Genomic DNA, 72,089 nt, shown 5'->3' with positions numbered 1-72,089 from the left:
GAAGGGTAGCGCGTCCACTATTTTATTCATAGAGCATCTGGATCTTAAGATTAGTAAATTGAAAAACAAATTTACTTTAAGAGGGGCGGGTGGAAACCAACGAATAAAATGTCATTCAGATTTATCAACTGCAGGGGGAGTTCAAGGTTTAAGATTTGACGCAGGTTTGAAATGTTTTAAATATGCATTTTTAGCTGCTGCTCAAAGACCTATTCCAGTGGAAGCTACCATGAAAAAACTGGACGAATTTGCACGTAATGGTGGAGAAAATTTCCCAAAAGTAAATTTTTATTGTTTGAAGGGCAAGTATCCGGTGTCCTTAAAAGAAATAACTATGTTTGAAAAAGCAAATAAAAATCTTGGGTCGGGAGCAGTGGTTCTTCAATATGATACAGAATTTGTGGATGAGGGGAAGAAACCAAATAAAAAAGGAGTTTTGTATTCAGTCAGGACACCGGCAGTAGATAATATAAAAAATATGGTCTGGATCATATATAAGCCTGCCAAAGATATAAATTCATATGGTCATTTTTTCCCCATTACTGCAATTAGTAAATTGTTGTCTCAGAGTGTTCAGAAAGGGGAACGTCACTACTGTCCCATGTGTCTTTCCCCATTTCAAACTGAGAGAACATTCAATGATCATATGAAATATTGCAAAATTCACGGGAATCAAAGAGTAGAAATGCCGGCAGGAGACAAAGCCATTTTACAATTTAAAAACTTTCAAAATTCCCTATTACAGAGTGATAAGGTGGCTTTGGATTGTGAAGAAAGACTGCTGGATGTATCTGACTCATGAAAGCCAAATACAGTCAAAGAACATAAACTTATAGCCGTGTCGTATGCACATGCTCAGCGAGACCCCAACAACAACAAAATGAAACTGGTAGAGTTTTTTGAGACTATGGGAGAGGAGGGTAACATGGAAAAAGCACTTTTAGCACTAATCAAAACCGCGAATAAGTCTATATCAAGATTGCGTCATACCAACTATCCCATGTCACTAACAGATGAGGAAGAATGTGCTCTAGAAATAGGATCAATTTTTTGGGTTTGTAGGGGTGCTCTTGCCGAGAACGATAAAGTACGAGATCACAATCATCTTATTGATGCTAATTCCACAGGGAGAAGTAACTTTCGGGGGTGGGCTCATAATAATTGTAATTTAAAAATTAAACAACAACTCTTTCTTCCGGTTTCTATACACAATTCCAACTATGATCTGAAGTTTGTGCTACCAGCTGTACAACTTCAAAGAAATGGAGTTATAGATGATGCATGGGTGGAAGACAGCTTTTCCTACAAAATCATACCTAAGTCATCGGAAAAATTGCTTGTTTTGGAATTTATGTTGAAATATGTTGAAGACGGCGTTGAGTACACGAATAAAATTCGCTTTTTAGATTCCTTCAGCTTTTTTCCAAAATCTTTGAGTGAATTGATTCAAGTACAGAAAAACGATGACGGCTGCAACGCTTTCCCCCTTCTCAAACAAAAATTTCCAAATGCTTTATCTGATTTGTTAACGGTCAAAGGAGTTTACGCTTATGATCATTTTAACTCCATGTCGAGATTTGCTGAGGAGAAAATTCCCGCAATTGAATCGTTTTACGACAGTCTGCACGATCGTAGGTGCACCCCTGATGAATACAACTTTGCCAAAAAGGTGTGGGCAGAGGGAGGGTGTAAAATGGATTTGACTACTGCAAATTGTATTTGTCAAGTGATGTGCTAACTCTGTTGGATATTGTCTGTAAAAATACGGATCAAATTTATAAGGAATTTAATCTTGATCTAGGGTATTATCTTTCCAGTCCACATATGGTAATGGACCTCATCCTGAAAATTAGTCGGTGAAAAATTGGACTCATCACCGACATTGATCAACGCTAGTTTATCGAGAGATCAATGAGGGGTGGCTACGTTTTTCATGGGGATAGTATCTTGGAAACTGATCCCACTAGAGAGAAGACGGGGGGAAAGTCTGATGCAGTTTTTCTTGATATGAATTCGCTATACCCCTCGGCTATGTCTCATTATGCTCTACCTTGCGGTGACTATAAGTGGCTCAATGACCCTTTTGCCTCCAATTTTCCCAACATTGCCAGTGTTGAGGAGAATGGGCCGGTGGGATGGTTTTTTTAAATTGATGGGGAGATACCAGTGGAGCTTCATGATACAGTAAAAGATTTTGTTTTTCCATGCATTAATAGATCTGTGTCTAGGGACTCTTTGAGTCCTCACAACAGATCTTGGGTGGAGGAGGAGAGACTGCATTAGTTACCTTCAAAACAAAAACTTATTGCCGATCTCCTGCCGAAAAAAAATATTGTAGTACACCAAATAGCATTGAAATGGATGTGTAACAATGGTTTCAAAGTCACAAAGATCCATAGAGCCCTCCAATTCAGTCAAAAACCTTATTTGAAAACGTATGTTGACACTTTTGTCAAGAAACGTTCCGAAGCAAAAAAAAAGGTCGAAAAAGAAATCTATAAACTCATTTTAAATTCGGCCTTTGGTAAAATGTGCAAAACTGTTCGCAATAGGGGTCGTTGTGACGTTGTAACCGATCCCGACCAATGTGCTTATATTATTGCGGATCCCAATTACACTTCCTTTACAATCATTGCTCCAGACATGGTACTACTGAATAGGAAAAAAAAGAAACATAGTATTGAATAAAAATATTGCAGCAGGCAGTGCCATCTTGCGAATTTCAAAAAAACTCATGTTGGAATTCTACTACAATGTAGCTAGGGTACAATGGCCGGGGAAGGAACAAGTAGAGGTCTGCTACGGGGATACAGATTCTCTATTGTTAAAAGTCAAAACAGAAAACCTACTTGACGATTTGGCTAACGGTTAAATCATCAGTTCTCGGATGGACTATACAAACTGGATTGGGGAAATCTATCAGGAACTAGTCAAACATCAAGCTCCATACCAACTTTTATTTTTAAAGTCAGAAACAGAAAGTGACTTGATTTCTCGGGGTATTTTTGTAAGTCCGAAGGTGTACTTTATGCTAACAAACACCGAGGAAATAAAAAAACGTTGCAAAGGAGTTCCCAGTTAGTATGTGGAAAAGAATTTTGACATGGACGTCTGTAGGAATTGCATTGTTGAAAATACAATTCCACGAGCAAAACTGTTGGCAATTCACTCGTTAAAATGCAAAAATTTTACTGTAAATGTTGAAAAGATTGCCATGAGTACCATTTCTGACAAGATTTGTTTGTGGAGATGATGAAAGTACCCTTCCCCTTGGGCACTACTTAAAATCCGACCATGCAGAGTATGTTCGTCATAGAGAAAGTCTCAATGTAAGTAAAGTTATTTAAAAATTCCTAAAATCTTGGCGGGGGGGGCCTCGCGGCCCAAGTGCCGGGGGGGCCTTCGGTCACCCGGCCGGCCGCCAGCGGGGGGGGGACTTCGACCGGCCACCGGGGGGGGGGCGCTATCGGTAGCATCTTTTAATAATTTAGAGCAGAATTTTTTTTTGTCCCCAGTTTTGTATTATTAAAAAAGTTTTTATTTCTTTATATATATATGTACAAACATTTACTAGTTTTCATTGCACAATGTAAAAAAAAATTGTTGTATTTCTAATGTTTTTTTATGTATTGACTATTTAATATAGTAAACACTTTGATTTTACTTCAGTTGTTGTTGTTCATTGAATAGAGTTAGATACAAATAGCAGAAAAAAAAAGAAACATAGATTATGTATCAGTTTATAACACCTTTCAGAGCTTTTCTCTGTGGGCAATCAATGAATGGGAAAACCGCACTTTTGATGAATATAATTTAGAATCGAGGTGAAATGTTGGAAGCAGAGGATCATCAAACTATCGTAAAAAAATATATACTATTCTTATAATGTTTAACCACAACCATATGCTAGAATAAGGATTATTGAACCTGAAATTAAATTTATCAAGGGATCGGATGTTGTGTTCAATTAAATTGAACCAAATTCTTGGCTTATTATTGACGATTTAGCCGAATCAATAGAGCAATGGTCTGAGGAAATGATCCAATTGTTCAAAGTACGTTCTCATCACGAAAAAATTTCCATCACTCTTGTCTTACATAGTTTTTTTCATCAAAGTAAATGTGAGCGAATCCGTGCTTTGAACTGCGCTCATTACATTGCGTAAAAATTTTGTATCGACTTGACTTCTCTATACGACAAAAACAACTGAATCTATCCAGTCCTGCCGATACTCGTGAAGTCTGCTTCCAATTGGGCTACATGCTAACTAAATAGATACAATTTGACTGACATTAATCAAAACAAACCTGAGGAACTACGTGTATCAAGTAATATGTTTGATTGTGAGATAATAGGATATTTTCCGGTGAGTCATAGGAAAAGATATTAGTTGAAACTATGACATTGAAGAAGTTACATCACAATAGACACTTGTTCTCTGTTTTGAATAGTTCAAAATCTCGGCTTAGGAAAGTCATATTGAACAATATACATCGAGAGTTTATTAAACTCATTTCTGAGCTGTGTTTAAATTTAACTGCAGGCAATGTTCAACTACCAGATGCTATTAAGAAGCAGACTAGACAACATCAATCCATTTTTCGTGCACTGTCCAAGAGAAAGACCAGTCAAAAACAGAAAATAAATCATTTAGTTCAGGCAGGGGAAGGTTTTTTAACATTTTTATTGCCAATTATTATTGTTATTGGTAGCAATCTTCTTATTTCTCCGTCCAAATCTTATCTCTGTTGAAAAAAAAAAATATGGTAAAATTTTATGAATTCACGGCAATTGATGAAGCTCTGTTTCCACTGTGAACGTTCGAGGGTAATATCATAGATTTTCTTCATGGTAATAGCGCACCTAACGATCAGAAACCTTAAATTTTTCAAACGGAATTTTGTCGTGTTGACAAGCAGAAACCATATCAAATTAAACCCATTAGTGTTGTGAATGTTGCAGATAAGATAAAAGAGGCAAATATTACACAATCATATGCATCAATACCACTACTGCCACTCGAAGACCACTTATCAAGAATATTAGATCTATTACCATTTTCCTATCGGGAACAGGGCAAAAGACTGTTAAACTATTTGAATGGAAGCAGTGATATTAAAATTGATGCTACAAATCATCAAATCACCCTAGGTAGCAACACTTACAATCTCATTGATCTAATAACTTATTTTGTCTCAAATCGAAAGAAAACTCTATCCATTGACACAAATCTTTTGAAATATTTACACACATCAAACTTTCCCAAAGCACTTGTGATCAACAGAAAAATTTTAAAAGATTTGACATCATTCAATAATGAAAAGGATGAGGAGGATGATGATTCTGAAAAAGATGATTTCAAGACTCTAATGCTAACAAGTATAACTAAATCCAATTACAAAAGCAGCAGCAGCAGCAATGATTCAAATTTAGCCAATAGAAAAAAGCATCTTTCCCCGAAACTGCCAACACCTCTGTTAGAATACAAAAGAGTAGCGGTGGACGAGGTGGTGATACACATTTACATACAAAATGAATGAGACTCTAAAACGTATTTATGCAAATGTTGGTGATATGGGGAGTCTTAGTGCTCCCAGTACACTTGCTCAAGTCTCCAATGTTCAACAGAGTGTAGCAAAAGAATATCTTCAAAATGAACCTAGCTACACACTTCATCGAAATCTTCGCACTAATGACTTCGCACAAATCAATATCAGAAAACTAAGGCATTCTACCCTCTACAAATTATGCAAGCTGATCTTATGACTTTGGATGAATGGCAACGACAAAACAATAAACCATACAAGTACATTCTATTTGCAATCAGTATTTTAGTCGCTACTCCTATGCCATTCCACTGAAATCTAAGCGTGGAGAGGAGATTGCAATTGCTCTAGAAACAATACTTGATCGAGATTTCTATAAAAAATACAAACAGATCGAGGAAGTTAATTTGTCAATCCATATGTGAAGAAAATTCTACTAAAATATAATACACAGTTATATCATAGTCACAGTCCAATCAAGGCTGCATTGGCTGAACGATTGATTAGAACCATTCGTCTTCTCATTTCTAGATGTTGTACACTCAAAAACACTGCTGTCTTTATTCATGATTTTGATAAAATTATGCAAGTTTACAATCAACGTCCTCATCGTTCCCTGTCCAATCTTAGTCCTTTTGAAGCTCATCACAATGATAACAATACACTTGACATTTTTGTCAAACAATATGCTTCTAACAATAAAAATGGAGTAAAAAGCAAATTGATTGTGGTTGATAGGGTTCGAATCAATAGGTCATGTAATATTTTGGAAAAACGGAATTAACTACTGTCTACTGAAATTATTTTAGCGTCGAAAGTTATAGAGACCAGCTCTGTGACCTATTCACCACTAGATAACAAAGATGGTGAGATATAGGGGGTATTTTTTGACTATGAATTGTAAAAAGTTAAACATAATGGTATTTATCAAATTGAAAAAGTATTAAAAACTCGAACGTGGGGTGGTGAGAAACAGTTGTTGGTTCGCTGGCTTGGGTACAACTCTGAATTTGATTCTTGGATAGGTGTTGAAGACTTACAGAATGTCCCATGATTTCTATGTGACATTCATGTCCAATGTTTCCTATCCTCTCTATGATGAGTTGAATAGAACAAGTGATTTTTGGACTAAATTGTCGCCTACCATTAAATTTAAAGGTAGATATGAAGTTGCTCTCGTCGATTGTATGATCAAGAATACATTTGATGTTCTAAGTAAGGATATCTCATATGATATTAAAATATGACCTTTTGAATTCGATGTTGAAGGTACAATGGCAACTTTTGACTCTAATGATTACCCTATTGCTACCATACCCTACAGGGAATACAATAATATGTATGAACTGTGTCGAGTTATCAACAAATAAATTGCAAGTCGAAAAAAAGGTGGTTTCACTTTCAATTACTCGACAGAACATAAGAGAATTTATATTACTAATCGATTTCATAATGAAAGAACTTTCCTCAAAGAAAATTAAAGTGAGTTTCTTGGTTTTAAAAACTATATTATTAAGACATAGAATTTCAGTGATAGGGACAATACTATATATGCAGACTAAGCACCTAGTTTCTCCTCGAACAGTTGTATAGTCATCTACAATTCGTTTGTGGAATCCTCCAGAGTTGGTAATTCCAATTACGTGTCCAAATTACGCGTTCCAATTCCAAATTCCTTTTACGTGTTCTAGAAAGAAAAGGTACAGAAAACAATGTACACCACTATAATATAAGACACCTCCAGTATATTGCCGTAAACAATTCGTATTTGGAACTCTGTAAGTTAGCACCAAGAAGTAAACTGAGAGATGTTTTAGCTGTAAAAAGGTTCTTGTGCATAATTATATTTCATTTTTGACATGGTACTGAAAATAAAAAGTAGAAAAATTACTTTTGTCTGTCCAGCGGTGAATTGTTTTGCTGCTGCTCTGAGCCCTCATCAAATAGGTCATGGATTGGACTACTACAAGGGGCGTACTACAATGTCTGGCTATGGTCTTGGTAGTTGGTTTGCTAGGCTATTTCGTTCTACACTACCCCTTGCCAAGAAATATATTGTACCAGCTGCAAAAAATTTTGCTGGCTCAACACTACAGGACTGGAGTTCGGTTAAAAATTTCAAGGACTGTCTTAAGGAAAATCTTAGATCTTCAACAAGAGCTGTTGGCGAACAATTAAAATCTCGACAAAATGGGAAGGGTTAAAAAGTAATATGTGATAGTCAGTCACTCATCAGTCTCCCTACAGGTGAGAAGTATAACCCATCAACAACAACAATTTCGAAAACAGCAAGCACCGATAAAAAGAAGAAGAAAAAGATTGTTAGATCCAACCAACACTTTTTCTCAAAAAATGCCTTATCGCCCTCATAAGGAATCATATACATCATTTACTTCATCATTAAATCTATTCATTGTTGAAAATGTTCATGTAAGTATCAAACACGATTACTATGAACAATAACACCCCCAGAAACTCTTGTCCGAAAATACACACTTTAAAATATTTTCCAATGAAGGTTATTTCATTGATTTGTCATCCACATTTATTGATGTGGATGACAAATCCACATCAATAAATGTTGTGGTGTTGTGGTGAAGAAAAAGTCTGACAATCAAACTTCTAGTACTGTTTCTGGTCTCTCCTCTAAAAACTGTATTCTAAAAAACTTGTTCAGACAAAATAAAACATATATTAATGGAACATTTGTTAGCACTAGCAATAATTTTTCAAACTATGAAAGCTGTAGACAATTTATGTTGATGACACCAAAATAATACAAGGAATTGAGAGGTCAAGCAATGGGCTATGAATATAGATTAAATGTCGACACTGATGGTGAGCTGACTACAGCAGTGACCAAGGAGTATCATTTGGTAGGTAAATTAAATCATGAAATATTTAATATTTCCCAATGGTTACCACCCAAAGTTAAGATTGAGATAAAGTTACAACTTGCTCCAGGTAATTTCATTTTGAGAAAAACAATTGCTGGAGCACCTGATGCAACGGTCAATCTCACTTCAGCAGTACTTCATGTGCGAAAACAACAGGTCATGAGCTCTGTTGCATTGGCAGTGGAAAAACTGAGAGCCAACGGTAACAACATCAAACTGCTCGTTCCTCATACAGTTACCAACCAACGTCACATTGCTACAGGTTCTCGTAGCTATACCGATTCATCATTTATCAGTGGAGAAATCCATCGAAACTCGCATTGACCTCTTTGAAGAGTGCTAGCACTGTTGGGTCCTGGACCACATCCCCTCATGAATTTAATTTTTTTGGTTTGTCCAGTCTTGTGTGCAAAGTGAATGGAGTTCCTCTGTACAATTTATCATTTGATAACAAATCCTACAGAACTCTCTATGAATTGACAATGCAATCACTGGATCATGATTCACAACTATTTGAAAATGGAATAACTGATTCAATGTTTTCAAAAACTCATGGTGTAATTGTTTTAGACTTGTCTGGCACTCAGGATTTGACTTTTGTTAGAACAGGGAATGTACGTTTAGAGTGCACATTCGCCGATGCCTTGACTAAAAGCATTGCGTTAATATCACTATGTCAATTTGAAACCTATTGGGAGATCACTCCCGATGGTAGTGTTCTACTAGACTTGGCACCATGAACACGAATCAAATAATTGATGTATTTAACTTGGATCCATTCATGTCCAAATACAAATCCTATTGTCTACCCTCAGATTTCCTTGACAAAATTCAAGGCGGTACTCATACCATTATCATTGTTAATAGCAGTCCATCGAATATAAGAAATACTGGACACTGGTTGTTCATCTTTCAAACAACGAAAACTACTGAATTGTTCTTTCCTCTCGGATTCCCATATACATTCTATGGCTACCATATTAAAACCTATATCGTAATCAGTGGGAAACCCATTATTCCAAACAGGAAGAGATTGCAGGATCTATCGACTCAAACCTGTGGTTTTAATGCGCTACTATATTCCGTTTTCAGATGTCGTGGCTATACTTACAAGCAGTTTCTACACATTTACGTTGACAATCCACGTCTGAAAGACTTTGTGGTGGAAAATATGCTCTCAGAACCGTATAATATTGATTTTAGTGCCCTACGAGTAAAGTGTTTTAAAAATGTATGTAAATTTGTTTATTAATAAAACATGTATATACATAACAAAAATGTTTTTCTGTTAAGATTTCTTCTTCTTCTACATTTAGATGATCATCATTGTCGACGACAACTAGTGGTGGTACATCATTTATATTCACTTTGTATTGATCAAGTAGGGAAAAGTCAGGATCGCATTTAGTAAAATACGAGGTAGTTTCACTCTCATCGTATCTCTTTGTGCAGTCAATGATTCTTTTTTAATTTATATTGCAAAATTCACGTATTTCCATTTGTGTTTTTGAAGCAATGTCACAAACAGAATTCTCAAATGAAGAATCACTCTCCGTAACTGCCAAATAAAAATCCGTAGGTTTATAATCATAACATCCAGTATCTTCACAACGATGCCGTAGAAACCATACTCTTTTGTTATTTTGACACTTGAAGCGTGGTCCAAATTCTTCTTCCCAATATAATTCAAATCCACGACGATACCTGTCTTTCAAGAATAGACTAAATGATTGTTTCGAATTTTTCTAATCATACCAGGATAGATATTTTCCCACTGATTACATTTATCATAGTGACAGTTTGAGCATAGGAATCCTCTGACATGAGAATCACAAACTTCTTCAAGGCATGAATTACAATCTTTAATTTTAATGGCATATCCTCGTTGAAGTTTGCATGGATTGCACAATCTACACTTTTCATCATATTCACTGACAGTAGTGCAGTTCTCACAGGATGACCAACTGCCCAATGTATATAAACATAGAGGACATGTGTAGTACATTTTTTTTTCTTCACTATTGACACTCAGACTGCAGATTGCAAACTGACTACTCTCCTAGAAAGAGTGTTCTTCTTCTTTCTTTTACTTCGAGTACTCGCTTCAGATTTCCTAAAGACAGAATAGGAGGGGGAGTAAACAGGTGACGTCACACTTTAAACATGTTTTAGCGGGATTTATTTCCCGTTCTATTCGCTTCATTGAAATGTGAGGTTTTAGATTTTCCATAGAAACTGTTCCTACTGTTTTTTTTTGGAAAATCTATGTAATGTTCAAAAGCAAATCTACAATACTATTTTGTTTTGTTTCAATTAGTATGTAAATAAATTGAGTGAATGCATTGGGACCACGATGTAAAAGCCTTATACAATAATCCAAGGCTGGAGAGTCCCATTTCATGATGTCATCAACCATTCTTTGACTGAAGATTCTCCTCTGCACCGACAATTTTTTAAACTGATCATTTAGATTTAAACATTTTTCCAAAGTGACAAGGTTCTACATGATTGTTTCTTTCTCAAATACCTTCATTTTTTTTACTCTTGATGTTTACACTGCTGAATACATACTAAATAACAAATATTGAAGAAAGAAAATAGTCTGTTTCAAATACTCTCTCATCACCTATTGGTTCTTCTGGAAAGAGTAAACAACTCTCAAAAATGTTTAACTACAAAAAAAAAATGATCATCAATATATTTATTCAACAAATTTATATATAAACATATAAAGCAATATTATGGCTTTTTCAGTAAATGACTCAGTCCATTTTTCTCTATATGCTCAACAATTGCATTCAAACCTGCTTATAAGGTAGATATATTCATTATATTCACTTTGGCCGCAAAACATAACTGTTCATCCATCTTGAATCGACTCAGAGATATTACATATCTACTGAACATCTCATCCGACTCGAAAGTTAATCTGCTCCCTGGTGCTATCTCTACTTCAACATTTGCAGCTCTTATCTTCACTTCATCACTATTCTCTTCCTCCTGTCTCTTAATGTTCAATACCGTGAAATTACTCATTTTTGTAATATTCCAAAGAAAACAAAATAATATTCACAATAAAACTATCGAGCAAAATCCAATTCAAAACTGTGACACTAACTAACTCTTTCCCACTTTATATAGAGTATTTTCCAAGGCTATGGGGTTTTTCACCAAATCCTGTTGACAAATCAGTTAAGCAACTAGGTTTTCCCTTGTTGAGAAACTAATTAGGTTTTCCCAAAATTGTTATGTAACTAGGGTTTTTCCCAAGGTCTCTGTTGACAAAAACATTTCTGGGTTTTCTCCCGTGACCTTGAAATTGGGACTCAGGGACTAAGTAATCCCTATCAAAGGGGTATAGCGGCACGGAAAGTATTAAGTCATATAGTACTGATAAGACCTTAACCATTCTAGTGGGACTCCATGTACTTCAAATAAAGATAGTTTAGACAAAAGAACAGAGCGGTCAACCATATCAAAAGCCTATGAAAAGTCAAGAAATAGACTCAAAACACACAAGCCCTTGTCCAGATTAACCTGCACAAACTCTGTTGCATCTAAAAGTGCATACGAGGTAGAGAAAGTGGGACGAAAACCATACTGATGGTTAGTTATGAGAGAATTTCCTGCAGTCATATTAGTACTAAATACAAATGAAGACAGTCTACGATACACTACCCTTTCAACAGCCTTAGAGATGACAGGAAGAAGAGAAATGGGTCTATAATTTGAAATTAGAGATGAATCACCTTTTTTATGCAAAGGTAAAACATAAGCAACTTTAAATAAATGAGGGAAAACACCAGAAGAAAGAGAGAGGTTAGTTATGTGTGAGATGGGGTTAGAAACAAACTGACCAATTTTTTTAAGAACATTATTACTCAAACGAAAACGATCAACTGAACGGCTACTTGGAATCTGGGAAATAATACTATAAATCTCAATATCACTGCATGGGGAAAGAAAAATTACTTTTCTGCTATGGGAAAACTACTTACTCTACTCTTGGGCTGAATAGGAACCGAAGGAAGAGTGGTGAAATACGAATTGAAGGCGTTCGCTGAAGAATTTTTATCCACAATAGATCCATCAGCATTCCTGTAATGACATGGGGAGGACTGTTTAAGTTTCTTGCAAGAAATAGCGTCATTAGCTACAGTCCAAACCTTTCACAAGTTCCCCTTACACTCATCAATTCGACGCGAAAAATACAGCTTTTTGGCTGCACGTACTGAGGAAGTATTGGGGTGTACGTGCGGGGTCACCACTTTTAAAGGCAAAAATGGCGCAAAAAAGGTTGCTATGCCACTTACTCGAAGGGGAGAACCCCTTGTCGGCCCAAATGTTAGTGACATTCCCGCTCTTACCCCAACGGTTCTGCAAATATCGGGTTTGGTACTACCCTATTTACACTATACCCTGTTCCAGGGTATTATTACGCAATCGAGTTGTCAAATGGCCACTTTCGGAGGCCAGATGTACCCATCTTGGGTTACGGCTGGAAAATCTCTACTCTCTCCTTTGAGGTAATAACCCTCCCTGTCAATATAATAATGACGGTACCCTGTAGCTCTATTCCTACCCTGCCTGGGTTATGGAAAATAGTACACAGTTTGTAGAAAATACCTTACTTGTATTCTTCCAAAAGGGTCACAAATACCACAAAAATATATATATCCCTGACTGGGTTCAGAACGCAGACTAAAAACATAATAATAATTTGTACAGCACTGTTTGTTTGGGTGGACCATCACTTGGCCCGGCCATTCAGCTACCTCCTCATTCAAACCCAATTTTACCTCTTAGATTTATCTTTCAATAACTCCCAAACCAGGAAGTAAAAATAAACTTGCTTCACAGCTTAGCTATTGCAAAACCACTATCGCTTAGTAACGGGAATTTAACCTGTCTTTTGAAATTATACTATAAGCAAATGTAATTAAAGAAACGAAAATAGGTCATTTATCTGAAAGGAAAAGAAACAGGGGTGGGACCCCAACACCTCCCCCCGTAACATAAATGACCGCCCACGCGCTACCGTGGTCAACCCTTACAAACATAAACACTTAACATCAACTTTACAAAATCCATTTGCCTTCTCTCTTCTACCGCTTTGCTCTGCAATCTGAATCGGTCGTCCTCGACACGTCCCTACTGTAGGACCACCATGGTCTACAGCGTATAGTTTCCGCCTTAAATATTGCACGTTGAAGTTTTCAAGATTCATAGACAGTGATTGTGCGTAGCACAATCAAAACAAAAAAATTTTCTCGCTCTCACGAATTTACATTTGGGAGGAGCAGAGAATCAGTTTCTGGCACATGTGATGATGCCAGCCATCGTGAAAATTGGCTGCACTAGCCTTATAATTTCCATCTGTGGAAACAACCCCACATCTCAATCAAAAAGTAAATTGCCCCTTGGCATAATTTCAAATACTCTAAGGCCGAAAATAAAAAGGCCTATGAAAACGAAAAGGGTACTGGGAATGAAGTAAAATTTTTAGCGAACCAAGAATTGCCTTTTTTTTCTGGCTTCCCTCCCCTTGGATAATGAACTAAAGAATATGCGTTGATGTTAAATGAAGATAAAATTTGTATATATGTCCCATAGAATACAGTTTGCCAGAAATTATTGTCGGTTCCCATGAATAGTACTAGCCATGAATAGGATTACTGGACAAGGGTTTGGGGGAAGTATGAAGTGACTGGGAGAGAGTATCCCCCAAGGACTCCAGATCAGAAAGGCAAAATTTCGGTAAAGGGATCACAACTGGTCCAACAGTTGTGCATTGAGGAAAAGGGCTATCTTTCGCGACTTCCCACAGGGGATATTCCCCAAGGGATTCCTCCCCCTCATAAAGGAACAAACCCTCTTTTGCATTGATCAAACCAATATCAGATTCCTTTCCAAATTTTTCCAATCCGACTCGACATTCCAAATCTCCCAACTTTCCCTCAACCCGTTGTAGGTCATTCATCTCTCTTTTAAAACCATCTTGTTTTATTCCCCATGGGTCTTTGACCTCTTTTTCCCCCTTATTATCCATGTTTTCAAGGCACAGCCCCTCCAACATTTTATTTTTCTCCCTATTATTTATGTTTTCAAGGCCAAGCCCATCCAACATTTTATTTTTCTCCCTATTATTTATGTTTTCAAGGCCAAGCCCATCCAACATTTTTTTATTTTTTGCCACTGCAGGCTGAATCTCCAAATTTCGTCTCTTCTTTGCATTCCTCTTTTCCTCTCTTCTTTTCTCCATTCTGTCATTCACGTAAAATAATAAATCATCGTTAAATCTGATTTGGACTCCAGTGTCCACTATCTTCGTCTGTATTGATTCATTGTAGCTCCGTTTAATATCTCTTTTCTCTCTTCTAGTCTTCTTTATTTTTACCGCAGAAAACAAATATTTCGTTATAAAATGGGAATTGAACTCCGACATTTGGTTTTTCATATTATACAAAAATTTCTCGAACTTTCCGAGGAAAAGCGTGTACAATAAATTTCGTCTGCTTTTTCTCTGGTACAATCAGCGCTTCATTTTGGCCTGTACTTGTTAGCGTTTCATATTCATTAAAAGTGTTCTCAAGTTTTCTATTATTTGTAAATTTTCCTGAAAAATCAATTTCGCGCGTCTTTTTTTCAATATTTTGTGGTCTTTTTACTTCCGTATCCCCTTTTTGTGGATTATCAACATTTTGAACCCGAGTATCCAGTATTTCGTTTTTCCGACAGGGTGGCACAGCTACCCCATTTTTTTATGGGCCGGTCCAGCTTCCCCCCTAGTTAGCGAAGTTGTATATTTTCTCGTAAGTGTTTAATGTTTGGTCATTTTCATTTTCTTGCGATTGATTCTTAGACAAATTATTATGGCTATCTGACAGCCTAGAAGTTAGTTGTGATAAAATCTCACTTTCTGGAATTCTCCAGCGGGCTTCTACTATACCTATCATGGTTCTTTTAAACTCTTGGTGATATGTTTCTTCTTTCTCACTAGCTATTTTATCATTCTCCTTTTTTCGCTCTCTGGCTATTCTATTAGCCTCTTTCTTTCGTTCTCTATTTATCCTAATATTCTCTTCTCTCTGCTCTCTAGCTATCCTCTCTTTCTCTCTTTCTTGTCTATCTCTCTCTCTTTGTTCCCTTTCTTGTCTATCTCTTTCGTCTTCTCGTTCTCTGGCTCTTCTCACTTCCTCCATGAAATTTAATATACGTTGTTTCATATCTTTCTCCCTTTCTTTTCTATCTCTCTCTCTCTTTTTTTTTCTATGGGCTTCACTCGCCCTTTTAATCTCATTTCTGTCCGACATAATTTCAAAATTTCGTTAACTGAAATTACCTCTTCAGTCTAAATGAAAATTCTTTTATCCATGTACTTCCGGTCTCTTGCGAAAAATTGTTTTGACACGCAGCAATTTTAGCCTTATATTTTTGAATACTAATTAGTTGCGTGATATATTGATTCGTAAATTTTCCAATTATGATCTCACAAGGCATAGCCCATAATAGATCTTCATAATTGTATTAATTGATTCAGTATTTCTTTCTTTTCTCTTTATATGTTACCACAATAGGCTACTTTTGTAGGCTAAATTACTTGTCTCTTCGAAACCGTAGATGTTCATCGTGTTTAGTTACCAGTGTTATACCGGCTGCCACCAATGTTCGTGTTTACTTATTATCCGACTAAGCACAGCTCAGATAAAAATTTCTCATTGCGATTTTTTATATATAGCCTCTGTAACCACAATAGGCTACTTTTGTAGGCTAAATTACTTGTCTCTTCGAAAACGCGGAATTCTTTTATTATCAGATTTACTGATAGGACTTTAACTCGCTGCCACCACTTATTGGGGTGAGCGTGCGGGGTCACCACTTTTAAAGGCAAAAATGGTTGCTATGCCACTTACTCGAAGGGGAGAATCCCTTGTCGGCCCAAATGTTAGTGAGATTCCCTCTCTTACCCCAACGGTTCTGCAAATATCGGGTTTGGTACTACCCTATTTACAGTATACCCTGTCCCAGGGTGTGATAACGCGATCGAGTGGTCAAATGGCCACTTTCTAAAGCCAACTGTACCCGCCTTGGGTTACGGCTAGAAAATCTCTACTCTCTCCTTGGAGGTAACAACCCTCCCTGTCAATATAATAATGATGGTACCTTGTAGCTCTATTCCTACCCTGCCTGGGTTACGGAAAATAGTACACAGTTTGTAGAAAATACCTTACTTGTATTCTTCCAAAAGGGTTACAAATACCACAAGAATATATATATCCCCGACTGGGGTCAGAACGCAGACTAAAACATAATAATAATTTGTACAGCACTGTTTATATGGGTGGACCGTCACTTGGCCCAGCCAATCAGCTACCTCCTCATTCAAACCCAATTCTACCTCTTAGATTTATCTTTCAATGACTCCCAAACCAGGAAGTAAAAATAAACTTGCTTCACAGCTTACCTATTGCAAAACCACTATCGCTTAGTAACGGGAGTTTAACTTGTCTTTTGAAATTATACTATAAGCAAATGTAATTAAAGAAACGAAAATAGGTCATTTATCTGAAAGGAAAAGAAACAGGGGTGGAACCCCAACACCAAACCTTTCACAAGTTCCCCTTACACTCATCAATTGGACGCGAAAAATACAGCTTTTTGGCTGCACGTACTGAGGAAGTAAGTACATTTTTATAATGTTTATACTTCAAAAGATCATCCCGTGTTTTACTTTTACATGCAACATTGAACAGAGACACCTTCATATGTGTAGATTTGATCAGACCTTTAGACATCCATGGGCATTTGGGTATAGAATTCCTTGGTTTCTTCCTCAGAGGAAAATGCTTATCCAATAGAGCTCCCATACGACACACAAATAAACTTGTTTCACATTCAACATCATTAGCTTCAAGAACACTAGACCAATCATTACTCTGAAGACTAAGAATTAAATTGGAAATTTCTTTATCTGTAAAAGTTCTAAAAGAAGACTCATCTTGCTCATTCACAGCAATCTCAGTTTTAGGCCCAAAAAGTGATAGATCAATAGGGAAGTGATCAGACAGATCAGTGAAAACAAGACCAGAAGTAAACTTTAATTTAGGAGAATGAGAAATGAAAATAAAATCTATCAAAGTGGCAGAATTTCTTGTAGGATCAACACGAGAAGGAAAAAAATTGAAGGAAGTAGCCCAGAAGAAGTAAGCACATCAAAGAGATGGTCAAATTCATCACTTGATCCAACATTTAACATATTACAATTAAAATCTCCCAAAACACAAATACGTTTTCTAGAGAAAGTCCCCACACCAGAAAGCTGATCAAGCAAATTACAGAACAGATGTGTTCGAAAAGGAGGGGGCTTATAAAAGAAATAAACAGTATCACATGCAAACTGGCTTTTCAGATCATTGACGATAGAATAAACAGTCCTACTATTAGACACTATTAAAGTAAACAAGGATTCAAGGTCATACCGTCTACTAAATTTAATATCAGATTTTATAAATAAAGAAATGTCCCCTGAGCACTTTGTTACCATTCTAGGGACATGAATAGCAATATAACCATGCATATCATAAGCTGTTAAATTTTCACTATCGGATAACCATGTTTCTGTTAATCCAATTACATCAAACGGGCAAGAATTATCAGACCACAAATATGATCTCGAACTATCCCACTTATCTCGTATCCGACGTATATTCAAACAAAATACATTAAAGCAACGATTTAGAGAGAGAAAAGGCATGATTTTATCACAGAAAATAATAATAGTGTGATAATTGCAACTAGAATTAACCATAGATTCAAGAAGAGGGTCAACTGTGTGCGCCTCTTGTTTGCCAACACTACTTGGTTGCTCAAAGATAACTTATTTAAGAATAGAAGAATTCAAAAGAAAAGAAAAATCAGCCAGATTTACCACACATAACAAATGCACACAATATTTTTACAAATGAACAATATATCCAACACGAAGGCTGAAATAGCAGAGTATAATTTGAAACTAAAATGGTGAAACTTATAGGCAACAAAGAAAAGCGAGAAAAAAAACTGCAAGACAAAGAACAATAACAACCTACAAAGCTCAATAAAATAAAATAATAGCAAACAATTACATGGACAAAGGCAAAAACAAAATAAAGAAAAAGGCAAAACAATAAAGAAGCAACCAGAGGAAAGAGTTATAAATGGTTTATGCAATTCACTTAAAAGAATAATGTAAAACAACATAAATGCAAGCATAAGTAAAACCATTAAGTCATAAATAGAGTTAAAAAAAACAACAACCGAAAAACAGAGCTAAAAGGGGAAAAATGGTTTATTTCAGTCCTGGGAGGGGCTTGGATAGGCTGTAGTTGACTGATGGATGATGGAGAACTTCAACTTGAGATGCCTCTTTAACAGTAATCACTTTACCATCAGAAAGCTTGGTAAGTATTTCTCCTCTACTAGACCATGTAGAACTCTTCCCAAACTTTGATTTAGCATAATCAAGTATCTGAAGTCTAGGCTTTGTAAGTGACTCAGAAATAAAGACACCACTACCTCGCTTTTCTTTTCTCTAAGAATAAGCTGCTGCATTCTTGGACTACAAAATTCCACAACAAGTGGGCGAGATTTCAAACCTGAACCTTGTTTTCAATCCTTCTAACAGAAACTATGTCATTCTTAGTCAAAGGAATACCAGGACTGCAAAATCCAAGAAATTTGCTTTCAGAAGCTTCTGGATAAGGGTCTTCTTTGAAGCCAAATAGGATCAGCTGATTCAAAATTTTCATTTGGTCAAACTGATCGCTCAGACGATCCACATTGAGCTGAATTGGTCTCAGAGATTTTTGCAGCTCTGACAAACCTGAGTCAAGAAAATGAAGAGATGATTCAAGCTTTGACATCCTCAAATCATATTGTTTTAGTGATTTTTCCACAAGCATATCAAAATCCATTTTAAGACTATTGTATACCTTTTGTTTAATGATTTCCATATTGTTAGCATCAAAAGCAGTAGGCACATGACTAGAGGCAAGTTTTTTAACAGAGGCCTCAACCAAAGAACCAAGCTCATTAGACAGAGCCTACCTCTTTACACCCGTTCAAGAAATTCCCGTTTCCCTTAAATCTTTCCTTGCAACATCCTCCCATATCATTTGGAGACGACCTGCTTTTCGTTTGGCCTTAGACGGTTGGCCAAAAAGGACAATCTTTGACAATCTGTCATTCTTCATCAGCAGAACGTGGCTTGAGGCCAACAGAGCTACGCACGGTCATCCTCAATCACAATCTACTCAAAGCCTCCCTCTTTACACCCTCTGAAGAAGTTCCCATTTCCCTTAAATCTTTCCTTACGACATCCTCCCATAATATTTGGAGACGACCTGCTTTTCGTTTGGTCTCAGACGTTTGGACAAAAAGGACAATCTTTGGCAATCTGTCACCCTTCATCAGCAGAACGTGGCTGAGCCATCCCTTTCTCGCACTATAGCCCTAGAAAGCAGAGTTTAACCACATTTTTTGTACAACTTTCTGTTTGAAATACGGTCAGACAGTCAGGTGCCCAAAACAGTCCGTAGGGAATTTTTCTGGAAAACATCTAGCAAATCCTCCCCTGTTTTTTGGAGCGCCCACGCTTCAGAACCATACTTGACCACTGTCATCACTGCAGCTTCCAATATTCTAATCTTGGTTCGCAGACTTCCTATTCTCGACATTAATTTCGAATCTATTCTTGCACCGTAGACTCGCAAAACCCCTAAAAGTTCATTCGTTTTGCTAATATTTTCATCAAAGATGCTTAAATCGTCAGCATAATCTAAATCTAGGAGAGTGCTACTTACCCATTTGATTCCATGTTCTCCCATTGCCTTTGCTGTGCTACTCAGGATTAAGTCCATCAAAATGATCCAAGAAATGGGGATAGTACGCAACCCTGCTTAACTCCTGATTGAACACGAAACCAGCTACTAACTCATTTCCAGATACTCGTACGTACCACTAATCACTTGAATATATTTACCTGGTCCACCAAACAAGGACAGGAGCTTCCCTTAAGCTCTTCTATCAGCTGACTAAAGTGCTCACTCATAATCTATAGAATTGAGGACTAAACGCGTTTGATGACTCAGGCACTTCTGAACTATTAATCTAAGAGTGAAAATTTGGTCGACGCTTCCTCTACCCTTCCTAAAATCACACTTTTATTTTCTTAAAACTTCATCTACAGCATCTCTAAGTAAAAAAAGTATCATCATACTAAATAATTTACTTCGTATAGAAACCAGGTCAATGCCTCTATAATCGTCACAATCACTCTTATCAAATTTCTTATGGAGGGGTTTAATTACAGTTTTCCTAAAATCGCTAGGTACTTCCAATTTTCAAAAATCATATTCATAATCTTCAGTAACTTGTCTCTAACCTCACAACCACCATATTTAAAAAAAAAACTCATTTACTACACAATCAGCATCCGAGGCTTTGTTATTCTGTAACCCTTTCAGTACTATCACTAATTCTTCCTCACGAAGTAACTTTTTCTTCACATCCAAAGTAAAATTTTTCAATCTTTTCTATATCTTTTCCGGTAGCTCTATAACGATTTAGCTCATTCTCAAAATGTTCTGCCCATCTGTATTTACTCTTTCCTTCTCAATTGTGGCCACGCTCCTATCTTTAACTGGGACAAGTCCAGATTAGGACAAGGCAGTTTTATCCATGGCCTTCACTTCACACCTCCTTAATTCAAATTTTAATGCCTTCTCCACTTTATTTAGATTTCTCTGATTTCCATATGATCTATCATTCAAATAACTCTTGTGCAGGCCACTCCTCCTCTCTATTAAATATAAAGCATTTTCGCCAATTTTCCTAGCCGTGTTTCTAGCTTTCTTCCCTAAGACTCCATTACCGACTTCAAACAAATTTATATATAAAATTATTCCGTCCATCTTCTACGTTGTAAAATTGTAAACTCTCCAGTCTAGTACTCAACTTTTCCTGAAAAGTTTCTCTCAAATTCTCATCCTGGACTCTACCAACGTCATAATTTCCCGGAAAGTAGTTACCCTTCCTAAATTTCAGCTTTAAATTTACCGTAAACACTGCTAGATGGTGATCTTACTTTTAACATCAATAACAGCACTCCTATATACCCTAGAATCTTGTATTGATCCTGCCAGTCTTCAGTTTACAATAACATAATCAATAAAGTCACGTGAATCACCTGAATACAATGTTAACTCATGAGCCATTTTATGACCAAGTACTGTATTGGTTATAGCTAGATTTTTAAACCTACAAAATTGCAGCAGTCTGAAACCATTACTGTTTTCTTTCCCTACACCAAATTTACCTAGGCTAGGATACCATCTATCTCTATTTCTACCAACTTGAGCGTTAAAACCCCCTAAAAAAAATACAATATTTCTACCTGGGACCCTGTCTATATGTTCCTGTAGCTGTGAGTAAAATTCGCCCTGAGTCACTACTATCTCCATCAGTCGGTTCTACAGGAGGATATACTACTAGGACTGATATACAACAATATATACTAAATACTAAATGAGGGCATATACTAAAAAGAGGGACTAACATTCAAATATTAATACCACCCAAGCTAAATAAGACTTGGCGGCTTCCTTATTCATCATGAGCCCTACTCCCTGCCTATGCAACCCATCTCTCATGCCTGAGCAAATGTATTCTATATCACCTAAATCCATGTTTCCTAACCCTGGGATGAGTTTTTGAAACATCTAATAAATCCAGTTCGAAGCATTTGAATTCGTCAGTCAAAATGTCGATACAATAGGTGTATTTTAACGTCGTAGCATTCCAAGTTGCAATTTTCGTATTTTTTAAATCATTTAAATTATTATGACATCAGGAAAAGCAATGGTCTTAGAACCAGTGTAGGACGAGGACTAACACATCTTTTCAAGTTGACACTAAGCACTTAAGCCTGCTTAGAACCGGACAGCACGAAGTCCCTGGGACCTCCAGTTGGATGGAAACCTTGTGCAATCCGGGGCCTATCTTCAGGGCTTCCACTTCTACGGAGATTACCCTATTTTAGGGAGAAATCACTTCTTTTAGGGACACTTATTTTCAATCTAGGGATAAAGAGAAATTTGGGGTAAATTAATGATTTTCAGGGAAATCTCAAAAGGAAAAATTCGACCAGAAGTTTGTTCACAAGTTGCTTCAGTTACCAATGCTTAAAAATTGGATAGATAAAAGAGTGTCAAACACGTCAAAGAAAAATACTTATGTACCATACTGTAGGTTCTATTTGAAGTATGAATATTGAGGGAAATCAGAGTTGACCCGACATGCTCTGACCAAGTAGCATATAAAAGCAAGCAATGAACTTGAGACAAAGGTTGGCCGTGGCAGCATTGAAAAACTTCTGACTGTAGGCAGTAATTAAAAAAAAATGAACAGTGCATCTGCATATTTTCGGCAGAACATAATCTGCCATTATGTCTTGTAGATAGCTTGATCCCTCTCCTAAGAAAATTATTTCGAAAAGACCGGGCCCTAGTAGGGGTCACTCTGTGTAAAAAGAAAGCTACAAATATTTTGCAACATAATTTTTCTTTGGTACTACACAACCAGTAAGTCAAGTTGCTAAAAACGGTTTTTGTCTCCGTGATAATTGATGAGACCACTGATTGTACTAATGATAAACAACTAGCTATCGTTGTAGGGTTATTTTTTAGTGAGAAAAAATCTAAACCTTCATGTCGAAGTATTGGACATGGTTAAGTGTAGTGATGGGTCGGCTGAGGGTCTTACTAACTGCATCAAACAAGTCAGTGAAAAAAACTCGATTCCCTGGCAAAATATTGTTGGATTTTGTGCAGACACTACTAACGTCATTTTGGAGCCAATAGATCTGCTTCAGCGCTAATAAAAGCCATGGTGCCCCATATCTTGAATGTGAAATGCTCATGCCATCTTATTCACTTGTGTTCATCCTATGCAAGCTTGTCATTTCCCAAGACACTAGAAGACTTGGCGCGAAATATGTATGCCCGCTTTTCCAGATGAGATACGTATGCTGCATTTCAGGAGTTCTTTCAATGCACAGCGCTCTCAATTTTTGCACCAGGACAGACCCACTGGTTTTCCCTTCAGGGCTGCATAAAGAGGCTTATTGATCGTCGTGTTGCTCTTACGCAGTATTTCTTAGAAACCATGTTTGACGACCCAACTGCAACCAATAACCTTATCTTGTCCACATTACAAAGCAAGTTGACCAAGCCTTACCTTGAATTCGTGGACTACTTTCTCGGCCTCTCTAACGAGTTCAACGCAGCTTTTCTATCTGAGCTTCCACTTCTTCACTCCCTAAAGCCAAGTGCCAGCAAACTTGTGAATGATGTTGCGTCTAACTTCAAGAAACTAGACTATATTCGCAGTGTTGGTTTGTTTACCGAACGGGTCCTTACCTTTCAAGTGAGTACCTGCCTTTAGACCAAACATATATGGGAATAGATGCAATCGATTCAATGCAAGAACTCGTAGATGCTCAAGAGCCAAGTGATAATATTGATCTCTTTTACCAGTCTTGTCGAAAACACTATATAGTCCTAATCAAGCAGATCCAAGACCGTTTCAAATTTGAAGACAAAATATATGACTTTTTGGCTTTGGTTGAGCCAAGGAAAGCAAGAAATTTGAAGCAAAACTCTCTAAGGCCACTATTTGCGAGATTTCCTGTTCTAAGAGAATAGTGTTGCCTCCAGAAAACAGATGTAGAATGGAGATCACAGGCAATGACTGACGTCACTGAGCTTCATTTGGGAGATGCTCTAGTTGAAGGCCCGTCAGTTGAGACGTACTGAATAAAGATTTTGAGTCTCAAGAGTCGCAGTGGTAACATCAAGTATCCGGATTTGTGAAAGTGCATATCACAAATCTTCTGTTTACCTTTTAGCAATGTACCAGCTGAGCGTTTGTTTAGTCTCCTGAAATTAATCAAACAGACATCCGAGATAGTGTCGAGAATTTCACACTAGTCTCACTTATTCGAGTCAATTACTGGTTGAAAAACGATGATAAAACTTCTTCCTCTCAGCATACCGAAAGCTGTTGCTGGTTTCAAGACAAAGACGAACGCTACGTGCAATGAAGTGAACGAAATGGCACTTAATTTAACTTTTTTATGTGATCTCGATAGTGTAAAAGATGTTATATATATATCATTATCTGAAGTAAAAAATACCCACCAAAATAAACCAAACCCAGAAGAATTATCCGTTCATTAGAATCCAGTGCAAATGATGGGTCGTTTACTAGGCTATAATTTCCTCGAGGGGTGACACTCCCAAAGTCACCCTCAAACTGGTCTACTCCCTTTGATTCTCTGCTTTAAGACTATATACGGCAGAATACGTAAAGAACAGATTCATGTACACAACGAGATTTCGTTCTAGTATGTGTAATTCTAAATGCGACATCCGAGATAGTGTCGAGAATTTCACACTAGTCTCACTTATTCGAGTCAATTACTGGATGAAAAACGAAGATAAAACTTCTTCCTCTCAGCATACCGAAAGCTGTTGCTGGTTTCAAGACAAAGACGAACGCTACGTGCAATGAAGTGAACGAAATGGCACTTAATTTAACTTTTTATGTGATCTCGATAGTGTAAAAGATGTTATATATATATCATTATCTGAAGTAAAAAATACCCACCAAAATAAACCAAACCCAGAAGAATTATCCGTTCATTAGAATCCAGTGCAAATGATGGGTCGTTTACTAGGCTATAATTTCCTCGAGGGGTGACACTCCCAAAGTCACCCTCAAACTGGTCTACTCCCTTTGATTCTCTGCTTTAAGACTATATACGGCAGAATACGTAAAGAACAGATTCATGTACACAACGAGATTTCGTTCTAGTATGTGTAATTCTAAATGGCTTTTTAATGTCTTTCTTTCTTTTTAAATGATTGCGTTCCTATTTTATTATTTTGTATTTCGATCTGATTGCTACCATCTGATTAGTTTGTATTGAAATAAAAATGCTTAAGCTCTTTGTTATATCTTACTTCTCAGTATCCCTTTCTTTCCTTTCCCTCTTTTTCTCTGTGATTTCTGTTACCCTTCCCCATCCCTCTCTGTTGCTTTAATTTTTCTAATTTGATGGGTTGGATAGTTTTTGTATTTCTGCCTTAAATTGGTTCTAGAGGGAACTTAAAGAGTCCGCTTTCAACTCATCAAAGTACTAAGATCTTGCATCTAAGGTTTACTCTTTTTACTCAGATTTCCGTTTTCCGTTTCATCAATGTGCTAAGATCTTACAGCTCACTTCCACATAGAACATTGAAGAGAAACTTTGATGATAATCTCATCGAAGTCCTTAGACCACTGGTCGGAGTAAAATAAAGAAAAATGTTCACAATAAAAACGGCGTAAGAAGTAAGACCAGAGTCTGCAGATTTCGGTTATAGTCGTTTTCTGCGAAAAGATGTAACATCTTAGCACATTGATTTGGGAAAAAAAACGGAGCTATGGTATTTTAAATCCTATCAAGCATGCACATGTTGAAACGAATGAGAAAGGAGAATTAGGACTATGACGAAAGATGAGGAAAACATGCAAAATTCAGGCAGATGTTTTGTTACTTATAATGATTTTTTTTTGTGATATATGTCTTAAAGAGCGATCTCAATTAATATGACAAAAATTCACCTTTATCAAAGGGACACAGTCACACCATTAGCCCCCCACTAAGCGTAGATAAAATATTTTGATAACAGAGCACGCTCGATTTGGCTAAAAATCAGCTAAGGACTATCCAGTCGAATCAGAATCTCATAGATTTACCAGCGTTCTTTTATCCCCGTCACAAAGTTTGACATGTTCCATTTATACACTCTTCCCTTACAACTGATTGGAAGAAGGTGGGGCAATACCCTTGAAAGCTTCATCAGGAATCAAAGTAATAGTTCTGTTATTTCAATTATAGCTAGATTTGACACTCTGCTGAAAAGTCATTAGAGAAACAAGAAACCGATCAAAGAAATTAATAGCCACATCGACCACAAAAGAAATTTTAAAGGTTCCCGAATGAAGCTTTAGTTTACAAGTATACTCTATTGAGAGTATTACAGAGCTCAAGACACGTCTTGTTCCCAAGAGAATGCTAAGGGAAATACTCAATGGAAAGTGGGTTACTCTTTGAACCAAGGGCACGCTAGCAGCCATAGCTTCCCACTAGGGATTGGATTCGCTTTCCAAGATCAGTAGATACTTGTCTAACTGGATCCACAGCTTTCCAGTGAGCACATAAATTGACCTTTGATAAGATGGAAAGACCCTCAGAGTACCAATATTGCTTTACAAAAGTGAGATAAAAAGTACTGACATACTTTTATCTAGATACTTTTATCATACAGAAAGTACATACTGACAAAATTTCAAGTTTTTTACTTTGTAAGTTAGAAAATTTTGCAAGGACTTAACTATTTGTTTGGGTTCTTTACAACTTGATCGCGTATACTAAGCCGCTTCTATAACGAAAATTGGCTCATAATAGCTGAAACTCACATAAAATTTTGAAGAAATACAGAAGAACTCTGTAAGGCCTAATGCAATAAATATGCCAAAAACTTAAAAGGAAACATAATATATGTAATTTTAAAGCAAAACATCTATGCCGCTCACTTAAAACGCGGTTTTTTGGCAAAATCAAATATTTCCTGCCTAATATAGTAAATTATTTACCCATTCTTCTTTTTTTAAATAAACAGCTGAAAGAAAAAAGGAAATGTATACAATTCTTTTTTAAAAAAAAAAAAAAACACACACAAAAATGTAAGATCTATTCAACTAAACTTGTAATCAAGATATATCCAACTATCCAAAGAAAAGTAAATAAACGTAGACTCAAGCAAGGCACAATGGAAAAAAAAAAAATTAATTGAAATTCTTAGAATCCAAACTTACCAGATCCAGAGTATTTGTTTGATCTTAATAATCTTTTTTAGTCTTAAGCAAAAAAGGATTATAATTAATGACATAGTCCTCGTGGGAGAACTAACGTTCGGAAAACTCCTTTCTTGAAACTAGAAAAGACGAAAAAGAAAATTGAGCATCATTTTCTTACTAAATTGGAACGAACGAATATTTCTGGGCGTTTTACTAATGATCAACTTTCGAACAAAAAGCTGCTTAAAATTTTTTTCCGTTGCATGTTCCCAGGCAAGTACGAAAAATATTTAGGATAGAGAGATAAGTCGTATTCAGTTACTTATTTTACAATTATTTTCAAGATACCACTTTGTTTAACTTAATAGGATATAATGCAGGCATACCAACAATGGTACAAATATAATCGTGATAGGCTACTATTGCATGTGTTGGGATAAATTGTTTTTCTTATGACACCTTTTGGCGTGGTTCGATCAAAATATGATACTTCTATTTTGACAATGGTGCTTTTTAAAGACCCTGTTAAAAAATGAAGAAAACCCAAATCAATTTCACTTAAATGAGCCGCGTATATCCTGCTTTTCAAACACACCAGAGTTTGATAGATCAACCGAAAAATAACTTATTTGAAGTACAAAATTGTAAAAATTACCCTATGGAGGTTTCTTTGCTTTTACTGTGTTAATTGCTTATACAGGGACTTGATTTTTCTAAGCAAATCAACTTTAAAATTAACTCCTGGTCGAGCCGGAAATAGGACGATGTTAGTATTTTCGGGCTTCCAATACTGATGTCGAGTCCATCTGAGAATTTCGATTAAATAAAAAAAGAATCTCTACTGTAAGTAAGGGGCAGCGTTAAAACTTAAAACGAATAGATTGTGAGACAAATGGTAAAGTTATGTAGTTGTTTTCTTATATATATATATATATATATATATATATATATATATATATATATATATATATATATATATATATATATATATATATATATATATATATATATATATATATATATATATATATATATATATATATATATATATATATATATATATATATAATTCATTTTCTCTACGACCATGGGTTCATTTAAGTTTTCCTTTCTTTAATTTTTCTATATATATATATATACATGTATATATATATATATATATATATATATATATATATATATATATATATATATATATATATATATATATAATTCATTTTCTCTACGACCATGGGTTCATTTAATTTTTCCTTTCTTTTTCCCATATTTTGATAAATTATGTGTTCAGAATACCCATTCCCAATTAAAATATCTTTACCGTAGTTGAGTTCATAATTTATGCATTTTGATGATGTTAATATCAATAGCACCAAAATCAAAATATATAATTATGTTCTCCTAAAAAGTTGTGTAATTGGGTTTTTGATATAATTCATCTTCTTCTAGAAAAATACTTCCCCTAGCAAAATTTATTTTGCTAGATTTCATAATTATACCAAAACCAACGGTATATCTACTGTTGCTTTTTTAATTGTGATAAACCAGAGAATGCTACTATTACTACTAACAACTCATCGCACCATCATACCAGCGACAATCTCATTTATACTAATTTTGTTGATTTTTTGCTATTACATGGTGAATATTATCATATTCAACATTTTTAAGAAACGAGTTTTCTCTACTTTTTGCTTTTTCCGTTTCTTTATATGTTTAATTTCTTTCCGTAGATAAGGGCTTCCGGACGGGAAGCCAAAATATTTGGACTATCATTATTGTTAGTTAAAAAGACGTTTTTGTTATTTTCCACTGTCCTATTAGAAATACTATACCTGTTTTTCTATATTTTCATTTCGTTTTATTTGTAAGTGGACAGGCAGTGTCGTCTAAGAAATGATTTAAGAGAGATAGCATATCTTCAATCAGAGGCGTGTCGAAATTCCAAGCATTGGTCATACTTGGATGACAAATGGAAATCTCTGATGTAATTTTCTTGTAAAAAAAAATAAATAAATAAATAAATAAATTACGGTGGAAATTCGTTTTGAGAATTCGGAAGTTTTTTTTCCGATTTTGATACTGATTCTATAGAATTTCCAATTTTCATGATTCTGATCATTCGTCCAACAGCTAGCTCGACCCTATCATGTTTGTATTAATTCTATAAATTTTGTAGCTTCACATGTTTATTTAGGTTATTTTGCATCACATAATGAAAAAACTGGGACTTATGGGCATTTCGGCAAATGCCCCTTAGAGTGCACAGGAGTATTGTGGCAACTTTTACCACACCAACCAATAATGAGAACCCAAGTCCTAAAATTGGTCTCAATCAGAAACCCTTATCGCTGTCTAAATTCACAAAGGGTAAAGATCTTTAAGCAGAGGTCTTTATTCTACAAAGTTCAGGAAAGGTCTGACCATTTCATACGGACAAAATTCATTCAAAACAAAACTAGCTTATATCTCGGCTCTCCGCCAAAACATGTAATTAGCCTTTTTCAATTCTCACACAATTACGAACTACAATCTCAGAAAATAAATATCACGATCTGAAAATAAGAAAAGAAAAATGATAAACAGTCACATCCCTTCCCCCTTAGGCACGGTTTCATGAGTTCTCCTTTCGAGGCCTCATTTATGGCGAGAAAAGAGGAAGGGCCATTTTAAGCACTATTTACAAGAGAGGCGCCACTTTGGCTTAACCCTATGACACACGTGTGGCTACAGAGTGACCCCGTCTCAACCGGACTGCCTGACAATGGTTACAGTTCTTTCTGTAGTTTTTGATATTTGTAAATAACCCAGGCCAAAAGTATTCCGGCAAAATACGATCAGCCACCTCCTTGTCGGACCTGTGAAAACTACCCTGTGTGATGTGACACTTCATGATTAGGCACTCACGGAAAAATCCCATGGGCACGACGATTTGGGGAAGTTGATCGTTGAAGAACCTTCTTAAGATTCCTTGCTCATCCCATGCGTATTTTGCGTCACTTGGATCCATCATTTCAAACGCCGGCAGTTCTACGTAATACTGTAGTGTGCCGTCTGCTATTTGCAACCGGCTTACCTAACCGAAGGTGAATCCATACAGGTGCTCCGGCTGATCTATATTCTCCGCGACGACGATTCGTTCTTGATCCCACAACCAAAAACTTATGTACAGTATTTACAAAACGAGGAGGGTCGCCTATTCCTGATATCTTGACAGGGTGTCAGCATTAGCGTTCGCAACCCCTGGACGGCTACTAATGGTGAAATCATATACTTGTAGGGCGAGAATCCACCGAGCTAATTTCTCTTTCTGATTCGACATCACATGAAGCCACCGTAACGAATCATGGTCAATTTCTATGAAAAAAAGCCGACCCACCAGGAAGTAGTGGAACTTGGATATTGCCCATTTTATTGCTTGCGCCTCCTTCTCGATAGTGGAGTATCGACTCTCAGCGGATGTCAGTTTCCTGCTAAAGAAGCGAAAAGGATATTCCTGCTCGTCAGCCCACTGGGTCAAGACTGCTCCCAGTCCTTTGCCGCTCGCATCAGTTTGTAGTATGAAGGAACCGCTAATGGCCACTTCTGCTCGTCCCGATCTCCTTCATTGACTACTCGGTAAAGGATTTCATCCCTTAAAATGATATCTTTTGTCTCTTTAGGTTCGGCCTTAGCCCGCACCCAGAACTCTTGCAAGGTCTCATCTATCCTCTGTAACTCAGCAAAACTTTTCCCTTTCTGTCCAGGTTTCCTGAGAGCCTCCTCTCCGTCTGACTTGCCTTGAGAAGCGGCCTTCTTTTCTCTACGCCTCTGTCCCCGACTCTTCCGTGCTTTTCCTCCTCCAGAAAAAATTGAGTCGTCGAAGTCAAACTGTCTTGCCTCCGAAATATCCGTTTGTAACTCAGCCGGCTTGCTTGCTCTGGCTCTCGTTGTCACAAACACATCAACTTCCGAATCTACCAGCCTCGAAAATTCTGGAAAATTTTTCCCTATCAGGAACTTCTTTGGGATCCGATCCGAGACTGCAACCTTCACTGGAAGTTCAACAGGCAAACCATCTGCTTGTTTCACCCGTACATCCACTACTGTCGTAGGTTATTCGTGTGTGTCGCCATATACACACCTTAGGCTTCTAGACTCCTCCCATCACCATGACTCGTCCGGTACCAGCTCTGAGAGCAGAAATGCTATGTCCGCTCCACTGTCCACCCGCATTTCAAAATTCATTCCTTCTACTTTGCCATGAAGCACTACCGCTGCCCCTGCCGACTCTTGGGCCTTTCCGGGCTCTCAGCCAGGAAACCCTGCCGCGTATTTTATGGCTGCTGCTTTTTTTTCGGACAGTTCTTCGCAAAGTGTGACGTGTCATCACACACAAAGCAGGCTCTCCTGTTTCCTGCTCGGTGACTCTCACGTGAGCTTCCTTCCTTGGACTCAGCTCTCGCTTGATGACTACTTTCCCCTCCTTTACGGTTGCCGTCAAAACTTCTCTGTTTCCTTCCCTTCTTGCCCGGACGCTGGTCTCTGTTATCACCACCCATCCTCAAACAATCTTTCGCTGTTTTACGAGCTACGGCGCTAGCTTCCGCAAAAGAAAAATCTTCTTTAAGAGTTTTAAACCGCCTCTCATAAAGGGCTACCTGCAGGTGGTACTGCACTGTCTCCGTAAACTGTTTCACCTATAATAGCTCAAAAATTTCTTCTACATCCTTCAATGGCACAACCACTCGGGCTGTCCAGGCGCTTGTTGCCACCAGGTTCTCTGCCTGCGCTCTCAGCGATGTTAGACTGAGCCATCGATTGAAGTTGGTTGCCAGCTCCCTTGCGAATTCTCCCTAGGACTCCTTTTCTTCCACCTCGGAAGCGCATGCGATGCGTTTCATTTGTGAGAGAATACTTATCAAGTATTGCTGTCTTAACAGCATCATAATCAGCAAATGTATACACCGATAAACCTGACATTGTCTCCAGTTCGGGACCGAATACAACGGGATACAGCTGTGTAGCCAACTGTTCCCTAGGCCAGCCACTTGCCGTCGCAGTGCTCTCAAACATGCTTAAAAATGAGTCTATGTCGTCACTATCTGTCAACTTCATTAGTTTGGGCCTAATTGTTGCTTGTGCTGCTGTAGGCTGCAGCTGATTTGTCGAAGGTTGACCCGCCAAGCTAGTTGTTAGGGCGTTTAGTGCTGTCAGAAGCTGATTAAACTGTGCTGCATCCATTGAAATCGGATTTTTATCATCAAAGATCTGAATAATTGCTGAAACTTTTGGCAATACTTCTGTCCCTAACTTTCCTTCCACTTTCTCTGTCCTTGCCTTACTATCTTCTGTCTCAGAAATAGCCTCAGGCAAAAACTTCACACTCTGTTGTTCTCCCTTCTTGTAAGGACATCTGATCCCCTCCACCAGGCTCTCAGCCCCACTTAAAAACTATATTTGCCTGAAATACCTTTTCCGTCTTAGAGTTAGACTCTTTAAGAGGGTCTACTTTAGTCCTCCTCTTAGGAATTGCTGATGCTCCATCGTTTAGAGTGTCGGGTAATTTAACGTGAACTCGCCCCAGTGAACTGGACCTAGTCTGTCTCAAAGACTCGGTAGGATTTTCGGGCTTACGACTTCACCCACCTTAGGCTACAAAAATGTTTTGTTTTTCCTTTATACTAAAATAAAATTACTATAATCTCTCTAAGGTTTGCGAAAATATTGCCTTTCTTTCCCGCCTCAATTACCGACAAAATGTCACTCCAATTTGTCGACATTTAGGAAAACAGGAAAATTTGGTAGGCGGGTTTCATAATATAATCAACTGGAAAGTATAGACTTTTCTCAAAAGTCCAAAAGGACAACTTAAGTGCTATAAAAACAGCAAATTGTTGTAACATTAATTACTTGATCAAATTTAGCTTTTCTCAAAAGCCTAAATTGAAAATTGTAGTTCTAAAAACAGCAAAATATTGGTAACGTGAATTAATTAATTAGGTTTAGACTTTTCTTAAAAGCCAAAACAAAAAACTGAAATTGCACAAACAGAAAATTGTCGGTAACGTGAATTAATTGATTAGGTTTAGACTTTTCTCAAAAGCCTAAATGGAAAACAAAATTATGCAAAACAGCAAAATGTCGCTAGCGTGATTAAACTAATTACCATTAACTCAGGAGCTCTTCAAACGGGATCACTTGCGGGAATAGAAGACACTTTGTCCCTATTACAGATCTACCGTTCAACATCTCTCCAAATTCAGGGATCTTATCCCGCCGCCAGACACCAAATGTGGCAACTTTTACCACCTCAAATATAAACGATATAATAAGAACGCTAGAATTGAAAAGTAGTTGTTTCTCTATCTCTTTGTCCACTAACCCGATATTGGTTGGTTCAACAATTCGGGATAGACGCAAAGTAGCATTAAAAAAAACTGGATAGTCAAGATCGCGCCTGTTTTCGGGGGGTATTTCCTACCTTTTCCTTAAATCATACAAGTTTTTCACGCCCAAAACTTTTGATAAATACTTTAACCCTTGAAAAGTTCTACAGATCTAATTCAAGATAAAATTAGTTTTGGAAACTACTGACGGGGATATCGCTCCTTAGTTAAGGTAATTAGCCTAAGCGTTTTTTTTTTATGTTCGTATAAAAAGCCGTTTTTCCGTTATGTCCATTTATTATCATTAAATGAATTTAAACAAATAAATTACGTGCATAATTGCATTGTTGACGATTTTTCGTCGTCCTAACCATTGGTCTTATCATGTCTCTCTGGTTCTTTTGGAGACAATGACGTTAATTCACGGAAATTGTGGGGCAGGTGGCAAAATTTATATTTCAAATCCCCGGAGGGAACAATTTTTTTTTTTTTTTTTGTTAATGAAAAAACCTATTTCAACTAAATATAAAAGACGCTTAGGGGAGGGGGTGAAAATATCGGATGAGAGGGAGTAATTACTCCCCTCAAGTGACGCCTCTGTTTGAAGGGCTATTTTAATTCAGTATTGGGGACCTCAAACTAGCAATTGTTGTTTGACATTCAACATTTATGTCAACGTTTCGGCACTGCAGCAATAACTTCTTTTCTCTAAAACATATTGCTGTTTTTGAAAACGAAAACCTATCAATCTTCTTTTTTTTAGACTTGAGAAGTTTATATAACAAAAGTTTCAAAGAAGCCGACACAATATCCTACACAAGTTTCAGCTGAGTAGTAGTTCCTAAGTTTCTGTTTGTCAAAACTTGGAGTTAGATATCCGCCTACTCTTCATTCACAAATAAATACACTTTCCCTGGGGAAATAGAATGTTGCCATAGAGATATCCTTTCGGATCTCAGCATCTTAAATATTTAATGCCAAAAATGCTTACACTGAATCGAAAATGGGAAGAAAAGGAAATTATTTGAAGTAAGTTAAAGGCTCAAATCAAACAATATTTTCAGAGAAGGGCCAATGTCAAACATTTTGTTTATTTTTAAAGAGGGAATATAACTATGATTATAACCAATAACCATGATTGGCAGTGCCTCAAATTTACGAAAAGATAAATTGAAAACGAATCAGCCCCACTTAAATAATATTACAACGATAGAGCAACAAACTTATTAAATTACTGAAGAATTTCAATAAAATCAAAAAATTAAAAAAGTTAAGTATATTTTATACACAGATTTAACTGGAAAAAAAGCCTTTCTACATAAAAATCAACAAGGTCGTTCTACCTAAGGCAATTAAGCTGACTAGATAGTTCCAATGCCCAACCAAAATGAAAAGAACTATCATCTTATTACACTTTCCAAAAGAGACATACTAGTGAGAATTTTAGGTACCTATAAATACTACCCAACAAGTCCCTATACTCTAAAGACTCAGTTCAAAACGCTGCCCAGGTCGATACGGCTAGTAGCATTCTATAATAATTTGACTCACAAATTGATCAACTAAGTAGGTTTTGTACTAATATTCTTTCAACATTTTTAAATTTATTATTTCATGCTTCAACGTACTAAATGGGGTTGCTTATTTTATTTTTGATATATTTAGAAATTTTTATTATCAACATACCTCCACACAAAGAGGGGCTTATTGGGACCTATTATTTCAGCCTATTGTTCTGAAATAAATACTTAACATAATGGCTAAAATAAACTGTAAGTAGCAAGAGGAATCAAACACTAATCTAGAAGAAAAATGGTTTATAGGTTAGAGCCCCCAAGATTATTCATCAGATTTTTGTCACAATTGAACTCAGAGATCCTAACGAAAGAAATTGCCCTCCGTGCCATTATTCAGCCAAAAACAACAATTTTGTACCTGCCAAGTCGGTTGAATATCCCAGTCAGTTAACAGTTATTTTTCTAAAGATACTTGGCACGTAGCCTCCCATCTTACTAGGCCTTACCATGTCAAAGATATTGAGGTAATACACGTTATTACATGCGAAAAAAAAAAAAATAGAAAACAAACTTTTTTTCTGTTAATTATTTATTTATTTCAAAACGTATAAAATCAACACAAATATCCACTGAAGTTCTCTTATGAAATTTATACGTGGCAGGCAAATCATATCTAAGCTGAGCCAAGACAGAGGCATTGCATCCCCATTCTTTGGCCCTAGATACAACATGTTGCCTCGTAGATGTCTTGTGTAGGGAATAAACATAATTATTTGACAACTCAACTGCAACTTTAAGAAACTTCATGTCAATGCCAGCGTTATTTTTGGTGCCAAATGGTGGGTTCATAACTATGGTATCGAACATCCCACGGTAGCTATCATTCAATTTTGTCACATCACATTGAATAAAATCCAAATTACTTAATTCATAAGATTCAACGTTAACTGACGCAGTATTTATAGCATCAGAATCAATGTCAAATCCAATGACAGCTTCTGCACCAACTAAACTACTACCTATAGAAAGTATGCCACATCCACAACCAAAATCTCCAACAATATTCCCACTTATATCGCCAAAGTTATTTTCAATTGTAAATAGCATACAGGCAGCAATATGAGGAGACGTAACGTATTGTTCTAAACCTATTTTTGGATTCTCGAATCCTTCCGTATCTTGAAGTGCTGATTCTAATTCTTTGCGCTTCATTTTCCCGAAGGAGCCTCAAACCGTGGCAATACTGGTAAAACTAAATTACCAAAGTTAGAATCTTGAGGAACAAAATATCCTAGTGATTGACTATTGGCGTGTTGAAGAGCTGATCTCTGAGCAGGAGAGAGTCCTGGTGGTAAATAATCAATCCCTGCAGTAGCCTGCAAACAAAAAGGGTCAACGCTTTATCTCCACACAAACACTTTATCTCCACACAAACTTCACAAAATTCAATCAAAATTAAAGCTTTCCTCAAAATAGAAAAAATCCGAATTTGGAAATTTAAACATTTGTATATTTAAACATTAGGAATTTCTTTTAGAATTTCCTGAAAATTTAAAAAGATTCAGAAGTTCGATATGAGGTTAACAAAGAGATAATTTCAATATGAGACCAACATTAAATGACCCTTGCATGGTTTATTGTCACTCCTAGGAAAATTTGTTTTGTTTTTTTCTTTTTTTATGCTAGTTAAAGACTAAAGAGGCTAAAAAAAAAAATTCTGAAAAAATTACCCAGAGATTATGCAAATAAGGAGATTTTTTCTTCCTCTTCCGCAATTTCCATACAAGATAAAAGTTTTGAATTTATAACTCCTACTGTTCATTATCTACAAACCCCTAACCACAAGACAGGCTAAAGAAAAAAAAATCTACATAAGCACTAGAATTGTTCTGCAATATAATAAAGTGGGGCGAGAGTAGATAACCTTGAAATCGAAGAGGGTAAAAAAATTTTCATTATAAATTTGATGAGAAGATTATAAAGAGGGAATTAAGACGTGAGATTCCTATTTTCAAAAAACTACCCTCATACAAAAATTCAAAAACATTGCGCATACTGAAAAACCACAATTCATCTTGTATTCTTAAATTTCTTTTTATTATAAATCATTGTTTTAGTAGATAAATAACGAGAATAAATTATATACTCGTCCTTTTCCAGTTTGGAGAAATATTAGACTAAAAATCAAATTAAGAAAAGCATACCAATCTAAAGTTGATATTTGTTACTTTTCCTGCAACTCGAATACTTCATCATAACAAATATTAAAACTGATGCATTGCAGAGTTAGTAGGCTTACCTAAGGGATCTGTAGTTGTCCCCAAAAAAGTTGGTAGCCCTGTACTTTACTAAGATTTTACCATATTATATAACAAAAAGGAATATTAATGAAAATCAGAGAAGACCACAAAATACAGCTAGTCAGCATAAATGTGAGCTGCCAAATTTTCAAACGTAAATGAAAGGTCTTTATTTATGTACGTCTAAATTGGCAGATTTACATATTGTAAGTTATTAATCAAAGGATTTCAATTGATTAGAAATAAATATTAGGTCTCAGTTCATTCATTAGTAGATAATTTTTTTTTTTTTGAGTAATATTTCCTGATGATGAGGCATTTTAATTAAAATATTCCAATAAGTTTAACACTCCCAAGCCGTACAAAAGGCAGGATTTAGATTTTCTTCCTGAATGTAGATTTTCAGGAAGAGACGGGGGGGATGAGCCTTGGGCCAAGTTTCCAAATGAGATTAAAATCTTTAGGGCAGCCCGCATTTCTTGGATAGATACATTGTCAGAAGCTCAATGGAGTACCTGAGACACCAGCTTATAGCAAAAAGATTCTGAAGTTAGTTCCTTGTGATACTAGCTTCATAATTTTGACACTGTTTTTTTTTCTACTTTTGGTAATATTTTATTCTATAGATTATTTGTAAAAAATCCTGTAACTGAAATGGAAATTACTTATCCATACTAAAATTTCGGCATTTAGAAGCATTAGTTTTCATTTAAGGATAATAAATACTAAACATTTTTTAGGCAAATACTAACAAGTGTTATTCAAATTTTTTATAAGAATTTAGGTTTTGTATTTAACAGTATTTTTGTCGAGTGTTGTTCACAACACAGGATTTTATAAATTGGGATAAAGTAAAGAATAATATTAATAGTTCTTCATTTATCCTGATCAGAAAAATCAAAGGAGAAAAACTCTATGATTACCTGCAGCTGAGTGTTTGACCCAATAGTAGGGGATATAGCACTTGATATTGGTAACACACCTTGCTTCAGGAGTTTCTTCTGAGCCTTTACCTCTTCAAGTACTTTGTGGGCAGGGGATTCTAGAAAAAAGGATATATATAGTTCTTTGTATCATTAGCCGTGTGCTAGTTAGTTTTTTACAAAAAAAATTCAGAATATTTTGGTTTTTTAGTAAAGCAAAAATTACAACCTAGCCCATAGGGGCAGCAGTCCGACTCTTATTTCAGGTGGTTCTTCTTCTTTTTAGGTTTTGACTTATTTGTCCAAATAATTTCCTTTTGTTTCATTTATTTGTTCAGAGTAATTTCTGTTTGTTTTCAGGGGCACTTGATTATTCATTTTAATTGCTGTTGGTTTTAGGTTTTCAAGACACCAGTTTGTTTAAACATCATAGCCAATATGCAGATACCCAAGACACTACAAAAAAATTAAGATTGGATAAGATAAAGTTTCTTCAGCCAGAGGGCAACTTAATGCTACTTACTTGTGCTCACAATAAGACTGGGCAATTCCGCCTCATCTGGCATCTGAAGAAATCCTTTAAGTGAGCTAGCTACATCTACTAAAGTATCTTAAAGAGAGTTAGACGAGGAATTGGAGGATTTGCCATGGTGATTTAACTAGGATGTATTATATGTGCATCTACTAAATAGTTACAGAGCCCTTTCCAGGATTTTTTGTTTGTTTTGTTTTATCAGATCCAACCATCCCTCACATACTATCCAAAGTTATTGTTGTGTGGTGGTACCTTCAAAAGCAACTAGAGAATGGTTTTAACTATCCCTGCCTTGTGGTCACTATTAATGGGTGGTCTTAGATTGCATCTCTCCAGCACTCTAAGAAATTCGGAAGGTCCTGGGCCTATCTCTACTCCTCACCTATTTCTAGCGTTTCAACGATTGCTTAGAAGACATACATAGGCTACCTGCACTGACTTTGGTAGAATAAGTCTTTCTGTTATTTTTGATTTGTGTCTACTTTGCTTTGGTTCAAGATTTCGAAAACACCATTTTAATGATTTGTGTATGATTTTAGGCCATACCGTACTGAGAAGTTTTCAAATTTAACATATAACTCTAAAACCCTAGAAGTCATAATCTAGCAAAATGATAAAGCTCAAAACGTTTCCCTTGGGTATTGTTTATGATTATTAAAAAAAACGATTTCCACAAAATAAGTTTTTCAAAGAAAAGTAAAGAACTCCATTAAACAAAAAATGAGCAAAAATAAAATCAAATAATCTACCAAGCGGGTAACTACCACAAATCAGCATCGATAAATAAATGAAACCCAAAACGAACAGAAATTACATTAAATAACCGAGTCAAACTCAAAACGAGCAGAAATTAACATAAGTTGGGATCAAAACCCCTATGCCTTCCCAAGGCCAGAACAAAATTTGTACTTTACTGAAAAAAATATAAATGTTTTTACTTTTAAAACTTTAATAAATCAAATAATATTAACATTTTTATTACTAAATATCAGTATATGTATATTAAACTGACAATGCACATTCATTTGTATTTTTTTTCAGTAAAGTGCAAATTTTTGTTGCCAACATCGTTCTTTACTTAGGCAGCGCGATTGCACTGCCTATCTTTTTCTGAAAATTTCACATTATGTCACACAGTTTGTTACAGTTTGTCAGATGCTATTGCCTTTTAGGGGAGGGAAGAAGTGAATAGGCTATACATACTCAAACAAACCTTCCTATGCCCTAATTTAGGCAATGGATCCGTTCCAAAAGCTGCAAACACCCAGCTTGTCTTTTTCCTATGTTTGGGGCTATGGGCTTTCTAGTTTATACTATTTTACCCTCTTCTTATTTCCCTGTTCTTGTTGCAGTGAAGTATGGCTCGCTGTTTACCTACACCTCAAGATAAGATAATATAGCAATTGTTGCTGGCATGCTTACTTTTCACTGGTAATACCCTACCGGCATGGTATATACTACCAGAACACTTAGTTTTTCTTAGCATTTCTCAATGAAACACACATTTTTCAGTTGGTTGAGCAGGTTCCAATAAGTGGTTAATCAATGACATCTACGGCCTAATTTGGGTAAATTTTTGACTTTGACTTTATTCAATATAAACACACAAATAAAACACAACTCCAGGGACTGATCAATGATCCCAAGGGCCTAAATGTAGTCCCTAGAGAACTCGAATATGCATACAAATACTATCACTAATTATTGACAAACAACAAATTGACAAACAAACTAACTTTGAAAAAAAAAATACTGAAAAAAGGCACTAAGCACTACATAAAAAAAGAGAGAATCCTCCTAAAAACTATTCATCTGTACTAGTAGAAAGAAGATGTTTCTTGTAATTGTATCGAAATGACGGAACTGAAACGGAATCTTTTATTTCCAGTGGAATACTGTTCCATAATTTAACTCCAACGTATTTTATAGAAAAAGCTGCTCTTTGCGTGTGACAAATATCCGAGACAAGAGAAAAATGTGTAGATGACGACGTTGGATAAGCATGATAATATGAGGATAAATGAAAAAGGACAAGTTGTGTTAGTCCTGGGGGTGCTAGACTATTCGAGTATTTATACATGAAAACAGCAGTTTGGAGCTGGCATATTTGTCTTTCTGTTAGCAACTAAGATTTAAGAAAAACTTCTTTAGTTCAAATTCAAGTTCAATATCGGTTTTAATTCAAAAAAATATATATAAAAATACACTTAACTCAATTCCTTATGCATTGATACACGTTTGGGCCCGTAATAATTGCACACTCTAAATACAGTGTGGCCTCCTGTCCTCTCCAATTTCCGCCCTTAACCGCCATCAAATAACAATAAATTTAACACGACTTCTCCTCCGCTCAGTCCCCTTGAAGTATCAAACTAAAATATAATAAATAATAATAATATCAAAAAATTCTAGACACAATAATAATAAAATAAATCTAGTAAATAAATGTTTAATCTTTTAGATATTTTTTTACATTCTTTTTAAAGGAGCCGAGAGACGTATATGACTTCAGCTCTTGCGTAAGTGAAGTCCACTCTCTAGCACACACAATTCTAGGAGAAAATTCCGACCTAGCGGTCGGTGTCGGGGGTATATAAATGTCTGATAAAGTTCGTGTATTTAAACTATGGATTTGTGATGCTAGTGTGAATAAGCCTTTAAATGGTGATGGGGTTGTTCCTGACAAATATTTAAAACAAAAAATGGTGCAAGATAGTCTGTAAAGTGATGCCATTGATAGTCTGTTCGGTGCTGGGCCTAAAATTTGAAGTACTTTGTAGTGAAGTGAGTTTAGTCTCTGTAAATGTGTCTTGAGAGTGGATTGCCAAACTGTAGAACAATATTGAATGTGAGGCTTGATAACTGCATTGTAAATCAGAATCAGCGTTTTTTTTGGGAAATGGTGACTGAGTTTTCTCAAGATTCCAAGGTTCCTTGAAAGCTTCGTCTCGACACTTGCTATGTGGTGTCTGAACGAGAGGTTTTCGTCGATTATAACCCCTGGGTATCGAACGTGTCCTTTTTCTGGTCTCTTGATAAGTCCACGAGAGGTTTCAATACCAATCACATCAGGAGCTAGCGAATCTATACGTGAAAAAAATAAAACACTCGATTTGTCAATTTTGATGACTAGACGAGTTGTGTCCATCCACAGGTACGTTTCTCCAAGAATGTCTTGTAGCTTCGTTTTGAGAGACTTGATGTTCCATTTCGAGCTTGCCATAAGTGAATCATCCGCAAATGCCGTTAGTTCGTCCTCGGCTTCTACTAACCCGGCGTCGTTTGGGGCTGACATAGTTTGCAGCAATAAGGGCTACGACTTGCAGGAGTCAGTACTTGCTGAAGATCGTTTACGTGAACGAGAAACAATACCAGTCCCAGTATAGAGCCCTGTGGCACCCCGTAGTTAACTACGACATCATTTGTATGGTCATTTCCTGTGTAAATTCGACAATTTTCCAGGTAACTTAAACCAATCTAGGACTTGGCTACGAACTCCAATATGATCCAGCTTTCCTAGTACTATTTCGTGGTGCATGCTATCAAACGCTTTCTTAATATCGAGAAGCAGTGCTGCAGGTAACGCAACCAAATCTAAGATTCTGTTTACAAATAAACTTAGTGAAGTTCTTCGGTTGAATGGCCAGCCCTAAACCCGAATTGGCGGCTGTTAAAAAAGCCTTTGGCCTCTAAATATTGGTAAAGCTGGTTTTTCATTGGCGCTTCAAAGACTTTCGAGAAAACTGATAAGATTGAGATTGGTCTATAAATTTCTGTGTCTGTATGACATCCATCTTCGTGAAGAAGTATTATCTTTGCCTTTTTTTACATTTCAGGAAAGACCCCTTTATCTAATGAAAGATTTACAAGGTAAGTTAGAGGCTCAGCAATGGTCGTCACTACTGCTTTCAGTGCCTTTGTGTGCACCCGGTCGAAACCTGAAGCAGAAGAGCCCTTCAAATTTTTACGAGTATTTCGAGCTAGTATTAAGTTTATTTAAATAAATTGACTTTACAGCTCTATTTTGTAAGATTTGAATTCTCTTTAGATTTCAACAAAAAGAATTAGCCCAAACGTAACAAATATAATGCATACAAGGATAAACAAGAGTAAAATAAAGGGTTCGCAAAACTTTTTGGGGAAGGAAATTTTTAAGTCTGTGAAAAATTCCAGCTCCTCTTGCGATTTTTATAGATAATGAATTTACATTTTCTTTCCATGACAATAATTCATCAATGATTGCACCTAAATATTTCAATTTTAAAACCCTATATATCAAATGTCCATCAGCTTTTAGAGTTAGTTCAGTGTTTACCTTTTTAATAGTAGAAAAAATCATGTAATTTGTTTTTTTAATATTAATCAATAAAGGGTTACTCCTCGTATTATTAGATCATTCAACGCACTCTCCATGGTCTTAAAAAGGGTTTCAACATTTAAAGCTCGGAATAATAAAACTGTATCATCTGCGAATGATATTGTCAAACAATCTTTCATCAAATGTCCTATATCCGCGGTATAAATGAGGTAAAGCAGTGGCCCTAAAATCGACCCCTGTGGAATTCCGCAAGTTATTATGTGCTCTCGTGATCTTTTTGGTCCAACTATAACGACATGTGACCTATCTGGTAGATATGACTACAATTCAGATCTTCTACAGTTACAAAATTAGATGATATTACTTCAATAGCAGTTGTGAACTTTGAAGATCTTCAGTACAAGCATTTTACAACAATACATGCTAATTGAATTTTAGGAGACTAAAAGTTGAACCATCTTTATTACAAGGAAAGAAAAATTATTTTATGAGCCAGTAGCTGGTACATTACAATACATTGAGATAGCCTGTTACAATACATTGAGATTGTGTTGCCCAAAAATATAAGAGTTTATTCATACTTGGCGGCTTTAACTTACCTGCGATTGAGTGGCCTGAGGGATACGGCCACACAAGCAATATGGTAACAGAGTTTTTTTTGGACTGCTTAGAGGAACACTCGTTATTCCAGGGGTGACGTTTCCAACAGGATTTCAAAAAGGAGAGAATCCTTCACTCTTTGATCCCGTTTTAATAAAAGATCCTGAGTCACTCATTAACATAGAATCACAACCCTCATTTGGAAATAGTGACCACTGCAATAAAATTACCGATTTTAATTTTACCCACAAACATCGAACCTAACTAAACATGTGTATACAAACTACAGTCAAATCAGGCATGAACTCAGTTAGTGTGATTGGTTATTCGTCAAATTTATGGAAGCAGAAGACACGTGGGAGATAATGAAAAATGTGTTGTTGGACACTCATATAAAAACACAACTATCACGTGGAGACGCAAACCGAGAACTCTCCCCTTTATAACCAGAGAAATCAAAATTGAACAGAACAAGAAAAGGAAACTGTCGAGGCTCATAAACCAGAACCCGCATAGGGCTGACTACCTAAGTAAGTTCAAAGCTGCAAGGAACAAAGTTTGAGCACTGTCCAGAAAATTGATAGAAAATTACGAGAAGGTCATTGTGGCAACCTCAAAAATCGACCCCTAGAAGTTCTGGAAATATGCCTCTGCACATAAGCCTGGTAGGCACATTGTTACTGAGCGGCTTTGTAATGGAATCCAGTCAAATGACCCACAAAAAAATGTTGATGCCTTGAATCACCAGTTTACATCAGTATTCACACCTGCAGACACTGCCTTCCTCCCAACCCCACCACACTACGTAATTAACATTCAAGTGTCCCCAATAGTAATGGTTAATAAGGCTGAGCTTCAATCTTGGCTTAAAAAGCTTAATCCAAATAAGTCTGTTGGGCCAGATGGGATTCATCCATGACTCTTAAAAAACCTCACACCCAATTAGTACTGCCACTCTCAAGGCTCTTCCAAAAGTCTAATGACACCAAATTGGACTGGAAAGTTGCCCATATCTATCCAATACATAAAGGAGGTGACAGGACCAAAGCTCCCAATTATTGGCCAATCAGTATTATCTCTGCTGTTAAGAAAATCCTAGAAGGCATTGTAAATGCTATCGTGCTCAAACATTTGGCCACAAATAACCTTCTATCAAAACACCAACACAGATCTTGACCAGGTAGATCAGTTGAAATAAATCTGATTGACTCATATAATCACACAACTGAGCTCTTTGACCAAAGTCTCCCAATTGATATGGTTCTGCTAGACTTTGCTAAAGCTTTCGATAAAGTCTGTCATCAAAGGCTCGAGTTGAAACTGAAACCAATACGCATTGAAGAGGTGGACTGGATTATGTTTTTCTTATAGAGAAGAAAGCAGAGGGTCAGAGTTTTTGGTGAAGGTGGTGCAGCTTTCTATTCTGAAGTAGCAGAGGTCTTAAGTGGGGTGCCTCAGGGAACTGTTTTGGGACCTACACTTTTCAATATCTACATTAACGATGCTCCAAAAAACGTGACAAATAAACTATGCCTATATGCTGATGACTCAAAACTTATTGGTCCCGTTGACACACAGCAGGGTGTAGCCTCAATAATATCTGACCATTATTGCTTTTTAAATTGGCCAATATATGGAGACTTGAGTTTAATGTTGAAAATTGCAAGGTTCTCCATTTTGGAAGAAATAACACACGATGGCAATATTCTGTGTTATCAAATTCCAGTGAGAGACAACTGATTTCTGAGAGTACCTCAGAAAGAGATTTGGGGGTTGTTGTGGATGAAACCCTAAACTTCAACTGCTACGCCCATGTTGCAGTTGCAGGGGCTAACCAGGCTCTTGGTATCATTAAGCAAACAATCACTAGTAGATCCCCAGCAATAGCGACTAAACTCTATAAAAGCCTAGTGAGACCTAGATTGGAGTATGGAATGTGCATCGCCACACCAACTAATAAATCAGACCAGATGGCTCTCAAACCTGTTCAAAGACGGGCGTCAAGAGCACCTCCTTGCAAGAATACCTCCTTTGCAAGAGCACCTCCTGCATGTTCCTCCTCCCGACTCCCTTAATAAGCTACGCAATTAAAGTCCTACAAACACCAATACATTAAATTAGATTATTTGTGGCATGGTTCTGTTAGTACAGTGCTGTTAATACTTCAGATTAGATTATCATGCGTTTGATTCCTGCTGGTATTTTTTTTTCAATCATGGTTTGTCTCTTCTTATGATTACTTTTCAGATAATCTACTTTTTTTTGCAAATGTGATGTAATCATTTTTGAAGCATATCCCGGGAAGGCTCATTTTAAACCTATTACTCATATATATGTGCTTTTTTATCAATTTGACCATCCATAAGTGCAATATAGCCCTAAAAACGGCACTTTTGGTGCCACTTCTTAAGTGGAAGAGTTTGGAAGCATAAAACGGTACCATTGCAATAATTATGGTCCAAAGCCCTTAACCGGAGGTTTATAAGAACCCCTCACATATAATCCCCCTCCAGACCCTCTTAGTAAGTTTCATAAATCTCGTAATGGTCTTAAAAGTAAAAGATTATTGCGAAAACAAATTAACTAAAACTAAAAACTTTTCAACTAAAAATCTACCAAAAATTAAGCTTGATGATCAACAGTTTTGAATTGAATCTTCACTCTGCGACGAAGCCTGTGTGCTAGTTTTAACGGCGGTAATTGAGGGAAAGGGATGTCCATGCTCCCTTAGTTTTTTTCTCCTGCCTAGGTTTCGAAAAACACCTTTTTTTTGGTCATTTCATTGGAAAAGGCTCTTTTTTCATTGTAAAAAAACAGGGGAAACAACCAAAATTGCACTTTGTGGGAATGTGCTATCAAGTTAAATTTATAAAAAGTGATTAGGTACAAATATAAGCTTTTAAATGAGCCCTTTAACAGCTCTCTTTACAGTAGTCTTCTAGTTTCTGCTAGTCAGTAGGCAATTTATAAAGCCTGTCTTCATTATGGCTTTTTCAGGCAAAGTTGGTCAAGTAAAAACAGTTTTTCGTTCATCTAAAAACAAACGTTCCTGAAAAGCATGTATTGTTTTGTAAAGTGTGGATAATGAATTATATGTTGTAGACTGAAAGTTTTTTTCAGCTGATTTTATTGGTTTGCATTCTTTTGTAGGTGACAGTGCAGTATATTTTACCAAACATCCATATTCAACTCTCTCCTTCCAACCTCTAGTACCTGGATGTAAATGATGCTAAAAAAAAAGGGAGATTATGGATGTAACCTAGGGTTATCTCCATGGGCACCGGCAGGGGGAGGGGCCATGGCCCCCCCCCCCAACCCTGGACATTTGAGACTATGAAGTAATTATAAGGAAGCCAAAGGAAAGAAAGCAGAATAGGGAAAAACCATGGAAAAAATGTGTGTTGCCCCATTGTTGGCTACCTGCCAATAGATTTTGACACTTAATAAGGAAAATATAGGTTCTAATTTGTGACTGAGTGATTCCTTTCCAATTTTCCAAAACATTTTTCTATATGATTTGGTTGGAGGAAAACAAAATCCAGTTCTTCAAAGTAATGAATGGAAAGTAAAGAACGAGTCTTGTCAATAACGAAACTATAAGAGCCTAACTATTGATAACATTCAATCAAAGAATCAGCTTTTCATGGTGATCCTAAATATGTATTTGTTTATTATTAATTAGTGCAGTATTTAGTGCACAAAAAAGTTCATTTAATTATAGAAAACACAAGGAAAACAACTTAATAAGGGGCAATTTTGGTAAAAATATGCTGTCAACTTTTGCTTACATTGCAAGAGTGCCCATCAGCTGATATATGAAGCCACTATAATCAGAAATATGTGCCCTGAACGAAATAATGCTAATTTCCGTATTTTCCCCCTGAACGGATAAGTTTGGTGTTTTATATTATCATTTTTTTTCCAGGAGTGATTATATTTATATAGTTGCCACTTTGAGAAAGATTTAATATTTTACAGTTATGAAGTATAAAGGTGTCAAATATACTGGCTTTTGGTATTCAAAATTAAATCTTAATAATAGAACTAAAAATCTTTATTTGATTTCCTTAATCTCAGTTTTAAAGTTTCCCTTGAACAAACTACTTTGATGATATGTTTCTTTTCATAAACACTGAGTCTAAAGGCATTAAATATTTTGGTGTTTGGTAGCCAAGTTCAAAACTGTCGATATTGTTAAAAAATATCTGTCCAACGCTTCGGCATTGCTCAACAGAACTGAATGCCAGCAGTTTATATCTTAGTTTTTGTAAGTAGGCTATTGTTTTGTGTATTTTTTGTAATTACTTAGTTTTTTCATTTTTATATACTTTTACTTTAATTGACATACTTTTTCCATTGCCTTTAGAAAAATGCTAGTCCCTAAAAAAAACAAGTTTTTTCAACTGAAAGTAAGAAGCAACATTAAAACTTAAAACAAACAGAAATTATTATGCATATGAAGAGGGTTGCCTCCTCCTCAACACCTTGTTCTTCATGCTAGAGTTTTTTGGCACTTTAAAAAAAAGTTACTACTACTATTGCTACTACTAACAACTCACTGCAGCACCAAGCCGTTTAGCCCTAGACGGTTGGCCAAAAAGAACAATCTTTGGCAATCTGTCATCCTTCATCTGCACAATGTGCACTAGCCACCTCAACCTTTCTTTCATTATAGCCCTAGAGAGTGGTATTGTACCACATTTTTCGTATAGCCTATTGTTTGAAATACTGTCAGTCAGCCGGGTACCCAGAACAATCCTTGAGCAATTTCTCTGGAAAACATCTAGCAAATCTTCATCCACTTTTCGGAGCGCCCATGCTTCAGAGGCATATTTGACCACTATCATCACTGTGGCTTCTAATATTCTAATCTTGGTTTGCAGACTTATCTTCCTATTCTTCCAAACCTTTTTTAACTGTGAAAAAACACCCTGAGCCATGGCTATTCTACTTTTAAGACCTTCACAGCTCCCACCATCTTTACTAATAATACTACCAAGGTAAGCAAAGCTGTCCACCTGATCAATCTTTTCACTACCCAACTTCACCTTTTCATCTTCACTTATTCCTAGCCTTATTGTTCTAATTAAACAACCCTTGTGTTTCATGAGCCGTTTTAAAACAAATTGGGACAAAGTTTAAACTTTAGAGTAAAGAGTAAGGTGTTGATGAGGGAGCAACCCCCTTCATATATGTAATAATTTCTATTCGTTTTTAGTTTTAATGGTCCTCCTTACTTTCAGGTGAAAAAACTTGTTTTTTTTATCAATTTCTGATCGTTTTTCAAATAATGCCAGGATACCTGGCTCTACCTCCACAGAAAAACACCTTTCCCATAGGAACATCCTCTGGACAATTCAATCCTGGCAAAAATTTACTTCTGGACAATTACCCTTAACATCGCCATGCGTAAAATTGAATTGGTAAAGAGAGAGCAAGACACATAAATAAATTTTGTATTGGAATTCTGGCAAATAAACACACATCTGTGATTTTTCTTCTGGTAAAAATTACAAAATTCCACATTTTTGCATATATGAGTTAGAAACCTCCACCTCCACAGTGGGGTTCTTGATATGCTGAATCTGATGGTGTGATTTTCATTAAAATTTTATGACTTCAAGGAGATCTTTCCCACTTTTTTCAAAAATCTGGCAAATTTTCTCAGGCTCATATCTTTTGATGGGTAAAACTAAACTTAATGAAACTTATATATCTAGAATCAGCTTATAAGTTAATTCTTTTGATATAACTATTGTATCAAAATTCTATTTTTTTTTTTAGTTTTGGTTACTATTGAGCTGGGTTACTCCTTGGGGTCGTTTGTTGGCTACCACAAAACTGTTTGATTACCCCTCAAAATCCAAACAGAGATGATTGACATGTTGATTGTTTTTCTGCATTACCAAAAGTAGGCCTATTGTATTTATAAAACTTAACAGTTTCATCAAATATAATTGAACAAATCAAAAAGGCTTTTTGACTAAAGTAAGGAACAGGTTTAAAACTTAAAAAAATAAAAATTACTCTGTATATAAGGGGGACTGCCCCCTTCTCAATACCCTGCTCATTAAAAAAAGTTTTTTAGCGCTTTTAAAATTTTTTTTTTTTTTCAATTGCATATTTTCTGAAAAAAATATTGGAAAAAAACAAACTTCAAAGTAAAGAGTAAGGAGCTTAGGAGGAGACAGTCCCCTTCAAACAAAGAATAACATGTTCAAATAGGTTTAAAATCTATCACTTGCTCTCAGTTGAAAAGCTCTTTTATTTATTTAACTTCTGATTGTTTTCAAATCATACCCAGGCCTAAGCAAGATATAATTTGAGGTACCAGTCCCTTAAATCCTAGGTTAATTTGCTTTTAAAATGTATAAGTCAATAATTGTATGCTGATTAGTACTGCCCTACATTCAAATTTGCAATTTCAATTTTGGATAAAATTTGAATATACAAAAAAAAATTGGTGATCAATAGCAATGTTGGTGAAAAGTCCTTGTTAATATTACTACTAAAGAATTTTGGCTGAAAACTAAGTTCCTAGCAGTATTTGCCACCCCAAAGAAATTTCCTGGCAGGGCTGATGACAACCTGTGTTGCCTTTTCCACCTCTGTGCTGGTAGATATAGGAATATAACATTTTAGCTGTATAGAGAAACATATTAATTAATTCCTAATCCCCCCTACATCTTTCAACATTTATCTGGAGCCTAATGAAGAGTAAGCAGTTTGTCCATTAAAATGTGCTTATGTAGGAATCTACCATACCCCACCTAAAAAATGACTCACCCCCCCCCCCCACTCCATTATAACTGATACGCCATTATAGATCCCCAAACGGAGCCTAATTTCATTACAAATAAAGCAAATCAACTTGGTTGAATCCAGTACTGCCACCATGTGCTGTTACGTCTTTTGCAACTGGGAAGCCTAAAATATAGTTATTGATACTATTAAATCAATTACCTTCTCATGATTTTAAATTGATTGCAAATTTGTCCTCTTCAGGGTAAAGTCAAAGTTTGGTTCCCTAAACCACATAAACTGTTACCCAACCACCACTGCTATCTTGGCATCTGCCTCCCCCCCCCCCGGGAAAATTTTCTGCCGGTCCCCTTGGTTATGTCCAGGCACAAGGAGTGGATAGGGGGGGGGGCTAGGTCACATTTAAATTTGAAGTTACCTAGAAATCCAATAAACAAAAATTTTCTGAATGTAATGTATTAAAAAATTATTATTCTAAAATAATTGAGGTCACTCTCTACTGGACACTATTTTATTAGTATTTTACATGCCTAAGTGTTCTTTTTAGCATATCTAAAAGAACATGCCTATGTTCTTTTTAGCTATTCTTTTTAGCTTTTTAGCTTATAAATTGTGGGGGAGCTGCAATTATATGTTCACAATTTCAGAATTTAAAAGCTATGCTTTACTTATTTTATCTATAACCCACACATACAAAAAGTACAAAGGCGGAATATTAATAAAAAACACAAGATAAAAGCATACAATTAATAAAATAAATGGAAAACTTCAACAAGATTATAGTGAGGAGGAAAATGCACATAAGCCATATCCAAGAGTTTCCCATCCCATATATTCAAGTTCAAAACAATATCTAAGACACCAAAATTATTTAACAGAAACTGTTCTTTTTCCCTGAACAAATGAAATCAAAATCAGAAAAGAAATCATCTAAAACATTGAAAAATAAAATTCATACCAAACAGATGGCAGAAGACAACTACTGTTTATGCTATCACAATTTAATTTATCATCAATAATAACTTTTTACCAATCTTTCCTACATACAGGAAAATCCATCCCTTACCAACACTTTAACCTCAAGTAACAGTTATATTTGTGCTTAGTTTATGTTTAAGACTAGCCACAATATCAGAATTAGGTCAACAATATTCATTTTATATTTCAAATTATAGTTTTACTTTATTTTTTTCAACTTTAAATAAGTGTACATAAACCAGATGGTTTTTCCATGTATATGTTATCAAGGTAAAGAAGTATATTCTGCCTCTTTTAAACACATCACAAGTTTTTCATAATAATATTCCATAACAACTCTACTATTTGCTGGTATGTGACACTGAAGAAGATGGTACAGAACACACTTAGTAAAAAGAAGAATAGTGCTACCGGGAATTTAGAGTGATATACTTGCTTTATTCTAGTTACTCTTCTAAACAACTTGAATTTTTTGCAAGAAATTTTTGTTCTTGATGGATTAATATCCAATGCAAATGATACTTAAACAGGCATTTTACCAAAACCTTGTATGGTGTCATGAACAGTAACAGTCATGTTTAGAGACATACAAGGACTATTCAGAAACTAGGGTTTGTTTTGTAATAAAACAAAAACTAGGTACAGGAAAAATATTTTATTAGGTATATCTGAAAGAGTGACTAAAATGCTACTTTTCTACATAGTCACCAAACAAATTAAGGCACTTATCATAGTGGTGAACAAGCTTCAAAATTCCTTTGTCATAGAAATCTGCGGCCTGCAATCTCAGCCACTCAGTGATGCATGCCTGGAGCTTGATGTCATCATCAAAACAGTGTGTTGCTAGCCAGTTCTTCATCTTTGGGAACAAGTGAGAATCACTCAGTGCTAGTTCTGGACTGTGGGGTAGATGTGGGAAAATTTTCCATTTGAATGAGTCAAGAAGTTTTGCAGTTCAATTGGCTGTGTGAGGTCTGGCATTGTCATGAAAAAACAAAATTTTTGATGATAACTTTCCTCTGCGCTTGTTTTGCACTGCTCTTCTAAGCTTGTGCAATGTTTGGCAGTACCAATCAGGGTTGATTGTTGCACCAGGCTTGAGAAAGTCAATAAGCAGCACACCTTGTCTATCCCAAAAAACAGTAGCCATAATCTTCCTTGCTGACAAGGTTCACAAAAACTTTTTGGGGTAACTTGTGTGCCCCCACTCTATGGACTGCAATTTTGTCTTGCAATTGACATGCTTCACCCATGTCTTGCCACCTGTTTCAATTTGATCCAGTAAAGAATCACCATGTGTGTGGTAGGCATCAAGAAATGTTAAGACAGCTCCCATTTGCTGACCTTTATGGGGTCTGTAGGCATTTTTGGCACCTATCTTGCACAAAATTTATGGTAGCCAAGCTTGTGAGTCATAATTTCAAACAACAAAGTCCATGAAACTTGTGGGAAGCAAAGCAAAAGCTCCATTATTGTGAAGCAATGGTTTTCATGAATCTTCTCATCAACTTTGGCAAGAAGATTCTCTGTCACAATGCTCAGGCATCCACTCCTCTCTTTATCATTCATGTTGGTTTGGCCATTTTTAAACTGGATACACCATTTTTGCACTGAACTTTCATTCATTACATTGTTGCCATACACTTCACACAATTGCCAATGAATTTCTATCAGTTTTTGCTAACAAAAACTGTATTATGGACCACACATCACAACTGGTGGGATTTGAAATTGCAGTGCACATTTTAAATTGGAATATTGGGAAAACAGGCAGCACAGAGATGTTCTTGTTCTATTAGCTGGATGCCAACTGAAGCTATGAGCATGTGCACACCAAAACTTGTATGCTAATCCACTGGAAGGAAAACCATCTATAATGCAGACTCAAGAATGCAATGTGATGTATGCAAAGCTGCAGAAAATTCAAACTTAAGGCCATAAGAAGATGTTCCTGGACACATCAGATTATAAAAATTAAGCAACTCATAAAAAAAGGAAACCCTTATCAATGGTGCCATTAATATTAAACATGATTGAAGAATTTAATTGGCATAATAGGACTAAAAACTTAAGGGCCTGGTGGTGGGGGTGGTTATTGTTTATTGCCAGGATAATGACTATTGGGTAAATTTTTTTTATTCATATTACTGACTCACAAATAGAGTAAACATACCACTTGATGCCTTTTTTTATGCTCTTTCCAAATATAATAATCACTTTTGTCAGAATGAATTTTAACCCCCACCCTTATATATACCAAGTCAGGGTATATATTTGCACATTAGGGGGGTGGGGGAAAGTTTAAACTTACCTCTCATTTACATCAGAAATAAAGTATATCCCCACCCCCCTAATGTGAAATATGTATACTGATCTTGCATATATAGGGGTGGGGGGATAAAATTCATTACAAACAAAAATGATTATTACATTTGCAAAGAGCATAAAAAAAGGCATCAAGTGGTATTTTTACTTTGTTTGTAAGTCATTAATATGAACAATGAAAAATTTACCAACTAGCCTATTGTACTGAAAAGGAGCATAAACAAAGGAATCTATGCTATTAGTACAACTATTATTTTATTGTGATATTTCCTTTAGAAAAGTGGTGCTTCTAGACTGCTAAAAAAAGGTGCTTAGTTTCCACCAAAACTGGTAGGCTATTCAAGGATTTTCAACTTGGTTAGCCAAAAGTATGTAACTTAGGCTATATTGCAATAAGACTTCTTAGGCTAATCAGAATACATTAAAATTTTGTTATAAATGGTGTCTGATTTTCATTGAAGCAGGAATTGAAGAAATCACAAGGCTGTTGATAACTAATTCAAGGCTAGTATTACATTTTGTTGAAATTAGCAACACCCAAATATCTTCAATCTGTGTGGCTGGAGAGCCAAGAATAGTCTGGGTCATGGGTCAGTGCCCTATTCAACCTTCACCCCCTAGAAAATAGCCTTCTGGAGTTTTCAAAAGGGAAGAAAATACTTTATGAGACTTTTCCTTATCATAGTTTAGGCTAGATTAGACAAACATCCCTGAAAGTTTCATTCACATAACTCAACTACTTTAAAAAATAACAAAAAGCCACTTGTACAAAGCCTAAGGCTATAATGTCCTCATGGGGGGCTGGGATGCAATTGTGACAGCAGGCTAGCAACAATATACAAGCAGTCTAGGCTACCACTTTTGTTATTATGGTACTTAGGATAGTTCAGAATTGGAATCTTGGTGCACAGTTCTTCTTCTTCTATTTCACAGCAGGCGGGCTTTTCAGTTGATACTATTTAGCCCTTTTCCTTTTGCTTCACTCTGTGGGCTACAGAGCTACTGGCTTGGTTGTCTCTTATTTACTATATATTCACATATATCTTTTAGTCGATGCTTTGACTCAAGGAGTTCAAATATAAGAAGGAAGATATTGGTATCTGTGCTCTGTGTGCAGGTATAGCCGGTCAGGCTCTTGGCTGATAGTGAGATTTTGTGGTGTTTGAAGCACTTTAACAGTTTACAATGCAAAGTATGCTGTGCAGACATCAGCATATTACATTCACATAGGCAGTGGTCAATTTTTTCATTATTCATAATACAATACCTGCAAAGAGGGGACAGGGGAACTGAACCGCTTGAATTAGGAAACTGATACGAGAATGCAAAAAAGTTTAGTCTATTTGTTCCAGAATGAATTCTAGGATAAATTTTAGAAAAATACTTATTGGGAAAGGGGGAAAGGGTAGGATTTTTCTTATTAAACATAATATCTGATAGTCTCCATTGGTAAATATCTCTAATGGGGATTGGTCTCCCACTTGGCTGGTCAATATTTATAGCATTTTTTGCTATTTCATCAACCTGATGATTACCACTTATACCAGAGTGGCTAGGAATGTACTGAAGATAAGTTCTTATGCCACTTGAAGCAAGATTATCTATAATACTAAGACAATGATAAGTGTCAATATCCAACTTATACTGAGGAGCTGAAGACAGCAACTCAAGGCTTGATAAAGAGTCAGAATAAACTATAATATTATTTGAAATAGCAATCAAGGGCTAATTTTTCATAAGGTATTCTAATGCCATGATTATGGCATTTAACTCTGCAGAAATTATAGATACATTATTATACAATCTCTCACCCATTGCAATTTGCAGGTGAGGAAGGAAGGCACCACTTGCTACCGTCTCATTCATTTTGTACCCATTAACAAAGATTTGGAAATGGTTTTTATAAGTAATTGTATTAAGTTCAGCAAATTTTTTCTGGACAAAAGCAATGGGGGTTAAATCTTTAGTCCACTTTGAGAAATCAGTATTTATTATTGAGGGGATGGGGACAGAGGGGATTGGGGGAAAGTAGGTGCAATAGACTTTGCGGGTACAAGAAACTTCTTCTGAATATTGGCATACTCATCTGCAATGCCTCTATACATGGCTGGATATCTTAACCAATTATGTAGGGTGAGTGAGCTATTTGATTCAATTTTTGTAAGATGTTTTATCAAGAAAAAGCTATGTCTCTCCCTTAATGCTGTTAATCCACTCTCCATAAGCAGAAACTTGGTGCTTGTGGGTTTCCTAAGACCAAATATGAGATGTATTATGTTGTTTTATATTGTTTCAATTTTTGCATCTGGGTCTTTGCACATGCACCATAGATGATGAGCCCATAGTCAATATGGAGTCTTATATGTGATTTATAGAACTGGAGTAAAGTTTTCTCCTTACAGCCCCAGGGTGTGGAAAGAAGTCTTTTTAGTATATTTGTTTTTCTATAGCATTTTTTTATTGTGTTTGAAATGTGGAGGTGGAAATTGAGTTTTTGGTCAAGCATGAGACCAAGGTAATTAATATGATTATCTTCTGGAATAGTTGTTCCATTTAGAGTTAGTCTTGCATTAACATGATTTTGCTTTTGGTGAAATTGGATTATTTTTGACTTGGTAGGTGCAATGGGTATATCTGAATGTTGAGAGAATTTTTCAAATTGGAAAAGTGACTTTTGCAGCTTTGACTGTGCAATCTCAAAGGTGTTGCCAGATGACCATAGTACCAGATCATCAGCATATTGTAGATTCGTGTGGGGGAGGTTCATGTCCCAGAGATATAGGGCAAAGAGGAGGCAGCTGAGGACTGCTCCCTGAGGAAGATCTTTGGTTATTGTCTTTTGGGGTGAAGAGGCTGAACCTAGGTATTTATTTAGCCTTGGCCCCCTCATAAGGAGACATATTAAGAAAACAATTCTTACTTTAAAATATGTATAATGATCCTAGTTCTTATATTATCCAAGGGGAGAACCTTTATCATAAAGTCTTTCCTCTAAAAATCCTCAAAAGTGAAAAAGTTTCCAAATATCACCATGTTCTTAATTCAATGCTTAAGTCTTTTGAAATTGCCACTGCAAACTGCTGCCAAATAAGTTGTTTTATAGATAGCATTTAGCACGTGTTTAACACGTGTGTCAAAAAACCTGTTTAAAGAAAAAGTAGTGGTATATTGAGATTAATTTTTATATTATTTCATTTCTTTTCATAACCTAACCAAACCTAACCTAACCACTGCTATTAATATTTTGTATTTACGCCACTGCTATTCGCCCTTCGCCACTGCTATTCGCCCTTTACCACTGCTATTGATATTTTGTATTTACGCTACTGCTATTTGCCCTTCGCCACTGCTATTCGCCCTTCGCCACTGCTATTCAAAAAATAAAATAAAAAGACCAGCATGAACACTATCTATAAAAGAACTTATTAGGCGGCAATTTAAAAAGACTTAAGCATTGAATTGAAAACGTGGTGATATTTGGAAACTTTTTCTCTTTTGAAGATTTTTAGAGGAAAGACTTAATTACCTTAATTCGCACTTCGGAGCAAATTAAGGTCCATACTGGATCTGATGACTTGATGATAAAGGTTCTCCCCTTGGATAATATAAGAACTAGGATCATTATACATATTTTAAAGTAAGAATTGTTTTCTTAACATGTCTCCTTATGCGGGGGCCAAGGCTAAATAAATAGCTGAACTTACCCAAACAATCAAACTTTGCGATTCTATCAAGGCTTTTGTAAGAGATGCTATTTTGGAAAGTAGTCCAAGCTTAGCAAGTTTAATTAAAAGTGTCTTGTGGGTCACTTTGTCCAATGGCCCTTTCAAATCTAGCAAAGCTGCAGTTACCACATATAATTCTTTTCAGGCGAGATTTCTTCAATTTTGGTAGTAAGCTTACCACTATATGACATCGAAATATGATGCTAGAAATTCACACTTCTTTGGTTTAAATATCTTACTTGATTAATAGGCGCATTGCCGAACTAAATAATTTTACATAAGAGCAAAGCACGCATTCACAGATTAGATACTTGACTAAAATCAACATCAAGCGTTTTACTCCAGTCGTAGCCGCTACCTGATGGTTTGACTCTTAAACTTTAGTTAATGTTTCATAAGTCCTGATATAGTCAGCACGTAAGGACTTATGAATTTGGAGAATTTCTCTTATTCATTTTAGAATCTGACAAGTCGCAACGATGTATTTACTTGTTAGGTTATTTAAAAAAATTCGGTTTAAGTTGTTTTGAAAATTTTTCGGACAATCTGAAAATTACTTAACTGACAAAGAAGCAAAAGATTTTCAAACCTTGTCAGAGACTTATCTCCCATCAACTGAACTATAATTAAGTATCATAATTCAATGCCCGAACTCACTCAAGATCATAGCGAATTAAAAGCAGGATTGGCAAAAGAATTTCAATTAACTCTTTAAAGGGTGAAAGGATTTATGAATCGTCTTCCTGATTGGTCAAGAGGATTTTCAAGTTGAATTTTTTTTCAACCTGTAATCATAACGCTAAGATTTTTCAATTCCTTAAAAAAACATCTATTCCTTGAATAATAATTTATTTGAAACAAAATGTTTTCTGATGTTAGTAAACTTACGTGTGCTTGAAGCAAAACCAGGCGTTTGCGATTCACCCGGCATTCAAACAAAGCTTCCTAATGAGGGTTTCCTATGATGGCCGGTCTTATGCCAATTCTTAGGCAAATTTTAGCTATTGCTTCTCCTATTTGTGGCCGAATAAATAGAAACCTCCATTAGGCTCCAGATCTTGTCTAACGAGCGACCATCAATTTTTAAGTTTCTCTGCTATCCTTCTACACCATATTAAACGAGTAAAATCTGTCTAATGAGGCTTTCTCTGGGGCAACGCAAAACGCATCCAAGCCAGTGGAGCCGGCGGAGCTTGATGACGCTTGACATTTTATCAATGCTGAAACAATGTTGGTGGATATTTTCAGTTGAAGTCTGATCTGACGTTCAGAAGGGTAAAATTGAATGCAGAAAACAGTGGTAAAAAACTTCTGAGTGTGTCCATGAGCGGCTTTGACGGGTCACAATTCAGCACCATAAAGTACGACTTCCCTTACTCTCAACTTATTTATGCTTATTTTTGTTTACAAGCTAATTTCTCGACGAACCCAGAGACGTTTCGAAGCTGAGCGAAAACTGCTTGAAAGGGCGAACTTAAAACTCAAAACGAACAAAAACTATGGCTATAAAGCTTGTGCAACATACATCTGTAAAAATAACTCCGATAAATCTACTTTTGATGTTTCCCTCTATTCTTGTAATTCTGAAAAACTAACACTTTAAATAAAAACACAAAATTGACGTAGCGAAATAGGTTTAGGAAGAGAAAAGTCCTTAAGTACCCTGCTGAAAATAAAAAGACTAATACAAAAAAAACTCCATTTAAGTTCCTGATAAAATTTCCTGACAACCTTATCAGAACTGCAGTTGACTTAACTCTAGCCCTTTTTAAAGAATTAAAAAAAAAAACTGAAATTTTCTTATGGAAGTAAATAGCAAAACTCAAAATCAAAACGAAAACAATTGGTTGTCTTTAGTTAGTGAAACATTTATCTGTAAAACTAGTCAATATTAATTGATTTTTGATATTTCCCTATATTTTTTTATAAGCCTAAGAAACTAGTGCTCTACTGAAAACAGAACACTGATGTAAAGATGCAGATTTGGTAGCAGAAAAGTCCTTAACTAACCTCCTTAGAGCTAATTTATCAGGTTTTTAATACTTTTTCACTATCCACGATATCAACGTATTTTAGTATGACGTTTTTATTTTCCAAAAACAATTCAGCAAGCTCAGTTCCTGAGATCACGACCAGTTTCAAGCACGCTCAATTCTGATAATTTTACTTCAAAAGGTTAGTTTTGTTTTTATGTGCCTTTTTTTCGTTTTTGGTTTTCTTAAATATTTATACTTCAAACAAAGCTTATCTTTCTCTTTAGTAAAGTAATAGGTATTGGGGTATTGGAAGGGCTATGAACCTTTTTTGTTGTGTTTCCAATATTACACTTTCAGAAGTTTTGCACAATTCCAATTCAAAAAAGTCATATATCTATCAATTTATATATCTACTGGCACTTGGGTATGAAGGGGTGCCAGAGAAGCCACAGATCGATTTGAAAATCCTTGCGTGATGGTGGTTCCACAAAAGAGCAAAATATTTATATTTTGTGCTATTAACTAGTGCTTTACTGAAAACTGAATACTGATGTAAAGATACAAATTTATTAGCAGAAAGGTCCTTAAGTCACCTCCTAAGAACATACAACTAATTAATAAGGTTTTTAATACTTTTTCCCTAGCCGCGACATCAACATTTTTTAGTATGATGTTTTATTTTCTAAAAAAATTTCAGCAACCTCAGTTTCTGACATCAGGACCAGTTTCAAACAAGCTCAGTTCTGATCATTTTACTTCAAAAGGTTAGTTTTTTTTTGTGGTCCTTTTTTTTGGCTTTTGAATATTTATACTTCAAACAAGGTCTATCTTTGCCCTTAGTAAAGTAATAGGGATTGGGGCATTGAAAGGGCTACTGACCTGTTTGTCGTGTTTCCAATATTACAGTTTCAGAAAGTTTTAACGATTACAGTTCAAAGGAGTCATTTATCTACCAATTTACTAAAAAAAACTGGCGCTTGGGTAGGAAGGGGTGCCAAAGAAGCCATAGATCAATTTGAAAATCCTTGCGTAATTGTGGTTCAACCAAAGAGCAAAATATTAATATTTTTGTTAAAATGCTAGTGGGAACAAAGAAAATTGGAAAGGCTACTGGCCGATTCTGGTTTTTAAATCCTAAAGATTGAAGATCCCTATGTGATTCTGGTTCAGGCAAGTTTGAGGATGCCCAACTTTCAGAAAAATGTTGTTAATGGGAGGGGATCAGAGTAACCATAGGCCCACTTTGTGTCACCAATTATACAGGAGGAAAAAATTTTAATGATTCTGCTTTAAACAGCCCCCAGTATCTTATTACCCCCATTAACCCCAGAAAACTTGGCCCCAAATGACTTGCAGATTAATTGTAATTAAGTGTGTATGGTTAGGCTGTTATCATATTAAAGCCTAACTAGATAGAGATTGTGTATAAAACATTTGAAAGCGAATCTGTGTTTGATATACTAAACAAGTGCCCAATAGACTATAGCTAGTAAAATTCAATAATCAATGGATGCACATGACGTTTCCCTCATTGGATCTGAAACTGACAAGTGTTAAGATAGCTTTTATAACTTATCGCAAAAAATTCAACCGTATTTTCTTGGTGAAGAGGGCCGTGACACCAGTGTTTTTTTTTTCACCAGTTTAATCGTGAAGAAAGGATCTACTACTAGTACTACTGCTACTAGAAAACTCACTGTAGCACCAAGTGTCGTGAGGCCAACAAAAATGCAGACGCTATTACTTTGTCCAAACGTGTTTATAGTTTCATTCTTTACCCACTCCCATGTTCCTAACGTTCCTAACAATATCTTATGGTTATTGCTTTAAATTGCTCTTTCCAAGTTTAAGAAAATTCGTTACAAAAATAAAAAAAGATTGAGTAATTCGTGCATGTAATGGAAGTGACTTTCTTGCGACAATAGGGATCGAACCTGAGCGGCTTCAGTCAAGCGGCAGAGTCATATCCACTATGCTATGACAAGGTACTTCTGTGTAGGATTTATCGACAAAGTGACTTGTGCAATTAAATATTTGGCGTAATCAGTTATTTGTGCGATCATTTGTGTAGTTCCATTTTCCTTGATATCCTTCCTTAGGACCTCTCTCCATCTTATTGGGGACGACCGGCCTAGATTGGGGACGGCCCTAGATGGACGGCAAATAACAACAATCTTATACAATATATTATCTTTTTTCCATAAAACGTGTCCTAGTCACCTCAACTTATCTATCCTTATAGCCCGAAAAAATTGAATAGAACTACATTTTTTTGTACAGCTTTTTGTTTGACACACAGTCATTCAACAGGTATCGAAAATTATTCGTACAGAGATAACCTGACCATTTTAGTCAAAAGACTCGAGAGATGCAAAAAATTTTTCATCAAAGGTGATTTGATCCGTATTGTTTTGTGAGTATGGGCTATACCTTGCAAATAGCCCGTTTAAAATAGGGGATTCATAGGAAAGTTAAAAAAAAACTTTTAAAAGTAATTAAATAGGCCAAATACTCCACTAAAATATTCTTAGAAACCATCAAACTATTTTTGTCAAATACTTGACCCGGATAGAATTCAACATTTAATTACTCTGGAAAGGGGTATTTCAGTGCTGAAAGGCCCAAATATAGCATTTCAGTTGTTTTCCGCTTTATTTCAAATGTATTTTCAGTAAAGAATACCCATTCATTATTGACTATCAAAAATATATAATATAAGAATTATGCCACTTCACGAGAGTAATAGTAGATTTGAATTCACTTTCAGCAGCACCACCATCTGAAATGTTACGTCTCCTGAGAGTCTTCTTTTTGCAGTGAAAATGCTCCGTCCCGTTGAGGAAAGTCTGGCTGCTGATGCAGATGATGTGCCAATACAACATGTAAGACCATGCTGTGGACGTAAAAAATCCTTAGCATGGTGAAATACAAGTTTAGGTGACTCAATTCCTTGTTTTTTTTTTCAGTAAAACACTTCAAAAATACACTTTAACAGTTGCAGCACTGTTACGGGTTCTCTCGCGAGGTAAAGGACAAGAGTCACCGCAGAGTTAAAAAAAAGACATCTGACAGACCTGTTTGAGTCAGGATTACTTTTCAACAGCCACGCCAATTCAATTCCAAAAAATTCTGAGCTAAGTTTCCTTAGTAGGAAATTACACACTTTAATCTTTAACGGTTGATCTATCTGCCTCTTCTCTCACGAAGTAGATGATACCAAATATAAAATGCGTCGGGAACTGCTTGGATTATAAAGTCAAAGCTTTCAGTTAATCATTATCGAATATCTTTTCTTATAATTATTAGTATAGGCTAAAGTTCATTCTTTATTATAAAATTATTAGTATAGTTAAGTTGCCTATTCATATTAGTATAGGCAAGAGTTCGTTCTTTATTATAAAACTACTTTTAGTTACTTTTTGATAAATCTGGAATGTAACCATGGTCTATGACAGATATTACGCTATAATTTGTAAATCTAGTAATAAAATTAGTGAAAAATTTATAAAAAAAAGGAAAAAAACAGGGGTTAATCCAATTTCGGTTTGCTATGAAAATTTTTTATTTATTTGAATAATAATTTATTTCAAAATTATTTTCATTTCAAAATATATATTTTATTTCTTACAATATTTATTTTATTTGAACATATTTATTTATTTACTTCATATTCGTTTCAATATTTATTTTCAAAATTAATTTGTTATTATTTCAAAAATATTCATTTCCAAAATTAAATAACAGAAGATGAAAAACTGTTTGATAAGCTAGACAGGGCTAATTGTCTCATCTCCAAGACTCAAAATTTCAAAACAAAACAAAATCTTTTACTTAATCTTCATTTATGACTAGGGAATTTAAATTTTTTATTTAAAAAAAGAATGGTAATCTAATAGCAATTGATGGTCTCGATTGTTTCCAGTCTGCAAGTCATATAAGATAATCTTTTATTTTTATAGCCTTTACTAAGTTATAAAAATTAAAGAAAGCTTGAGCTTAGAGATCAGAAAAAAAATACCTTTACTGTCTCGTTGGTCTAGTTTCACTCAGGCCTTAGAAAAGTCGTAAGAAAAGCCCACTAGTAATTTAGAGATTATTTTGTTTAGATTTCACTCGGAGGGGAATCGGTGAAGTTTTTCTTAGTGGAATACCAATGCCACAAATAATAACTTTTTAAAATAATTCTAAAGAAACTTTCGATTTCTGTTCGTACTTCATTTTAATAGCTTAATTTTAGACTGACAGCTACCGCTCTGCACCCCAAACTACATCGATGCGTCAAAAAACTATTTATATGATGGCCTGTTCGTACTCTGGTCACTGGGGGTTCCCACTTAAAATTGGTCCAAGAAACTGACCTAATTTGGGAAACTTGGGCGCTAGAACACATTTTCTTATTGAAAAAAACTACAAATATTGGAAAAAAGAAAAGAAGACCGGGTTAAAAACACGCTTTCTGTGCTTAAAACCATCTTTATTCTCTATTTCCTGAAACCGAAATAATGTTGGTACTTTTAAAATGTAAAATGTATATAAACTAATACTGTATGACTTTGTCCGAAAACATTGAAAAATAACCCAGTCTATATTGTTACCTTTATATAAAACATTTAATTTGCTATGGGCTAGAGATCTTTCTTTATTATATTTAATAAAAAAAACAAGTTTTTTTAACTGAAAGTAAGGAACGACGTTAAAACTTAAAACGAACAGAAATTATTCCATATATGAAAGGAGCTGTCCCCTCCTCAACGCCTTGCTCTCTACGCTAAAGTTTTTCACTGTTTAAAAAAAAATAGAGTTGTGAAAAATTCAAACTTTAGCGTAAAGAGCCCGGCGTTCAGGAGGGTACAGACCCTTTCATATACGGAATAATTTCTGTTCGTTTTAAGTTTTAACGTCGTTCCTTACTTTCAGTTAAAAAAAACTTGTTTTTTTTTATTCAATTTTTGAACGTTTTTGAATTAATGCAGGTTTTGATTTTGGCTCACCGTATATGAATAATTAAAACAAAATTTGAATATTAATTTTACTTTTATTTGGTTATAAATTAATGGCTTTCTCGAAACTTGTTTAATTTTATTTACGAACGTTTTTATTAGTAATAAATATACGTAACTTACGAATTAACTTACGTAACGAACTTCTATATTAATATATTTTTAATACGTATATTAGGGGGTTCGCCCCCTAGTCAATACCTTGCTCTTTAAGCTAAAGTTAAAATTTTGTTCCAAGTCTTTAAAAATGACCCCTTAATCACAAATGCCGTTAATTAGAATAAATAGCTCTTATGAAAGTACTAAATAATCTTTAGCTTAAAGAGCGAGGTATTGACTAGGGGGTGAACCCAATCATAAACGTAAGGTTTTCTGTCGTTTTAAGTTTTGATGTTGCTCCTTACTTTCAGTTGAAAAACTTGTTTTTTTAATATATAATTTCTGATCTTTTTTAAAATAATGCTGTGAAATCCGGCGCCCCCTTCATAGCAATGACCCTTCCCCCATGAAAACTTCCTTCATGGAAATATCCTCCCACATAACCCCCGACCCCCCCCCCCCCAATACCAGAAAAAAATCCCCCCTGAAAACGTCTGTATACTTCACAATAACCAATACTATATGTTAACATTGGGCAAAATTTATAATTTTCAGCCCTCCCCCCGGGGACTTCGGGGGAGTAAGTCATCCTAAAAGACATAGTTATCATATTTTGACCGTAATGAACAAAACAGCTATCTCCATATTTTGATCGGGTGACTTTGGGAAAAAAATGAGCGTGGGAGGGGACCTACTTGCCCTCCATTTTTTTGTCACTTAAAAAGGGCAATAGAAATTTTAATTGCCGTTCGAATGAGCCCCCCCCCCCTACGATATTCTAGGACCACTGGGTCGATACGATCACCCCTGGGAAGAAAAAAAAACAAATAAACACGCATCCGTGATCTTTCTTCTGGCAAAAAATGTAAATTTCCACATTTTTGTAGATAGGAGCTTGAAACTTCTGCAGTAGGGTTCTCTGATACGCTGAATATGATGGTGTGATTTTCATTAAGGTTCTAAAACTTTTAGGGGGTCTTTCTCCCTTTTTTCGAAAATCATTCAAATATTCTCAGGCGCGTAACTTTTGATAAGTAGGACTAAACTTGATGAAACTTATATATTTGAAATTAGCATTAAAATATGATTCTTTAGATTTATCTATTGGTATCAAAATTCCGTTTTCTACAGTTTCGGTTACCATTGAGCCGGGTCGCTCCTTACTTACAGTTCGTTACCACGAACTGTTTGAAAATGGTTGATCTGACTTTTTTTTTTAGGATTATTGGGTTTTATATTTCTTAACATTGGACGTGATCGTCTCTTACTAGGTTGCTAGCTACCGCTACAACCCGGATTTTGTTTACTGTTAAATATTTCCATTGGTACCATTAACCCTAGCAACGGCTCTCCACCCTCTTTTTCCTAATTCACAAATTCACATTTTTATGCGGAGGGGGGGTTTGTGCAATTTTTTCAGTGACGTCATCATGATTTCATAACGAGGGATATTCAACAGAATAATCTTTTTTGTTTTTTATGACGTTATTTATGGTTGTAACATATTATATATATACCTTTATATATTATGACGTCATGCATCAATATAAAAGGATGCAGAGATTCAACTGATATCAGTATGATAAAATTACAAACAGGAAAAAGCCTATGGCTTTGTCTGAATTGGAATTGTTAGAGACGACCTGGATACATCCTGCGATTATGACGTCATTGATCAATCTTTAACATGAAAAATGCAGTTTTTCGTAAAAAATTGATTCTATTTTACAATAATTTGTTTTAATTGCAAAAGGTTTTTAACCTCATTAATTTTTAAAGTTTGTGTAGCTAAAAATGTAGCTAAAAATGCTTTGTTTCAGAACCACTATAACTTTTTTGAATTCTGCGTTCCTATGACATCTAGTAACAATTTATGTCTTGGTAGCGAGGTAAATCAAAGACACTGTGCAGTACGTGGTTTTCAAAATAGTGTGCTTGTATTATCTCTCGATTGATTTTGGCAATTAAATTGAAACTTCTAGGGAGTGTTAGTGGGGGGGGGGGGGGGGTTAAACTGAATTTTTAACTTGGGGAGGGCCTAGTGAGGACCTAGCCAAGATTTTTTCCTTTGGATTTGCCTAGTTTGTTCGCACAATAAGCCTCTATGGGACATGCAGTCTATTTATAACGTATCTGCGTTATCTAAGGAACTGTTTGGGAGATTGTTTCAAAAATTTCAAGAGATCTTATGCAGCCAACTGGCTCTTTATTTTGGAATCGGGGGGGGGGCGGGCTGAAGTAAATTGAAAGAAACTGTGTATATATCTACAACAACTCTGGTATCGATCTGAAACCTTTGGAGTTATAGGGGGAGAGGGAGGTAAGAGGACTTGATTTTACTCCCAAAAGGAGGGGATTTGAGGGCCCAAAGCGATCTGCTTAAAATCTCGTCTGTGCATTCAGCTTTAAAGTATCATTCGTAAGTTTTCTTGGTCAGGTGAACCCCTGTATAGAAAGCAAACCTGAAGCTAATTTTGACCGAATCGGTTTGTGATGCCTGTATATAGGTCCAAACTTTTTTCTGGCCTCAGATAGGTTTTTGACTTCTAGGGCGTGTAGAGAGGGCCTGGTAGACAAATTTTTATTTTTGCAGTTTGGCTTAAACTTAAAGGTTACGTAGACAGAGAAAAGGGGACCTCACAGAAGGCTATGGAACATTATTGATGCATGGATTTGTGACGCCTAAAAAAGGCCTAAATTGTTTTTTCTCTGAATAGCTAACAACTTGATGCTATCAGCTAGGCCAAATGAACCTAAGACGTTAGAATATTTTAAAATAATTGGGTAATATAGATTATTGAAACGCCAAAATGAACCTAACATTGTTTTTCTCCGATCACTGTGATGCTTTCAGTGTTTTTTTTTTTTTTTTTTTTCATATGGTTGTATTGATACTTAGTACTTAGTACTTTATTTGTTTTAAACTGACCTGCGTTAAAGTTTCAGATAATTTAGACACCTTACTTAAAATTTTAGGGCCAATGGAACTTCAATAAAGACAAATAATTTGGGGAACGGCGTTGATTTTGACGGCTATTAATTAATTTATTTATTTTTTTTAGAAGCAAAACAGAATTCTTTTTGCTAATCGACCTTGGGATGCACATATTTAAATATGTAACAGTTACAGCAGAGTATAACACAAAGACGTTTTTACTATAATGGTGGATTAATATGGAGTATGGAAGTCAGAATGACTTGAGCCCCATAGAAGACAAAACATTATGACAACTTCTGATCCATTTGAACAGCAATTCCCCTCATTATCCACCCGAAACTATAAAGTAAAACTGTTATAAATATTAATTGAACAAAACTACTCTTATACAAAAATTAAAACAGAATGTTCAGATTTTGTCGAAAATACAAATAGCAACCAAAATCTTAGATCTTAAGCAGAAAAACAATTTTTTCTTTTTGACATTTCCAAAGGAATTTTGATATCAATAGATGCATCAAAAGAATCAGCTAATTACTCTAATTTCAAATATTTAAGATTCATCAAGTTTAAAGTTACCGATCAAAAGTTTGGAGAAAATTTGCCTGATTTTTAAAATAAGGGTAAACACTTCCTTAAAAGTCAAAGAATCTTAGGAATCTTAGAATCACACCATAAGATTCAGCGTATCAGAGAACCCTACTATAGAAGTTTCAAGCTCCTATCTACACAAACGTGGAATTTTGTAATTTTTTTCCAAAAAAAGATCACGCATGGGTGTTTATTTTTTTTTCTAGGGGTTGATGACATCGAAATAATGGTCCTAGAAGACCGGGAGTGGGTGCATACGAACCGAAATTAAAAGTTCTAGTACCCTTTTAAGTGATCAAAAGGATTGGAGGGTAACTAGCCCCCTTCCCATGCCACTGTTTTCTCCAAAGTTACCCGATCAAAATTTTTAGATAGCCACTTTGTTCAAAATAGTCAATGGATCCAATAACTATGTCTTTAGGGGTAAAACGACTCCCCACAGTCAGTAGGGAGAGGCCTGTAAGTTAGGAAATTTGCCCATTGTTTGCGTATAGTATTTTTGTTAGGAAGTATACACACATTTTTCGGGGGGAGGGATTTTTTGCTTGGATTGGGTTTCAAAATTTTCAGGGGAAAATTTTACTGGGAGGATTTGAAAGAATTCCTATACGAAATTATTTTTAATTTTCTTACTTTCTCTTTACCAACTCAATTTTTTATGCAGTGATGTTCCGGGGAAATTATCCGGGGCTATTTACAGCGTGTATGGATTTCCGGGAAAAAACTTTCACGGAAGGGGGGATTTTCGGAAGGATCGAGAAAACGATTAGAAATTGAAGTCTTCTTCAAATGAAAGTATTCTAAGGAGAATTTTCAGGCTGGGTCGTCCGCAAAAACGTTTACGAAGGGGGGGGGATTTTCAGTGAGGATAGAACTGTCTTGGGGTGGGGGTGTATTTTACGTGGGAGAAAATTCCCACGGAGGAGTTTCCCGTGAGGGGGTGGGAATATTTCAGGGACGGTAAGCCATATTTAACGGCATTCTTTGAAAAACGATCAGAAATTAAACAAAAAGTTTCTTCTAACTAAAAGTAAGGAGCAAAATTAAAACTCAAAACTAACAGAAATTATTTCGTATATGAAGGGGTTGTCCCCCTCCTCAATACCTTACTCTTTACCCTAAAGTGTGACTGTTTGTCCCAATTTTGAAAAAAACGGCTGCTGAAACACATGGGCCGTTTAATTAGAATAGGAAGCTTTTTTTAAAAGTGCTAAAAGCTTTAGCATAAAAAGCAAGGTATTGAGAAGGGGGGCAACCCCTTCATGTACGGAATAATTTCTGTTCGTTTTGATTTTTAATGTTGCTCCTTACTTTCAGTAAAAAAAAAAAAATTTTTTATTTAATTGATAAAGAAGTCTGTGTATCCCTGTCAATATTTCAACTACAAGTTGTTTATGCAGGCTCAGTCCAACAATTTCCCTAATGCATTGTTTAAGTAAATGTTGGCTTTCCCACAAATATCCAAAATAAAAAACAGTTTTACATTCACGGATGTTTTATAGGCTAAAACAAGCCCAAATCTTTGGAAAACGTGGGTCTGATTGCTGCTGCCAGTTTTATATATTATTGTGGAGGGGGGGGGGTATATATACCAAGGATGATGAATGTAGGTGCCACCTCTCAACAAATATTAAAAATCCGTGTAATACTTTCTTCCCCAACCTAACCCGGTTAGGGGATAACCAAAACCGGGCTTAGAAAATATAACTCACTTCTGTTAACCAGAGTGTCAGATGAACACTAACTTGAACGTGAACTTGAATTTTTCACTAACTCATTTGAACTTTGAATTGCATGAACTCAAACTTGGACTATCTAACCATAATTATAAAACATATAAACACACAAAAAGTTAGGCCACCTCTTTCGTGGGCCAGTGGGGACACCAACCAATCAGAAGAAATATTTATCAAGGACAAGCTAAAACTTAATTTGATATTTTTTGGATGGGGGGGGGGTGATTCTTTTTCAACTAGAGACTGATTCCTGAGAGGACACAATTTCTGTGAATCCCCTAAAACTTCACCCATAATTACTTGTGCGAGTGGATGTTGAGAAACATTACAAAAGAATATTAAGCACAAAAAAAGGGTTTGCAACTCAGTATATAAGAAAATTTACAGAGGGCTGATTAAGGGAGCACCATCACGATAACTTTCTCAGATTGATAGTAGAAAATAATTTTACTGTACACCATGAAACGTCTATAGTAAAAATATTTCTTTCGCTTGGCCGTTTCTTATTCCAAATGTAAGCTATTTTCTGAATACCATATATAATACATATATTTTTATCTATGAAGATAAATTCCATAGTCCACTAAAAGCAAATTGAAGACGGAGAACTTACAAAATCTAGAGGTAATTTTTTTTTTTGTTCCTTTTTCGCAAAGAGAAAACCTACAATACAGTCTTTAAAACTGAGGTCTTACTGTTTGTAATTAATTTATTGTTCCGAAATATTCATAAATATTGAAAGTGAGGACTTTAGAACACTAACACTGACTAGAAAATTCCAAAGCTAATCATCTATGGACACTATAGATTCTTGAGAAACGGGTCTAAATTGCTTGCTTCTAGGTCCTCCTAAGTAGCTGATAGGGTTAGTGAATGTGCGACAATTATCGCTGAGATAAATCGGATGCAGACCAACACTAGTCAAAGGCATGGAATGCTGTCGTTTGAAAGGCTTTGGAGTTAGGGTAGGTACATCATTACGTTTCTCATTATCTAAAGTTTTTTCTGCCCCTGAAAAACAAAATCCAATGAAATTATACGATTTTCAATGCACAGTAATGTTTTAACGTAATTACTTATTATTGCGTTAGCACTAACGAAATACTATCAATTTCAAAAATGCCTTATTTAATAAAATAGAGTTTATTCTACTAAGAAGCATCTAACGAATATGATTTTAATCAAGAAGTCTGAAACCTAATTATGGGACTTAAAATTATTTCTTGTTCTGTTTTCCGAGATACTTTTTCAAATGGATTTGTGAGACTTCTCAATTTCGAGTCTGGAGTTTCAAGTTAAAATCAACGCCTTATTTTTATTTCTTAGTATGAGGAACTCAGGCTGCATTAATCGAAGCGCCCAACACTGGTTTAGTTGTAACTTATGATAGCCATTTTTGGGAAAGTACCCTCAATAAAGTTACATGGGAGTGATGTATGAAGGAGGCGAAAATCTAGGAAATTAAATTTTGAGACAAAGAGTACTAAATTAAGTGAAAATGAATCCTTCCTTTTAATTAAAAATAAAAAGACAATAAAACAATTGTATTTATAATTTGCGACAAGAATTATGATAGCGTGTCAATTAAAATTGTGCAAAAATGAGCCACAGCCAAATGATTGGGTGGTTAATTTAATTAGCCCATAAGACCAGAATCTTTAAAGATGTGATAGGATAACATGCCCTAAGTCTCAGCCTCAGTGTGTTCTATATTTTCTTATGATACCACAAGCTTAAACGCTGTTTTCATTTTTCTATTTATAAAAATATTTTATTTCCCAGTATTTTTACTACTTTTTTCTCCCAGTTAATAGAATACTGCAAATCCAAGGGGATAAAAATGAGGGGGGCCCGGGAGAATATGTGTTCATGGCATCCAGTTTTGACTCACGACAGCCCTATTAAAAATATATATGTGTACAATTTAGATATAACACCAACGAAGAAAAAATGGAGCAAAACAAAAAAATTAAAAGCAGGTTAAAGCAAAAGCACCAATTCCAGCATTCTGCTCA

General features: G+C 35.7%; 2 protein-coding genes across 6 annotated transcripts in view; both read right to left on the bottom strand.

The window, feature by feature from the left end:
• Positions 1 to 35,847: 35,847 nt before the first annotated feature.
• Positions 35,848 to 41,398, bottom strand: LOC148944335 (rRNA N(6)-adenosine-methyltransferase METTL5-like). The gene is given in 4 exon segments (XM_089100798.1): positions 35,848 to 36,477; positions 36,480 to 36,644; positions 38,492 to 38,610; positions 41,239 to 41,398. Coding segments are annotated over 4 exon segments (924 nt in total). The 5' UTR covers positions 41,255 to 41,398; the 3' UTR covers positions 35,848 to 35,853.
• Positions 41,399 to 70,765: 29,367 nt separating this feature from the next.
• The window catches only part of axo (axotactin), a 228,528-nt gene continuing 227,204 nt past the window's right edge, over positions 70,766 to 72,089 (bottom strand). For 3 of the 5 annotated variants that reach the window (XM_089100414.1, XM_089100418.1, XM_089100415.1), the window contains one exon: positions 70,766 to 71,085. In XM_089100414.1, the coding sequence (XP_088956540.1) occupies positions 70,859 to 71,085 (227 nt within the window). In that variant the 3' untranslated portion in view covers positions 70,766 to 70,858. The remainder of the gene's footprint in view (positions 71,086 to 72,089) is intronic. The other 2 variants (XM_089100419.1, XM_089100416.1) reach the window with 2 other exon arrangements.

Source organism: Artemia sp. Qi Xiang Cuo, chromosome 14 (genome assembly GCF_049724085.1).
Source record: "Artemia sp. Qi Xiang Cuo chromosome 14, ASM4972408v1, whole genome shotgun sequence".
NCBI classification, from domain to species: domain Eukaryota; kingdom Metazoa; phylum Arthropoda; class Branchiopoda; order Anostraca; family Artemiidae; genus Artemia; species Artemia sp. Qi Xiang Cuo.
The sequence above is the reverse complement of the archived record's forward strand: the minus strand, read 5'-3'. Positions and strand labels throughout refer to the sequence as shown.